This window comes from Macrosteles quadrilineatus, unplaced genomic scaffold, assembly GCF_028750875.1.
Source record: "Macrosteles quadrilineatus isolate MER2022 unplaced genomic scaffold, UCM_ALF_1.0 Scaffold_8__2_contigs__length_117827958, whole genome shotgun sequence".
Classification (NCBI taxonomy): domain Eukaryota; kingdom Metazoa; phylum Arthropoda; class Insecta; order Hemiptera; family Cicadellidae; genus Macrosteles; species Macrosteles quadrilineatus.
Window position 1 is genome coordinate 92,126,175 of NW_026542601.1, and position 56,498 is coordinate 92,182,672.

The 56,498-nt window shown below is 33.9% G+C and overlaps 2 protein-coding genes across 2 annotated transcripts; one reads left to right on the top strand and one right to left on the bottom strand.

The window, feature by feature from the left end:
- Window positions 1-326: 326 nt before the first annotated feature.
- On the bottom strand, window positions 327-21,544 carry LOC129000565 (uncharacterized). The gene is made up of 17 exons (XM_054427526.1): window positions 21,478-21,544; window positions 19,461-19,748; window positions 18,570-18,803; window positions 15,814-16,022; window positions 12,732-12,891; window positions 11,165-11,382; window positions 9,387-9,586; window positions 8,494-8,590; window positions 7,367-7,550; window positions 6,438-6,457; window positions 5,424-5,705; window positions 5,108-5,261; window positions 4,749-4,955; window positions 4,070-4,190; window positions 2,589-2,788; window positions 1,876-2,013; window positions 327-1,300 (listed from the first exon to the last, which is right to left on the bottom strand). The coding sequence occupies exons 2-17, from the start codon at window positions 19,735-19,737 to the stop codon at window positions 1,029-1,031; spliced, it is 2,973 nt and encodes a 990-aa protein (XP_054283501.1). The 5' UTR covers window positions 19,738-19,748; window positions 21,478-21,544; the 3' UTR covers window positions 327-1,028.
- Window positions 21,545-22,465: 921 nt separating this feature from the next.
- On the top strand, window positions 22,466-38,926 carry LOC128999917 (m7GpppX diphosphatase-like). Its single transcript, XM_054426699.1, has 7 exons — window positions 22,466-22,778; window positions 30,135-30,280; window positions 31,397-31,510; window positions 32,294-32,404; window positions 35,236-35,353; window positions 36,562-36,699; window positions 37,779-38,926. The coding sequence occupies exons 1-7, from the start codon at window positions 22,466-22,468 to the stop codon at window positions 37,832-37,834; spliced, it is 996 nt and encodes a 331-aa protein (XP_054282674.1). The 3' UTR covers window positions 37,835-38,926.
- The last annotated feature ends 17,572 nt before the right edge of the window (window positions 38,927-56,498 follow it).

A 56,498-nucleotide genomic window follows, 5' to 3' on the forward strand; every position in this document is an offset into this window, starting at 1 on the left:
TAATACTTAGTACTAGCACTTTAAATTACACAAAATATAATATTAGTAAAACTATTGAATGATAAAACTTTATAAAACATCTCTTTTCTCAACACAACAAAGCACCCAAAAAATAGGACATAAAGGTCTATTATAGATAAAGCTTTAATCCTTAAAATAGCTGCTAATGTTTGATATATGAAAGGAAAACTAAGTTATTGATTTGTTTTTAAGGTTGTAGGCATAACTTAATAGCCATGTAAGTAACTAATTATTGATGGTTTACATGATTGGGATGAATAACATAACTTAGCCCAACTGCCACAGTGTACAACTGATAGCACTACAGCAAATACCAAAATATCAAAAACTATTACAGCTCACTTATTATTAAATTACGCTTTGAGACGCTGGAAAAAAATAAATTCTTCATATTTACAAAGACTAGGCTATTTAATGTGTTTGAGATTGGGGATAGCCTATACTTATTTTTTCTAGGCAATATTTGTTTGGAATAAGGAATAAACTTATGTGTTCATTAATGGAACGCCTACACATTCCACAACTGTGAGTTTTAGCAAATTTCCCATGTAGGGAAACAAGCTATTACCCTGGACAGATTTTTTTCTTCGTTTTGATGTCCCAAGAGGCTATACAAGAGGATAACATAGATATAATATGTGTGTGTGTCTATCAACAAGATAACTCGACTAATTTTGGTCAGAATTTGAAGAAACTTTCCAAGAATGGGTAGAACTGGATAAATTTTAACGAGTTCTAGCAATAGTCTGCGGGTTTGCTGCGGTGGGGGTACTTATCTAAATAACTAATTATTTATAAAATAACCTTTTTTGAACTTAGTGGTGTATTTAAGATCCGAACAACGCGTGAATAACTCAGTGTGTTTTTATAATTAAATGGTGCAAAATTATACATTTCAAAGTTATTTCAGCCAGGAGGTGCATGGCATTAATCTGAATTCAAAAATTTAAATGTCCTGCTGCATGTTCTTTATCAACATCATTTCCTGCTTATTTGTCTCCGAGTAGTCAAGCAAGCACAGGTCGTGAGAAGGAATGAGGCTTGTAGTATGTGTTTGGTCCCCGCTGAGGACAAGACTGTCTCTCGTACGATAACAAGTGAGCGCACTCCTCACCAGGCGGCGCTACTTTGTCACACACATAGTCCAGCGTGACACGCGACACAGTCAGCTGTCCGGCGAGTGAGACATGGGCCGGCTGCAGCGAGCGCGAAACACCTCGTGCCAGCAAACACTCCTCTTCCACAGTCGCGCGCAACGCTTCCAGGTCATCGTACTTCTCTGTAAGAAATCCAATCTAATCATCCACAAATGGTTTATAAGGGTGTCTTAAGTTGTCTGTTTTTATAGTATGTGAAATAACTAACTCACTGTTTCACAGCAAATTTTTCACAGTTAGTAGAATAACTATTTATGCAACTAGTGAGTAAAGTGGCATTTTTTCAAACAAGACACAAATTTTAACCAAAAAATTTAACATGTACTCAACAATTGAACTGAGAACATTGAAATTATGATTTTTGTGGGTGACCTGCATTATTATATACATGACTAGCTGTTACCCGCGGGTTTAAATATTGGTTTATATTGGATTATATTATTATTGGTATATAAAAATATGTACAAGTTTTCTATCTTATTAGTTATTATTATATAATGTATGAAGTAGGCCTATAGTTCTGAACACCATTCAAGTATACTCTTGTATATTTTTTGATAAAGTATCTTTGAATTGAATTGAACCCCCAGTCAATAATTAAAAATATGAAACCCAACTATGAAAGTAAACAATAATTATAAAAAAAGTTCTAGTTTTGGTCATAAAATTATTTGACGAACTGCTTGATAATCCTTACCTGGAGTAATCCGGCTCATTCTCTCAAGGATACACTGTTCGTCCCTCGGCAGCCGAACATAGACATCTGCAGAAGGCAGCCAATGAGTTGTCACCACCAGATCCACTCCCGAACCTGCTAACGCTGGGGCCAGCGTTCCTGTCATCAACAGCATTTAGTGGACGTTTCCCAACATTGGTAATGACCAGCGACCACAATACTTATACTACACACCTGAAGCCGACTTGTAGTTCCACATAGTGTTTTTACACCTCTCTCCCAGCTATTGGCATACAATTTTATTTGCATGTTAAAATAAAATATAATCAATAAAATCAACTAAATACACAACACAAGGGCCAAGGTTTAAAGTTTTTATTAATAGTAGGCTTAGCTGGATGGGGAAGAGTTCAAAACTGTACACACAAAAAATAGAATATTTCTCTTTCACTACCAAAATTTTCAACTGAGGAAGGTACAAGTTGAAGGCTGACTGAACAGATAGTGTTTTTAGCCACTAGGGACCTCAAAACAAAAAAGTAAATTGGTCCCGGGTCCAGGTCTTACCATGAGTATTACGGTAATAGCTGATTCCCTAAATGGGAAATTCACAAAAATGTATTAACTGTTGTAAATAATTATATAAACAACAAAAACCTACAATTTTGTATTTCTAGGCCAGGGGAATGCTGTAGGTTTTTTAACTAGCCTAGCAACATTTACTATGGACGTACCTGGTGAGCCTACATGAGGCAGTAGCCGAGAGTTGTAGATACTGCGGCGTGGTCGGTTTTCCTCGGCTCTCTCATCTCGTCCCATCACGTTGGGAGGGAACACAGGTCCGTCATCGCCCTCTGGTCCATAGCCAGCCTCTAGGTCTCCCACTCCTAGTGTGTCAGGCAGCACACCTCCGTACATGCCTAGGTTCTGGTACCTGTAGGAAAAAAACTGATTTGAAAATGTGTTTTTTAAGTTAGTTTCTGTAAGAAATGCCTGTTTATTATTTTCATTTTCAAGCCAACATTTAGCTGTTCAAGTAATTTGAATAGGAAGAGTTCTTATTTTTTCTTGTCTGCTTTTTTTTCCCCCACAGTAATTTATTATCCAGTCAAAATGTGAATTTAGTTTATTAGTCTGAAATCGCTCTTATTGTCCTTTGTTAATTTACCTTGATTTATAAAGTAGTTAGTTTGTTTTTGATTTTATTTGTTTTCAATGGCTTGTGACTCCCTCTTATCCGGACAACCTTCAACTAGACATTGGTTTAACCGGACCACACTCAGCAGAAGTGACATCTCTTTAACGGGACAATTTTATGCAATAAGGCAGCTGTTTTTTGGAAAAGTCACTTCCAGATTTGGTAACATCAATTTTCCTCCGAGATGCCCAGACCTAACTCCACTAGACTTAGTCAAGAATCTTTATTCATGATAGTATACATGGTTGTACATGAATAGTGTCAAATAAATTTAAACTAATGCTTAAAACTATGATGAAGCCATTTTCCATTCATCTAAAGAATATAAGGACAGGTCCATTAATATTCCTTGGGACGTTTTTTTAAAATGTTATGTTGGGTTTTTCTTCTGTTTTGTGAGGGTATCTAAAAAGTCGGGTATACAACAATGCTCCTGCTACGCTCGATCATCTGAAGCAAAATATTCGTGAGGAAATTGAAGCCATCCCACCAGAACTCTGCCATCAAGTCTTTGCACATGTAAGGTTTTGATTGGCGGAGTACCGGCGCCGGAGGGCTCTACATCTGGATGATGTATTCTTTCACAAGTAATTTCCCTAAAGTGTACTAACTGCTATTCTTGCAAAAATTGCTGTAAATAAAGCCATTTTTCTGTGTTCTTCATTTTAAAAGTGCATTCCTTTCTGGGACACCCAGTATTTACACATGTGCCCCCTACTAGTATTAAAGTCGGGTCATAAATATTCACACAGGTCTTATATTTAAAATATTTACACACTCCATGCATGTGTAAGAATTTTTGTAAATACAGTATAGACTAGTGTTAGTGATAAGAACTTAAGAAGACCCTTGAAGATGCCACTCAAACTGGCTTTTGCATAGGGTGACATAAACATATAACCTACAAGAACTCAGACAACAATGAATAAGTAAATGTAACATAAGTTAATACATGTTCTTGAAACTGGGATAACAACAAATATTTTAACAGTTGTTTATAAGTTTAAAGACAATCACCGTCTGTTGGTGCTGTAGTCTGACTCCTGTGGATGCCACTCCATCTGAGGCCGACGCTCTCGTAGTCTCTCGTACTCCTCCATAGCCTGGTTGAGGTTCACTGGCAACTCATCACTGGAACCTGAGTACAGCCCCAATAGTTGTTAATCAGTTAAGAGACAATTACCATCTGTTGGTGCCGTAGGCCTACGCCACTGGAAGGAAACGTCCACTTTACCTTAAAATGTCTTAATTTATTAAGAGAAAGGTATGCACTCTTTAACTAAGTTAAAACTAGAAAAGTTCCAAAATACTGTGAAGCAAATCAACATTGACAGATCAAATATGATAAAAAAAAAAAAAAAAACTCTTTTGAACATATCTTTTGAATAAAAAATCTGATTTTATTTTTTTTATTTTTTTTTTATTTGGAAAATCTCAAAAATTTTACAACATTTCATAAACAAAGCTTGCTGCAAAAGCCAGGAAAAATTGGCTTGCCTGCAGCAACCCAACTACTTATGTCCTGATAAATGTTTTATATCATGAAACAATTTGTGATGGAAATTTGACTATTAAATTATTAGGCTAAATGAATTTTCCTTTTGTTTTTCGCGCAGTTTCTGAAAAATCTACTATTTTCAAAAATTTGAACTTATACCGATTTTGGCAACTTTTACAAACTCCATCTCTGACTCACCAAACTGTTGTCTGTGATATCCGTTGTGTGAGTGGTGGTGTGGAGAAGCCTTCAAATGTTCCACTGAATCTCCAGTGTGATGGAAATTATTCAGTTGTTGTGTTGGCTGCAGTGGTGTTGGTTGTTGCTTCAGTATCGGCAGCCCTGAGGTCGTCTGTTGATCAACTGGTGCTGCAGTGGTGTTGTGATCTTCCTTCCAGCGTTTCTCTAAAATTACAGATAGATTTTAGCAAACATATGCATAACAATTTTATTTACAACTGTGTACCTTCACAGGGATCAAGATGACAGATGATGCAATTTGCATGACAATAAACATAATGTTTCCAGTTACATTACGATTATCCCCCATAAGTTACTGCATAGTGAATGTGGAATGGAGTCTTGAAATACACAAACCCTCTGGTTGGCCAGCTTTGCTCTAGCACACATCATGTATTTTTTGAAGATACAACGTTTTTGGCTAACCGTTTTCAACTCAATGAGGATGAGACGCAGCACATCATCTGCAGCCTTTCCAAAAATCAGCCTGGTGTTCAGAATCCAGTAAAACTGCTTGGATTTGTTCTTGATGGGATGTTCAGCTGGACACATTGCATAGTCCAGACCACCAACAGACTCTCACGGATCTGTTTCCTCTTCCTCAAACTAAAATTCTGCGTAACAGAGGCATACTTGGTGATGGTGTACCATGCCCTCTTTCACTGCCATGCCTATGGCCTTCTCTGGGGACACTCGCCAAAGGTTGTAGAAGTGCTTAGGCTCCAGAAGCGTGCAGTAAGGATTATTACTGAGAGTGAGTATTGTGCTCATTGCAAACCCCTCTTTGCACAACTTGGTTTGCTTACTGTAGTTGGCCACTACATACTTCTCTGTCTGGTGCAAGTTAGGGCCAATATAAACAACTTCAGCACTCATGATGACGTCCACCAGCACAACACCAGGCAGCGCCATCAGCTTAATGTACCCAGGGCGCGATTATCTAGGACCCAAGCTAGTTATAATGTGTCTGCCATAATCCGCCTTAAGTTTGTTCAATAAGCTGCCACGGCATATACAGTTGTTGGATTTTAAAACTTTTGAGGCAGTGTTAACCTCTTTCATCAAGAGCCGGGCCTATTATGACATCTCAGAATATCTAAGGGATGACTTTAGAATCCTGTAGCCTGCCAAAGAATTGTAAATAGTTGTAAATACATGTTTATTTCTAGTAACCGTGTTAAGTGACGCTGTCAATCCCACTTTGTGGGTAAAAGACGAAGGAGGAGGTATTAAGGTATGCATTGTACCTCCACTCTCCTGCATTCCGCTTTATCGTTGTTCGCTTCTTTTGCCTTGAATATTGCATTCCAAGACTTCTATTGTAGTTAATAAGTATTTCATTGTATTTTAGCTTTTGAAACTTGTTATACTCCTTAGTGCCTTTGCAGAATGGTTAAACATTTTTAGAAGAGCCCAAAACTATATATTAAACCCGTCTACAGCACATTAGTGTTTTTTAATGTCTTTTTTAGGAAAAGAAGGTTGATTGTTTTCAGACCAGTACTTTATGATGAGATCAATTTTCAGATAGCTCAATATACCTGAAGAGTATATAAGCAGGCCTGGTGGTGCAGTGTGTTCACTGAAGGCATAGAGTCGCAAATCAAGCGAGGCATTGAACCTGAGGCGGCAAAGATCTGCCTTTACCCTTTGTCTGATGGGCGTGCCTGAGAACATAAATCACAGATTAATCTCAATGTTTCTGGCATCAATGTCAAGCCTGTGTGATGAACAAAACACAAAGTGTCAGCTAGGTTCGTCAAGTAAAAAAGCTATGTCTTTGACCTCATTAAGCTAGAGAATTCAAAGTTAAGTTTACGTAACGGTAGTGTATGTCAAGTCAATGGTTCTTTCTAGCACTAAAACACAGTGTATTAATGGTACACTAGAAACGCTCTAACAGATTAATACAACGATAAAAAAGGTTACAATTATAAATCTTGTTGTCAATCCGCTGTTTAGCACAAGTGAGTGGTTTTGGAGTGTTTTTATAACATTTATAGATCTGATCGTCAAAATTGAACTCGGTATAAAATTCAGAGGTTAATGTTTTATTTTATTTTTACAAATATTTATTTTATTTATTTATCTATTTTATTTTAACTTCATTTTGATTGATGACTTCCACTGACATGTGTTTTGTTTGATTATGGAGTAATGAAGGTTTGTATCAAGATCAAGTTATCTATGATGATTTTGTTGTAAACTAAGACAAGGTGTGTCAACTATACCACAGCTTATTTAAAAAAAGCTGTTTCTTTTATTTCCCACCTCTTATCCTAGAACGCTGGGCTCTAACCTAGTAATGTGTTATACATTACTTCAGTTTAGACCTAGAGTGTGGTTAGTTATGGCTATATATTTTAACCTGAAGCTCCGTGCTCTACCCCTAGACCACCTCATCCCCTAAGCTGGTTTTTCACAATGGGTAAAATGGTAGCTTATAAAAACATTACGTTCTAATTTGAAATGTCTCCCCCCACCTACTTAATTGATATACTGTACCCTGTAATCTGTAAAATCAATCAACAAAACATAACAAACACCACATTTAACTGTATCACGTGTTTACGTACTGTTGAGAAAGGAGAACCGTGTGTCGCTGTTCTCGTATCCCTCGCAGACGCCAGCCCAGTATAGAAACAGGTCGTTGCCTCGACCCGCAACACTCAGTGATATCCCGGGGACATCTACAAATGCTGAGGCAACCATGGGCTTGTCCATCAGAGGCTGCCCTGTGCGACCATCCACCACCGACGTCTGTGATGCGGCAAACGAATGAGTCATTTGATGGATTATTGCCTGGATAGGTGACCTGAATAATACTAGTCAGCAGCCTAGTAATACAAGTTAATAAAAGTTAGCTAGCTAGTTAATAAAAGTCTTTGATGATCAAAAGGTATTTTGGACATGTTGCAGTGTACAGAACTAGAATTTTTAAGAAAGTATGAACAGTATACTTTAAAAAGAAAATCTAGATCCATAAAATAGGTGTAGATTAACTATTCCTTATTTTAAAAACAAATTAAAATACATTGATGAGAATAATATCATCCAGCACAGGATTTAAATATTGTTAATGTATTAAAAAAATTTTAATATAGCCTACAGTAGAACCCGCTAATATGATCTTGGCTAGTCTTATACCTTGCTTGATCCAACCTTGTCATCGCCTGTAGGTGATAATGTTATTGTGGTAATAAAGTTACAATTTCCTGTGGTCGTGTGGACATCACCACCACAAATATCTTGTTAATAACCCACGGTCACTGACACATCATCACCGTCTTCCGCAAACACAGAAACATTATCGTCATCCCCCACAACCAAATCCAGGACAACTCCTGGGGCTATGGAAACATTATTATCGTCTCCCCGGTCACAGCAAGATATTTATTGTCTCCCGCGGTCACGGGAACATGATCTTCATCTTCCGGGATTCCCGAAAAAAAACCTATCATCATCGTGTCCCGTGACCACGGAAACTTTATCTTTGTTATCTGTCATTGTGTCAAACTCCTGAATATCTGAATGACCTAAGGTAACAAAAACATAATCATAGTCTCCCGGGACTGTGGCAAACTATTTAATGTCTCTTGTTTTCCTAATGATAATTAATTTAATGACAAATGAATCCTCAAAGAGTTACAATTCCATAAAGTAAACATTTCAAACTACGGTTTCAACCATAGATATGACTTACCAGAGAATAGTAAAACTCGGGATAGGAAGATCCAACAACATGCGTAAACAAGAAGTCTGGAATGTCATCATCGTTGAAATAAGCTGGAGTGGGAGAACTGAAACAGGTGTATTTTAGTTAAAGAAATATGTCTATAGCTATAAACCTAGGAAGATTTCTTTAAAGTGGTTGCTGACGCAAGAGGCGATCTTGAAATGGATCGGACATGTAATAAAGAACAGAGATGACGCTTTCATAAAATAAAGATGTAAGGAATACATAGATAGAAGATAACTCCCTGGGCGCACGAAGAAGATGCGGAAACATATACAGTAAACCTTCATTTACTTCATATAGTTTGACATTTCGATAGTTCGACACCCCTTGAGTCTACAAAGTGTCAAACTATATAGAGGTTCTACTGTGGTAACCAATGATCTGTAGAGAGGACCGAGAAGAAAAAAATGGATGCAGTTGGTGAGGTCAAATACCTTCTTGGTATAATGAGTAGTAGTAAATAGAGAAGATATTACAGTTTACTTGAAAGATATAAAGTAGGGGTATATCTATTGATCGATTTAATATTGAGATCACTTCCCCTCTCAAATGGTTTAAATAGTTTAAGTTATAAAATGAAAGCAAACATCTTTTTTCATACTATCATTATAAATAATTGAACTTAAGTCAATCTTAATCGTTACTAACCTTAATCTTAATCTAAATTTAGTACATATCTAAGATCTGTATCTAAGATGTAAGATCTGTAATATTGTGCGTGAAAAAAAATTATATATAAAAGGAGTATATTCTGGGAAAAGAAATAATCACAAATAAATACCAGATCTTTTTACCATTGGAAAAAATTAAATTTTGATTCTTTTAAAACAATTTAAGTATTTATCAGTGTTACTCACTTCAGTATTTGAGATTTATAATTAAAGGGTGTTGAGATCTGTAGTGCCTGTGCTGACACATTCCATATCTGTTCCAGAGTTACTCCGTCAATGGCTGTCACTTGGCTATCTGATATTACAATTATGTCTTCCGAGCCGTCTCTGTTGATATCTACCAAGACTGGTGCTTCGTTAACACCACCTCTGGTCAGTTGAACACTCTAAAAACAGGCAAAAAAATGATTTGAAAGTTCAATGTGTATTCAAATCAAATACGTTTATTTTCCATAAAACATCAAGATGTACAATAATCATTATCATATCCTTATACTTGATCTCATATACACACCTATTACATTTAATATACGTACATTTACAATACCTATACATTTATTGTCAATATACAGGGTGTTTATAAAAAAATGCCGGGATTTGAAATGATAACTCCTTGGGTACTAATTAGGGTAACTAAACGTTTTATAGGTCAAATTGAAGCTAAATTAACTAAGTTTTGTTTCCCATGTAGCAAGGGAGGAAACTTTGACCTTGGCATGAGCAAAACAGGTTCGCGGTGGTAGGCCGCTATTGTGAATCACACGCCTAATTCCAGTCGCCAGTACGTTTACAGCGCAACAGAAGGCAATAGAGAGTAATCTGAGGTTCGCAGAGTTTATATCATTTGCTAAATTAAACTAAATTGAAATCTACTTGATGATAATGAAATTTGACGCTGGGTTAATGAGTTTTGTGGCGCCTTAGTGTTTTGAAAAGACATTCACCTGACCCGCCAAAATAACAAGCTATGGCATAGTCGAAGAAATCCGACAATTCAGCATCTGAAGCCCGAAAAAATCGATTGCACGACAAAGTCTTCACATGAACATACCTAAATAGACACTTCATGACGTTATCCGTAAAAGATAGAGTTTTTGTGCTTAAAAAGATCCAGTTAACACATCAGATCACCCTAAGCGTACAGACTTTGCCAGTTTTATGCTCATATAAGATTGATGTGAATCAGAATTTAACTAAATTATTTTGAATTGTATCAAAGTATGAAAAATAATTTTTTCCTGTTTTTTCCTTTCAATTTGACGTTTAAATCGTTTTATTATTTTGAATAGTCCCCGAGCAATGGTCGTTTAAAATGCCGGCATTCTTTTAAAAACACCCTGTATTTATTTTTGGCCTACACTGTATCATGAATGCATTAGAGCAGGTGTGAACGGATGGTTACAGCCATCAAACATTATAAGTGAAGTAGGTCAATTGTATTATTTTTTTTTGTCACAGTATTATTCACACACACATTTAATTGATTATATTTTGCCAACAAGCTAAATGTAAGGAAGTACAGCTATTAAATAAATAAGCAAGAAAATTACAAACAATATCGCTGAGCTTTTAATTAGAATACAACTTATTTGTGGGTTATTTAGCGGGGTGAACTTGAAATCAATATCTATCCATCAATAGATATCTTATCAATATCTCCACTGGAATATTGCTTGCCCGGCAATATAGTATTTTGTTGCTCTTTTTTGCCGTTCCTCTAAAAATATGGTCCTAGAGCAAAAAAGGTTGAAGAACCATGGATTAGAGACTCTGAAGTCATCAGCCACTCAAAAACGACATTACAATTAATTATATATGGAGGTAGATTATGTTCTGAGCAATATAGAATACAGTACGAGATAACGGTAAGATGACCCTGTGTCTTGTACAATACTTTTGTTCCAAGCTTGGAATAATAATTTTCCAGTATTAATCAGCAATAATGCTATACTCGGTCAGTTTACCTGTGATATGTTTCCAATGACGAGATGGTGTAGTGGTACAGCATACAGGCCACCAGCAGACTCAGTGCTGCCTGTGGTGAACAGCAGCACATCTGTACCATCAGGTCTGACCATCACCTGAGGGTGACTGTACACAGGGAGGTAGCCAGGGGTTGAAGCCTGTGACACCACGCGACCAGTCCGACCACTCAACACCACCAGGTGTCCTTGCGCCTCTCCTTCAACAGGTAAAGTTATAAGTTTCTTAAACACTTCTCTGAAACTAAAAATTTTAGATGATGTAACTAACTCATTTTTATGAAAATGTTAATCTTTTTAGCTAGGGATTGAAGCCTGTAACACCAAACTACCTGTTGTTCTACTCAGCACTACCTGCTGTTTGTATGTACTGTATGCAGTCTTTACTGTGAGTGACCTAGACAACGGGATGTGTCCAACGTTGCACAAGTAGTTGGTCCAGCTTGGCCAATGGAATATACTGGAGCAGTTGAGCAGACGACAACATGGATCTTATACCATGATATACATAAACGTCAGAAAATAACTGTAACTTAGGAATTTTTAATCAACAGTTTTTTTTTCAATTTCCTCTGTAACCTTCAATTGTACAAAAATGCTTTAACATACTAAATTGATTTTTGCCCTACAAGATATCTGCAATGGAAATTAGGTATTTCCATGTTTTAAGGCAACACATTTGAAAAACCAATTGTTTAACAACCTAAAAACCCCATAACACTCCATTCCCATGACCCGATCTATTTTTCTTCTTTTTTGCTTGTGTCAACGCCAGAGAGGCAATTTTTAATGAAATTAATTCAAATGCTTTTAAGGGAAAGTGGTCCTAACCCATAACATTTTTGTGAATGTGCCAGTAACTGAATTGTGCGATCTTGCTGCTTCACAAACTCATTCTAGTTTATTCTGCTCTGCACTTTCAAGTTATATTACATCAAAATCAGGCTATAACTGCTAGAGTTATGTTCACAGACGCACAAACATATATATCTATATATTAATAGACAAGCATGTTTCTTTAAAACCTTTTTTCTCGGCTCGTGTGCATTGCAGGGAAAATCTATGAATACTGTTGGAAAGATATTTTTCTGCAGATGTGCAGAATCCCTTCAACAATTAAAATAGGCTCAAAAATAAGCACAAAAATTAATTTAAAATCTAAAAAAAAATTAACATGGACCTTAAGGATTGCAATCCTGGTGACAAAATAACAACGCAATATAAAGAGAAAATCAAAACAAATGGAAGAAATTCCAATCAGATGTTTTATTTACAGCGTAGGGTGAAAATAGAGAAGTCTGTACATTACATATTTTTGGTTGAGTTTTTGACAGCTTAGACGACCTCTAGTATATATAAATAAAAGTTGGAACGGATAGTGTTTTTGGCCTTGGGACATCAAAATAAAAATAAATAAAAAACGGTCCCGAGTATAGACTATTACATGCCACCTACAGTAAATAGCTTCTTCCATATAGGGAAATTCGTAAAAAATAATTAGAATCCAACAAAGTCTATAGGTCTTTGAGGTGAATGTTGCAATATTTACCTGCAACAATGGACGAGTGTGCTGCCAGAATATCTGGCACCAGGTCAAAGTCAACATCGTTGATGTACTGGACAGCGTAAACATCGACATCGTCTTTGCTGGGAGGCTTCTTTAACTCCCACAAAACACTTCCATCTAGACCGCTCAGAGCACTCAACACCTGTCAGGAAATGGGAACACAAAAAGGTGAGGTGATTGAAGGTCCTTAAAAATAAATACATCTACTAATTAAGGCTAATTAGTCCAGGACCTGACTAGGGTTCTGTGTGCATGTCGTGTATAGAGAATTTTGCTTTTGCATTTCAATATAGGTGTCTTAGGAAGTGTTTTCCACTCGGGTGTCAAGTCCGCGCCTGTTTCGTTTTCGAGCTATGACGTCATCAAAATGGCAGCTTGGGCAATTATTAAATGCGTATATTTCGCATACCGTTTAACGGATCGGGGTGATTCTTTTTTTGTTTGAAAGATAATTTTACAGGAAATGTTTTTTGTATTTACACTTTTGTTGTCAACTTAATATTTATCTCACAATATTAAAAAACGTGGTTTTTAATGTCATTGTTTTTGAAATTTACCTCATAACTTGTTAAACGCTTATAGAATGAAATAACTACCCATTACAAAAGTTGTAGATAATTTTATGCCCTTTCCAACGATACCAAACAATTAATGTTTGAAACTAAAATTAAAGCCAAGAGATTAAATAAACCGTTAACAAACACTTAACATGTCAGAAAGTCCGGAAAATATTGCGGCTGGAACAATTCTTTAAATGCGTATATTTCGCATACTGGTTAAAGAACCGGGATGATTCTTTTTTTGTTTGTAAGATGTTTTTTAAGCCTATCATTTTTGTATTTACACCTTTGTTGTTAACCTACTATTTGTCAAAAAGTTATTAGCAAAAGTAAAATAAAAATAACAATTAAATGTACATTTATTAATATTGTGTGATAAATAGTAGGTTAACAACAAAAGTGTGAAGACAAAAAAGATAGGCTTAAAAAATATCTTACAAACAAAAAAAGAATCATCCCGGTTCGTTAACCAGTATGCGAAATATACGCATTTAAAGAATTGTTCAAGCCGCAATATTTTCCGGACTTTCTACCATGTTACGTGTTAGTTAATGGTTTATTTAATCTCTTGGCTTTAATTTTAGTTTTAAACATTAATTGTTTGGTATCGTTGGAAAGGGCATATAATCATCTACAACTTTTGTGATGGGTAGTTATTTCATTCTATAAGCGTTTAACAAGTTATGAGGAAACATTAAAAAACAATGACATTAAAAACCACGTTTTTTAATATTGTGAGATAAATATTAAGTTGACAACAAAAGTGTAAATACAAAAAACATTTCCTGTAAAATTATCTTTTTAAACAAAAAAAGAATCACCCCGATCCGTTAAACGGTATGCGAAATATACGCATTTAAAAATTGCCCAAGCCGCCATTTTGATGACGTCATAGCTCGAAAACGAAACAGGCGCGGACTTGACACCCGAGTGGAAAACACTTCCTAAGACACCTATATTGAAATGCAAAAGCAAAATTCTCTATACACGACATGCACACAGAACCCTAGTCATGTCCAGGACTAAATCTTTCCCAGACCGTACACCACTTTCAGTGTTTTTTTACGGTTTATTCAATCTCTTTGCTTTATTTTTAGGTCCAATCACATATTGTTTGGTATCATTGGAAAGGGTATAGAATTATCTGAAACTTTTGCCACGGGTGGTATTTGATTTTATCAGCGGTTAAGAAATTATAAGCAAAACAATAAATATAATAACAATAAAAACGACGTTTTTCAATATTGTGCGGTGAATATTATGTTTACAACAAATGTGTAAATACAAAAAAGATAGTTTGTAAAAATATCTTTCAAACAAAAAAAGAATCATACCGATCCGTTAAACGGTTTGCGAAATATACGCATTTAAAAATTGCCGAGCCGCCATCTTTATGACGTCATAGCTCGAAAACGTACCAGGTGCGAACTTGACACCCGAGTGGAAAACACTTCCTAAGACACCTATATTGAAATGCAAAAGCAAAATTCTCTATACACGACATGCACACAGAACCCTAGTCAGGTCCTGGACTAAATATGACTTTATAGAATGTGACTAGAGGTGTGTGAGGCTTTATTTTTTATCCAAGCCAAGCCCAGCTTGAGAGATTAAGAGCCAAGTCCAAAAACCAAGCTTGAGCAGAGCTTTTAATGGTCTGCAAGACATGGAGAGATGTTGAGGATATTGCTGTAATCACGGAAGACAATGATGATTTGATTTTAAACAGCAGGAGATATTGAGTATTTTGCTGCAGTTGCATAAGACAATGATGATGTCCACACAACCGCGAAAGATGTTTAGTATTTGATTTAGCGCTGTGATGATTTTTCCATCACTGCAGGATTTTCTCCAGGATTTCGCTGATATCGCGGAAGACAATTATGATGTCTATACTACCGTGGTAGATGTTCAGGATTTTGCCACATTCGGGAAGAACGATGATTATGTTTCTGTGACCGCAGGCAATAAAGAGGATTTTCCACGATCGCAGGAAATGAAACACGACTACAAAACTGATAAAAATATTCTGTGATAACATTGTGATAAATGCATATTACCCAAAAAAATCATTTATGATTGCTAAATTTAATTCCCAAGAATCGATGGAAGGACCAGATGGAAAAAGGTTTACAAAATCTGAGATCAAGGAAAGACAATTCAGAGAACAGGGAGAGATGAAGGCAACTTGTTGGCGAGGCCAAATACCACCTAGGCTATCAATGGCCATGGGAGTAAGAGTAAGTAGGTTTATTCTGCTTGACTAAATAAATACATAATAACCTTAAATTGCAGTTTGAATTTAAAAAATCAGACAAATTAATTTATTAGATGGCATTACTTTAATTCATTAATCATTATATAAAAAAAAGCTCAAGAATTAAGTTTTTTTCCAAATATTTTCAAAAATCTCAGGCTTGCACATTTTTAAGAGCAGTTATAAAGTCAACAATTTTGATTTTACATGAATAATTGAAAACTGTAATTTGTGTTATTTGACTCACCCCGCCTTTACCCGAGATGACACAGTCGTTGGTCTTGTCTCCGTTGAGGTCAGTGGAGCAGTCGACAAACAACACACTCCTGTGGGTCCAGTGTTGCCACAATACCGCACCAGAGCCACCGTCAAGCGCCATCACTCCCCCTAGACAGGTTGGCACTCCTGGCATATAGCTGGGACAAACCTCTTCGTCTAGTCCCATCTCATCAGCTCCTGCAGCAAGCAGTTGGACAGTAAAAAATTATGTTTGCAATGACTTGTGATATGTCAATACCATTCTTTCAAATTAGTTATTGATATTGGTTCCTAACCAAAATCAACTCTGGTGCCATCAGTTCTGGACTGATAACTAATAGATGAGTGAACGAATCTATGTATCGTGTTTTTCGTGTATGGCGGAGTCGGAGATTAGTTGTTCGCTTGTCTGTTCGTGTCAAAAACTCAAGAACCGTTGCACTTATAGCGTTCAAATTTAGCACAAATAATTATAACACCACTGCGAAGACACCATTAAAATTCTAGACGATTCCGCTCAGTAGTAATTATAAAACCCTAAAATACATTTTTAAATTTGTCCCTTAACATTGTTGTAGTTAAACATTAGAAGCTACCTTTTTACTTTTTTTTATTTATTTACATTTTGCGACCAACAATTTTGTTGTCTACTTTAGACAAAGAGAACAACTTTTTCTCTAAACATTATCATTCATGGAGTAAACAGTTTTACGTAAATGAATATTATGACATTATAATTCTAAAACTTCCAGAATAATAAATTGATCTTTACAATATTAGTCGGGGGGGCTATATATAGTTTATGTTCAGTATAAAAGTTCACCTTTACATTACAAATATATATGTATATAGGTAGGTGATATGATAGCGGACCGTCATCAACAGGCCCAATCAAAGATTCTTATAGGGCCAATATGTAAAATGCTGATCAAAAAGTTTAACAAGTTACATTAGGCCTAATGAGGCCGGCCGCACACTACATCTAAAGCGACACGACACTGCACGAAGATTTCATTTTTTTCTGTTCTGGTCTTTTTTGTCGGATGCGTCTCAAACTCCTTCCGACACAACAAAACTCGATGGTTTTTAACTACCCCGCATGACCCCCTCTATTTTACTCATTTTGGAGAAAAACATCAAAATTGTGATGTTCTTTCAAAGTAGAGTTGAAAATTAACGGGTTGTTTTGAATTAAAAATATAAGTTAATCTACATCTACGGCCGCACTATGTTCACTCATTTTTTACTTCAACTTCACTTCACTTTAACTAAAAAGCAGACAAAGAAAAAATCCTGCCCACTCGTTCCGTAGATGACAGATGTGTTCCAAGTGCTATCTGGAGAAGGAGGAGGATGTCACGTGATTCACAAAGCATGCGCAGAGTGACTTTTCTGATTTTGTTTAATGTTTTGTCATAAAACAAAAATTTCTGTAAATTTGCCAGAGGAGGAAAACGCCTTAAGAAAGTGTATTATCGTGTGTCGCGTTTTGTTCTATGTAGTATGCGTCAGCTCCATTTAAACTCATACTGACTGAGCCGTATAGAACGCCTTCTGTCAAAATTTCTTATTGTGTCATGTTCAATGTAGTGTGCGGCAGGCCTAAGTAATAAATAGGTCCTTAAAAATTAAAATCAATAAAAAAAATACTCACCAACATATTCAGTGACATAGAGAAAGCAGTAACATCAAGCAACTAAAAAGTACAAACAAAATAAAATAATAAAAACATTTAACAACAGAAAAATTATAAATTTAGTAAAATAAAATAAAAATATATCTATGGAAATAAAAGTAAAAGAACAAAAACTCTGCAACATTCAATTTATCTATCAAATGATTACAAATTATCCCAATTAGTAAAATATGTTTTGCATGATAATTATTTTCAATTACAGTAGAACCCTATTAATCGACCTTACATTAACCAAAGATCGGATTATCCACCCTCGATGGTAAAATATTATAGTTTTTTTGACCGACCTTGCATTGAGAGCAGTTCGGTTTAACCAGTTTAACAACTTCAAGGTCAAGATAGTTTGTGACTCGAGCATCCAGTGAGAGGCTGTAAATAACCATCCTGTCTACAAAATGGTTGTCTGTCTTTAATTTTGACAAAAAGTTCTGTACTGTATTACAATACATTTGGAAAGCATCAATTAATATTAAAGTACTTAAGGTATTAAAATAAGAATTTGTATTGACTCTTGCCTACAAATATAATTTATTCTACTGAAAGAATTTTACTTAACCGTTCCTTTGTGTTTATTTGCTTCTTTTTTACCAATACAAAAAAAAAAGGAGAAAAGTGTAATTTATTTTATAAATAATGCAAGTACGACTTCAAAATAATGATTATATAATTCCAAATGAATACCTAGTATGTTTTTAGGGATTGTCCGTTTTAACCAACATTTTGAATTATCCAACCAAGGTTGGGTCCCATTAGGGTAGGTTAAGAGTGGTTCTACTGTATTATAATATAGAGCTTGCTTGGGCTAATTTTCAAAACTAGGCTGTACAACTACTAAGTTACGATTCACTTTTATTTGATAAGTTATCAAACCAATGGTTTTTTTCTTTCTGTTTTTAAACTACCTACAAAAAAATCTCAGAAAAAAGTAACATTTTTACAAAACATGGAACAGAAATAAATATCTAGGCCTATAATAATAACCCAAGCAAAATTTGAAACACCTTTTTATTTTGAAAGAAACTTCTTCCACTAATTGAAAAGAATAATACCTGTTCCATAACCAACAATGACATCTTGAATACCATCTTTGTTGACATCATTCAGTTTCAAAGCAGCTTCTGAAGTTAATTTTGGGAATGTCTTTACCCAAATGTTCCGTGTTTTTAAATCAGTGCATGGCAAAACCAGTTTTTCATGCGGGACCATGTTCTCTGTCCAAATCCGTATTCTGTCCAATGGAAACGGAAACATATTGACGAAGACTACCACCAATGTGACAAGCCCTGAAAATCAAGATGAAGATTAATGGGAATGACTTAGTACTACAATATTTTATAAAAAGATTCAGCCAATTCCACGGTATAAAAATCTGAGTGACTATCTTAATTTTATTTTTGTGTATTAGTTGTAGACCACTCCCTTGAGAGACTAATTAAGCAAAGCTCTTTGAGACAGGACCTTATGCGAACTACGTAACCAATTAACTCATTAAAACGGCTGATCATTGGCAAAGCCACTACGGATAATTATTTGCAAACGGTAACAGAACTAAAGACCTAGACCTTAATAAAAAGATTAAGTAAACAAAGATTAGGAAACTTCCAAGTATCCAGGTGTGACACCTGTTTTGATTTAGATTAATACTCTGTTTATTTCTTATGCTGTATGATAGTTATACCATCGCAGGCGAAGCCGCATTTACAAGCTAGTTGTTACTGGTTCTTAAACATCTGAAACCTGTTTGAACAAACTAATATCATTGAGTAGAATTCAATAATTTGAAACAAATTTAAGTTATCAATAAGATACCGTGTCTTATGGGATTGTAGTTATTGTTATTGTTGTTTATCTTAAGTTAACCCGTTTCAAAACCAGTATCTAATAATTTGAGTCCAAGATTATAGCCTATATAGGACTATTGACACCAAACAATAGATTACCAAACAATGCCACAAGTGCAAGGAAGCCGTAGCAGCAAGGCACACAAAATGCTCGACACTGTGGCTGCTTGCAGATTTCTGGATGGAACTGACTTCCACTCGCAGATTTATTTTTCCTCCTTGGCGCCATCAAAGGTCTTTTTACACCTCTTTCTTCATCCATTTTAAAGCCATTTTTTCCATCTCGGATAAATACTTCATCATCAACATCATCACTGACATCATCATCATCGAAACTGTCACGGACTGCAGGTTTATTTGTTGTGTAAGTTGCCATTATTAGTGCTTCTGCAATAAAAAAATTAAAATAATTTATTAACAAGAATGCTCAGTCACCTTTCACCCCTGAGTTTAAAAAGTGATGTTTTTTCACCTTCTAAGCTAAAATATTTTAACTTAGCCTAACTTTTTAATGACATTTTTGAAAACAGGAAATTTTAAATTTTTGTTTTAGGCTATTTAGTTCACTCTTTGTCAACACATTTAAAAAAGGGATCCTGAATTGATAGCTCAATGATAAATGCAACTGGATTAAAAATCAATCCTCCCCCAAATGCTATCAATACACTAGCTAAGTCTGGAGTTGTGATAGGTACCGTGTGTAGTTAAAACAATAATAATATCGTCTGTTGGCGTTAGACATGATGTTTTGTCCATGATTAGCCACAATGGATGTAAAACGAGTGCAAGGCAAAAAATGAAAATGTTAAATAAAATATAGGGAAAAACTTTTATTTTGTACCTACAATGGGCTTGTAAGTTAATAATTAAAAACAAAAAAGGTTGTGGTAGGCATATCACCAAAGTTCTTTATCTTTTAAAAACCAACACAAAACAAGTGGAAATTCACCAAAAATGTCTTAACATGACATTTTAATTTTGTTTTTGATTGATTTAAACTATTAAATTAATTTAAATTTGTTCTTATTGAAAAAACTAGCACGATACTGTAGGCTCTAGTCAGACGGAGCTGGATTGGCACTATCGAGTGACTTTTCAAGCGCTTGCAATATTAAACTAAACCAGTTTTAAAGTGAGGTACCAGCTTATGCAAGTGTTTCGCTAGCCGCTGGAGAAGCAGACACACGATGCTGGTTTTCGGCTAATTTTACAAAGGCATAAGTTCTAATTCTATTATTCTGCAAGTATTTTTGAAATTGTTATTTATTGTGTTTCACCTTATATTACAATTGTGTAAAAATAGTCTGGAGTTGATTATAAATGAATAAGTCAGTTCATTATAACCTAAACATTGGCTTCGTAACCTAACCTATCTTCAAAACACAGTTTTGCTCTCCACAGCCCACACTCGGACACATCCAAACTACCATATTAACTCAAGTTTGCCATCCGTTACTTATCTTTCAATAGCTTAACCCTTAAGATTCATAATTTTTAACTTAGTTTTACAACCACTTATGAGTATATCCAACAAAATCTGATTGCATTTTTGGATTCAGCATGCAAAAATTGTAAGTAGACATTTCAAAATTGGGTACTTGTTTAACCATTGTAGCTAAGTTATACAGAATAATTGTCACTAACTTAACTAGCAATGAAAAAACAGTGTGACAGGGGTTTAGCATTTTACTCATGATAATTTCTCAAAGTGACCAGCTTCAAATGTTTAATGTTTCTAATCATTAGCCTATAATTTAATCAGTCAGACTCAGGTCTAATAGCAATAGCATTAGGTAAAAGCGATTTTGTAGGGTATGTTGAAAAAATGCTCAAATAAAACATTTAGCCCAAGCCAACATAGAAATACTTAAACTAATTAACAAATAAATAAACATGAAATTTATAAGTTATGGATTACTCTTTAAAGTGGGAGCAGGATAGTCAACAATATGTTTCGATTTAGTGCGAGTCACCTAACTACATTTTGGAGTAAGATAAGGGAATTTAGCTATTGAATGTTCAATCCTCAAGCAGGTATTTATAACGTCATGCACATCCTGCCAATCATAAATGGTAAAACTATTAATAATAAAATCTAGTTCAAATAGAAACTTACCAAGGGAGACAATTTATTAAAATTCACTGACGGTTGAACAAGTGAACTACAAACAACAAGAAGTAAACAAACAAATGAATCAGTCAAAATCGGAATAGTATCTGTCAGCAGACGACGGAATCGAATAAATTATTGCAGACCAATAATAAACAGCATGGAGTATACATACTTATACCTCGAATACTATCAGATATGTTTTATAATAGTTTAATGCATTTTCACAAATTATAATGAATTATCAACAGTAATAATTAATTATCGTTTATATATTAATTTAGATACTCCTCATAGTGTGTTGACTACAGTAGTTATTTATATTCTGACTTTAAAATCAGAATTCTGACATTGTTCTCAGAGTGGAAGCCTAAAGGCGGCCGTGCTACTTCCCGCATTCTGACCAACGATATATACAACCACGGCCCCGTGATACAACACGTTGGTTCTGACTATTCTAAGTTTTTTTCTCAGATTAAGTAAAATATTTTTTACAGTTGATGGCCCTTCAGCGCCGTTTTGTCTATGCTAATACTACACATGCAAAAACAATGTCAATAAGAATAAGAAAAAAATTAAATATCCCAATCTTTTTGAAAAACAAATTACAAGAAATAATACCCATGTGAATAGTAACTATGCTAACAATTACTAATTGATGACAATTAACCATGTAACTAACAAACTGTTTCAGATGACAATACCATAGATGTTTTATCTATGATAAAACCTAAGGGAGTATGATTTATCTATGATAAAACATAGGAGTATGTTCTATCTATGACAATACTAACCCGAAGGAAGCAACCAAAATTAAAGTTATATTAAAAAATATTGAGCCACGCGGCTGCATGGTTTAAACCGACCAAAGCCGGCCATTTTTGGCAAAATAAAAGAATAAGAAAAATAAACAAACCTTAACAAACATCATTTAAAAAACAAACAACAAACAACTGAACGGAAACGAGCACGAGCGAGCAAAACGATCAACAACATGGCAGAATCAGAACAAGTCGGAGGAATACCGGCGAATGAACAGATTGCTGATGTAATAGTAAATCATCAACACGACATAAATTTGTCCGATTTTGCTGTTAAGCGTGTTTTAAGTGTCAACCCACAACGTAAAACTATATTTTTGGAAGGCTGTTTTAAGGACAAGGAAGGTAAAGCAGTGTTGCTTTTAGAAAAGCAAGCGTTTGAAGAGAAATCTGTGGCCCATATAACGGCCAACGCAGAATTGTCTAAATTATTCGTCAACGATTGCTATGGAAGCTACGAGTGTTTTCCAGAAGCAAAGTTAAATGGTAAGAAATGTTATCTCTACATTAAAAGGAGTTGTTGGAGTAGGCCTAGGCTAAGTTTAATTTTTTTAACATCTGGCTTGGTATTAGGCCTATTAGAATCGAATTATAGACCTAAGCTAGGCCTTTACGGACGCGTATCGCGGTACAGCGATACGATACGTATCGGAAAAAAATATCGTATCGCCGTATTGAATCGGGCATCTGTATCGCTATACGCGAATCGTATCGTCAAAAATATCGAAAAACGATACGTATCGTATTGTTTCCCCCCTCCCCTACCTCAAGAAACGAAAAATTTATTTAAGTACCTGGGGCCCGAGCTTTGCTCGGGGAAAATCATTAGTTTACTCTGAAAACAGTCGTAGTATGGCAGATACATTAATCCATTCCCACACTCCACACTGCTCGCCTTTACTACTTCCTTCACAACTCCCTACGTCTTGGACCTGTTTCCCTATCCTTCCCATAGCATTTTAGGATTGCAGATGCATTAAATGTAATTGCCAGACACAGTTCCCACATTCTGCACTGCTAGGCTAGATAGAACCTTTGACTATTATTCAATGATAGAACGCTAGTGGAAATGGACTGGAGTTGGACTGGGACGGGACGGGACTGGTACATTATCAAGTAAAAACCAGAAATACAGACGTCACAAACTCCTTTTTCAAACTACATATCCACAGAGTAGGATTTTGCAGTTTGCTCGGCCTGCACAGAAAAATCTTAAAAATATCGTTTTGATATGAATCGTATCGCTCTATATGCCGATATACATACAAATATCGTTTTAGGCGATACGATACGGTACGTATCGTTTTTCAAATATCGTATCGAAATATCGTATCGTCCCTCGCGTATCGCGATATTCCGATACGATAGGATACGTATCGCACATCACTAGTTTAGGCCTTAATGTCCGCCTATTTTCGGCGCATTTGCAAGGTTTTATTTAAACGGATCTGAGAAGCTTAAAACAATGTTAATTCTACTGTTCTATATAGGCTACCATTTTGTTTGGAAAATCATGAGCTTCAATATTATACTTAAAACATAACTTAAGGAACATTTGTTTCAAAAAAATTGTTTAGGTAAAAAAAAATTTTGGAAAATAAAAAAAAAAATAATAAGTTCGCGCTCAATGAAATTGTATAAATTATAGGCCTATAAATATTTGAAAATACAGTAGAACCTCTTTAATCCGAACCCCCGTAATCCGAACGTCCACTAATCCGAACCCCTCATTGCTGTACTCTATACACAGTACAGCAGTTCTTTATTGTATACTGTATTTAATTTACAGTAGTGTTTATTCACCATGTTAACTACTGTATTAAATAAACACTGTATTTTACTTTATAAAACCTTTTTTCACTATTCCCAAAATAATGTTGATCAATTTTAGCCATGTTTTAGCTATTGTTATGTAAAAACAACAATATGTTCTGTAATCCGAACTATTCAATAGTCCGAACTACCCCTGGTCCCAATTAGTTCGGATTAAAGAGGTTCTACTGTAGCCACTTTGTTCTAAATTTTATGAGGATTACAAATATATAATAATATAAGGAAGTAGATTTGCAAATAAGTTATGGGCAAAAAACAGATTTGGGTCATTCTCAAATATCGGGCACATTTCAACAAAATAAAAAAAAATAAAATTTTTTCTTAAAAATATATGTTTTATATATTTTTGTACTGTTAAGTTAAAGAACATAACTGTCATAGGTATGGTCAACAAAGATCATAAACAGTTTTTAGCGAAATTAAAAAAAATTGATCAGCCTTTTCACGGAGGTGAGGTTATAGTAACGGAGGTGAGATTTTATTGTTTGGGTCGTTCTACAAAAATGGTACACTTTGATTAATTTTTTTTTAAGAAAGAAATTTTGTAAAAACTTACCTGAATATCTTCGTTATATCACTAGAAAACAAAATATCATAGTAGCTGAGCTTAGAAAAAATTATTTAGCGCAAGAAAGTAATTTTTTTCTAAACCTTGTCCACGGAAGTGATGGTCATGACCACAGAAGTGATGAAACGCTATATTATGAGTTTTAAGCACAATAAACATTGATAAAACTTACTTTCAATTTTGTTTATAATATTATATAACTAAACAAGTTATTTGCCCAAGTTTTGTAACAATTATATAGGTTAAACCTTAGAAAAAGGTTGTCCACAGAAGTGACGCTAATGGAAATTAATATGACAATTTAATAACAACTGCAAAAGATTAACAAACTTTATTTTTTCTTGACAATGAATTAAAGATTACAAATGATATTATTCATTGTACCTTATGTGTTAAAAACAATAAACAACAATTTGTAATTTTCTCAAATCTTAAAAAACAAGTATTGCGAGTACACGTGTAACATTTTTTTTCATTTTTAACTTTCTGTTTCTAGTATATTTTAATTGAACTATATTTGCCAATATTTTCAAATGAATATCTTTCCCTGTTGTCCACACGAGGCTGTCCCAGAACACCGACAACATCTTCAATATTAATGAAAGAACAATCTTCAACAGGTGGGAAAACAAAAATGTTGAATCCATTGTTTTTCATGAATTTCACTTCTAACTCATCACTTAACTTTGCTGTTACTACAGCAACATAATGCTTAACACTTTTCTTGCCACTCAGCTTCACTAGTACATAGTCATTACGTCCGACATTGAAATCAGCATCGTCCTCACTGTCGGAGTAAACATCTTTGTATTTGATTCGTTTACGTTGAGTAGTACCACCTAGTAAATAGTCAAGGAATATACTCAAAATATTGCAAATTCATTAATGTGTAGATTTAAGATACAATGATAATTGGCACAATGATAATTGGTAGGTACCTAAAATCAAGGATAGACAATCAATAAATATGACTGGAAAAAAAACTTGTTTAGAAGGATACTTTTTGGTAAGTCCCAGGCGTCACTTGAATCCTCAAGTTGTGCATCCAAGCTGTCAACTGTCTGAAGTTCTTTGTTGTTATCTGCTGAAAATTGGTTAAGGAAAATAGGGTTTGAAACAGATTATAGAAAAAAGTAGCAAAGTTACACATTTAACAAATACCATAGAGGAAAATGGCAAGAAATGGAACAAATACCATACTTATTGATTAAATTTCACATTTTGTGTCAGTTTCATAAAATTACATAATTATGTGTAACAAGTACTTGAAATTTTAAATACATAAATTAAATTATGTTTATAATCAATAAACAAAATATGTTTAATACATGTGTACGTATTTTATGTGTAAATATGTTAAGGCCCATGTGTGTGTTTAAAATATGTGTTTATGTTTCTAGTTTCTAAGTTATAAAATATATTTCTCAAAAGGATACTTTTGTTGTTAAGATTTATCTTGCCAATCCCATAATGGTTGCAAGTTTTTGCTGCATCACATTTTAAGCAGCTTAATTTTCTGGCTTGAAGAACATTGCTATCTTTTTCTGTCCAAACAATTTCATGTACTTGTAGGGTTCCTTTAAAAGTCTCTAAGGTTGCCGGAGTTGAAAATAAGTCAATGGCTTCCTTTGTCACAGGTATTATTGTGACTCCTGGACATTGAGTTTTCAATTCGAAAATAAACTTTTCAAATGAAGAGATGTCTCTTCCTAGGGCCACTAAGGTGTCGGCATTTCTTTTTAAGCAACCCCCAATGCCATCGGGCGCCCCTTTGCCATGGCCACTTTCAGAATAGTGCCAGCGCAGCTCCTTGACTTTAAATAGTTTAGTTAACTCATTACCTATGAAATAAAACATTGCTTTATTTCGGTACTGGTTTACTACGCTGTCACTTAAAAAGTGCACAGTATTAAGGGACGGTACCAAGTTTCTCACTTCTTTAATTAGTGGCTCTAAATGAGCACAAACTGCTGCAGAGGTATGTCTGAGATCTGCAGAAACAGTACAGAAGGATTTACATACAACTTCTGAAGACAATCTGCACTTGTAATACACAATTACAGTGTGAAGGCTAAGTTGAGCTTTGGAACCTCCAAAATGTGCAGACTGTATTTCACTTTCATATTTACAATTATAATTTTCGCTAAAATCAGAATGAATCAAAACCTCATCTTGCTTCAAGGTTTTCTTTATGTTTTGTATGGTAGCTCTTTGGTGCTTGATCTTTGAGACATGAATCATGAATTTAAACACTGATTTTGCAAGCATGTCAAATGCTTTTTTATTTGTAGATATAAATTCTTCCTTAACTGACTTTTGGCAAACTTTATTATTTCCTTTTACTGTAATGGGAACTTTTTTAGTTACCCACTGGTGATAAATAATGGTGTCATTTTCTTCACAAGTAGGGAGCATAACCATGGTCTTATTTTTACATAAACTGCATCGTCTTTCGAGGCATTTTTCTTTTAAATGATCACCTTCATAGCACAGACTTTTACAAAGCTCGTAAGATGATTTCTGTTCAATTACTTTTTTAGTATGAAGTTTGTCAACAAGCAGATGCATGTTTTCATGTTGTACACATTTACATGTGTCTCTGTCAGTTACTTTTGGAAACACTATCCAAAATGGTCTGAACTTACAAAATGTTGCGTAACTTAATTTCAACTGAGGCAGTTCTGCACTAAAGTCCTTAAACAAGTTTTGGAGAGAATCATTCAAAAATCTTTTTTGTCGTTTGTCTTTCTTTCTTGTGATTGTGTCCTTTTTACCTGGACATAACCTACTGTTATCGTCCTTTTCTAGAAAGTCCACAACATGTTTCCTTGTTAATTCACATTTTTTCTTCAAAGTTTCTTTTTGTTTAACTTTGTTTTCATAGCGTAATGCCTTTGAAGACAGTAGCCTATATTGCCTAGAGTGGAAGTCATCTTGTATTTTTTTATTATTTTCCCTGCTACTCCTGTTATAACTTTTCTATACTTATTTTTGTCTTTAAAGTTTTCTTTAAGTTGTTTTATTAGCACCTCACCAAAAAGTAATTGTTTTTTTACTTGTGGTGATACACGTTGGTTTTGGATTAGCTTCTCAACATTTTTCTTAGGAGTATCTTTTTTTGAGGTTTCTAGTCGTTGAGCTCTCTTTTTATATTTTGCAGCATTTCTTTCAGCTTTTTTGAGCCTTTCCTCAAGTTTTTTAATTTTTTCATTGAGGTATCTTCTATGTTTACGTCTTCTCTTTTTTCCAGCCTTTTCCTTAGAAGTACTTTCTTCATTTACAACAACCGGAACCATGTTTACATTTTCAGGACTTCCTGGAGGAGTGTTGGCTTCCAATATGTCTTCTAGTTCTTTTGTCTTTTTCTTTAAATCATAACATCTCTTGCTTCTTTCACGCCAAGCTTTTCTAACCTTCCTTTGTTCTCTGGGGGTCACTTTGTCTATTGTTTTTATTTTTCCAGCTTCCTTACGGGCATGATACCTTTCTCTTTCTTTCCGTTTTGATTCTTCATACAACACAGGATTGTCTTTTATTTTTTGCCTTAGTTGACGCATTAGTAGCTTTTTCTTTTCATTGTCTTTATCAGGATTTAAACGTCTTTTCTTAACAGGTGCCATACCGTAACGTTATATTTTCAGTGGACGTTAAAAATTGATATGCATCTGAAAGGACACAAAATTAATAGTATTGTCTAAAGTATATACTTTTTAAAAATCTCTTCATTTCAAATAAAAACTATTAGGCCTATTTGAAAAGTAGGTTAAAATGATTATTTTTGAGGAGTAGGCCTACTTGATTTAGAGTGTTTTAACATTTTTGTGGGGAAGTCTATTTTAGTAGTAAGGCCTAATTTTAACACAATTTTCTTGGATTTTTATTTTGAAAATAACTAAAATAGTTACACTAATCGTCAATACTGTTATAACAATGATAAAAAAGAGCTCATACAAATTAACTCTAGCCAATCATTATCATCACACTCCGTTACCAAATATCCTCACCTCCGTGAAATCTACTGTTCACGGAGGTGAGAGTAACGGAGGTGAGAAACATTAAGAAAACCACCATGTGGTAATGCTTTCATTTGAGGTTAGGTTTTGAAATGTTGCTTAGTGATTATTTGCACTTGTCTGCAAACAGATTATTACAAATAAATTAATTTAAACTTTAATACTTACATTAAATATGTAGTAACGGAGGTGATGGAACCAAATGTCAATCCTTCTTCTTGTAACAATTAGCAACAAAATCTCACATAAAAAAGCCTATTACACTACAAAACTGCACAAGGAGCAAGATGGCTACCAGTTCTCTTTCACTATTGAAAAAGACAGCTTCTAGAGCTCTCTATGAACAGTATATCAAACTAATAACAGTTCTTCACGGAGGTGAGGCTGCAACTGGGGACTAACTTTGGATATTTGTTAGGCACTTTAATAATTAAAAAAAATTCAGAAACATGATAATTATTAGTACTTAAAGAGGTTCACTACTTTCCAGCCTATTTCAATATTACAATTTTAAACAAATTAACACACAATCAAGCGGTGAAATATTGAATCTAAGTCTGGGGACAAGTAACGGAGGTGAGATCTCACATACTGTGGACAGTATTTTTATTGGAATAAATTATCTGCATTTAAAAAAAGTAATAGAATCAATTACGTAAAACTTAAAGCTAAGCCTTAGGTATTTTAAAATATATATTAAAATGTAAATAAAGCATTAAGTGATATTGAACCAAAAAGTGCCCGATTTTTTAGAATGACCCATTTCAGTACATAGCGTTTAGCTAAGAATGCATAGCCTAACCATAGCTAGGAATCTGGCTGATAATTTACATCAATATCACTACCTACTTCTTCAGGATCATCAACCAGCCCTTCAAAATCACTTAAATCTTCTTATAATGCACCACGTATATCACTGATTTTTAACACTAAAACAATGATAAACGTAATAAAACACATCAGTCATCGGTCCGAGGGTAAACCTAGCTGTTTACAAAATACGCACGTCAGCTGTCTGCTACAATTACGATCGGCTCGGAGAACATAAAGCGCTTAGAGACAGACCTCTGGAGAAAGCTTAGAATATAACGAAAAGAACGATACCTAACTCGATCCAGTTCAATCCGATTCAGTCAGTCATAGAGCCTTCGCTGTAAACGATGTTCGTGCGTCGAAAAATCGACGCATGACACTACACAAAGTGTGTCGTGCGTCGATTTTTCTACGAGTGACGCTCGGAGGGTTAAAAGCTAAATATGTACAAATTTACAACTAATAAATATGATTCAACTGCCAGTTGGAGGGTTAAATTATTAAGCTATAGCCTAGTTAGGTTGATACAAAATCGCCAAAACTTAAAACACCACTATAAAGCAAAATAATTTTTCCATATAACTTAATAACTTAGGGTACGAATTTTGTTTTCAGGAATCAAGACCACTTTGATTTTCCCTGCCACAGACAAACACATTAAAAAGTTTGAGTCCCAGCCTATCCACATAATTGAGGAGACAAAGGATTATTATAAGAATATAACACTGCCACATCTCACACAAGACCAGTTTAACTTGCAGGTGAGCTTTGTACCTACATAGGACCTACTTGATGCATTGCTGGCTAGTCTACTAACTAGTGAATGTGGGACTTGTGTCTTATTGACCTTGATCAATTCTTGAAATCACCTGGCTATGGCTTTTAGATATTGTCTAACCTAGTTATTCTGGCCATGACTGTATTGTTGAATAAGCTAAACTATACACTTGTTGAATGGTAGTTTGCCGAGAAGAGAAGATGGATGGTTCAGCATCTGAAATGTCGGCGTCAGTTTAGCTTATTCAATAACTTCGTCATCACCCAAAGACCTGGGTTTGACAATCTACTGTGACCGTGAAAGCCGATAGGTTATTTGTTGCAGCATTGAGATATGTAAATGCCTAGATGATATAATAGGCCTAATTGGGAGCCAACCTTAAACTATTTAAGCCCGTTAAGGAAAACATGTCTCCTAAGTTAGGATAGTATTCTTTTATCAGAGGTCAGAGGACTTCTTTTCTCCCAAACAAAGCTATATAAGTTTATCATGATTTGCTTAAATATTGTGTGGAAAATAGTAAGTCAATTTCAATACTACTCTCATAAAAATTTACTTAGTTATGAAATTGAACCAATCAATACTATGGATTGGGCCTTATGATCACCAATTTGACTGTTCAATATCAATTGACAGTGCAACTTTCTTAATGTAGCCTATATTAATGGTCCAGTAAATAATTACAGTGGTAGTGTAAATGTATCTGAGTCTTATTGGAAAATGTATTCATTCCTCAGGAATAGCACCGACCCAACATGTATAAATGTCAAGAAGCAATTTTGTTTGTATATCAGATTATTTTATGATTCTGTAAACTGTACGATTACTTAAAAGTCCCTTCAAAACTTTTCAAGAAATTTTTAAGAAACCAGTTCCAACACTGTTTAACTAAGCACAGACTTGTGTGTGTCCTCATTTTGTTTACAAGGGCAAAGTTTAGAGTAATATCTGCTCTGATCAACTCAATCAACAGCTACAAACATTTTTATTGTCTTTGGGAATCTGTATTCAAGTGAATATTTAAGTAGGCCCTAACTTTGTATTGAACTCATATTTTTATTTTTAAATAGGTACCTAAATATTTAGTCTATGATTACAGTGGGTCTACAACATTCTGGATGGTAGTGCTGAAGTAGATAGAGTGGTACTTGAAGACAAGGATCCAAACACTGGTTTTGTCTTATTGCCAGACCTCAAGTGGGATGGGAAACAAGTAAGTAAACCCATAAAGATTGGTAGATTTCTGCAAGTAATGTTGCTCTTTAGTCTTTATCTTTAAAAATTATTTATTTCCTATTATGTGATGGGTTTTTTTATTAGGTTTCCAGACTAGGTTTTCTAGATTTTAGCGTATATTAGTACAGTACAGTCCAACTAATCTTACCTGTTTGGGAAAAGTATTGTTCAAATTAACAAACACTTTTGCTTATAATAGACACAAAATGATTTTATGGGGCTTATCAAGTGTCTAGGGTGTCAAGAATACAAGGTAAAACATAAAACACATAAAAAACTGCATTGTATAATGTGAGGAAAAATTAGTAACTTAACATAAATTGCATATGAGTAGTTTTAATCGTACCTTCTTCCCTAGCCCTGTACAGATTAGGCGGACTGCGACCTAATATGATTTTATATCCAGTAAGAACGTCCTTCCACTCTTAAAGTCAACCACTTGAAACAAGGGAGATTAAAGGAGTGAGATAAATTATAATGTCGTTGTTTGTCATGAGCAAAAACTGCCATAGTACCGGTACGCTTCTGGTAGGCTATTTACATTTTTTGAAAATAGTTACCAAAACTATAAATAAAGTTTGAACTAAGTTTTAATTAGGTTAGTTTTAATTTATCGACACAACATAGAACACACAATTAACCAAAAAACTTGAAAGCTTTGGCTAGTCTTTGCCTAATATTTTAAAATTGTAACGCATGTCCTAACTTATTTGGGTCATCTAAACAAGTTTACTGACAAATATGTGTTTTTTTACCATAGACCGACAGTTTGTACCTGTTGGCAATAGTTCGACCACATGGCATCCTCAGTCTAAGAGATCTTCACAATGAACATCTCCCTCTCCTTATAAATATCAGGGATAAGTGTTTGGTGAGTTTTTGAATTATTGGTGCTTTTAGGACTAAATTAATTTTAAGTCTGTAGCAATAGTTAGAGTTTGAATGTAGAAGGAAATAGATTTTTGATGAAAACATTGTACAGTAGGCCCCCTCTTAACCGACCCTAATGGGGCCGGACCTATGTCGGATAACTCAAAAGGTCGGTTAAAACAGACAATCCTTAAAAACATAACAAAATGCTATTCATTTGGAATTATTTAATCATTATTTTTAAATCGTACTTGCATTATTTATAAAATAAAATGCACTTACCGTACCTATCTCCTGTTTTCGTATTAATGGAAAAGTCACAAATAATCACAAAACACGGTTAAGTCAAATACTTTCAGAGTCAATAAACATTCTTATTTTAGTAACTATAGTACTGTATTAATGGCGTTTTCAAAATCTATCTAAAGATACAAACAACTATTTTGTTACAAGACAGGATGTTTATTTATAGCCTCTCACTGAAGGCTCGTTCTTTGTACGGCTACCATCTCGCTGTTATCCTTTTTTTTACTTGGTCCAATGCGCTAAGTTTCTGTTCTAGAGTAACAACAATCTGTTTTTGTTTCACTGATGATATTTTGTTTTGGAAATCGTAATTTAATGTGAACTGTATTTATGATAAAAACACTGTGTTTTAAAACATCTATTTTTACAGTATTATTAAAACTTGAGTACGATCCAATTATTAAATAAACAATAAATTAAACTGCTAGACACACACTTTACAATTTTATAAATTTGCCTCAATGATAACAAATGAGATATGCTAGCACTACCAGCGATGATGACAAACTAGCAATATTTTTTGGGATGAATATAAAATAACTTATTCTTATTCACATCCTGGGGAGATAAGTCTGGTTCCCATCGCCGAGCGTGGGAGCAGAAATTCTGAGATTCTTAGAAAGCGGTGCTTAAACCCAAACTGATCCCAATGCAAGGTCGGTTAAAACAAACTGTAATAGGAAGATATTTATTTAAAATCAGTACCACACAAATGTCTGTTGGGTTTTATGTTACCGTACCGGTTTTAACTAAGTTATTGTTCTTTTTAAAATATTTGAACATAGGCCTACTGTATTTATTATGTGTAAACTATTTATAATGCATGATTTGTACTGACATGTCACATATTCATTGCTGATATTCAGCCTCTGTATTGTGAATTTTTAAGATGAATAAATTGAATTGAATTAATATTTTAGGCTACAATTGAGGGCGGATAATCCGATTATCGTTTAAATGTGAGATCGGTTAAGCCTCTATTGTAAGCCTAAATAAAGCTGGCAATTCAAATACATTTAATCTGTATTGCCATAAATGCAATGTAATTTCAGTAGATTAGGCCTACACCCAAGAAAACTTAAAACTTTCATTGAAGGAGTTAAGTTACACAGTTAACGAAAAAAAATATTAAATAACTACCTAAACCGCATCAGATTCTACACTTTTGCTTTGGCTCAGGTTAATGTTAATATGTATGGCGTTAGTACGGCAACCAACCAAAAAATTGACAATTGAAGTAACTAGAATTGTGACAGACAGATAATGCAGCAAATGTGAGTACTTGAGTGATGTGAACAATTCTTTTTGCACTTTTAAATGAGTGACTGAAATTTTTAAACAGACTAGCGAAATATATAAATGAACAAATTCAAATTTATTTTGCTATGGTCAAGTCAAGCAATGCCAGAATATTTTTTAGAAAACTACAAAATAAGGTCAACTTATAAAATATGATCAAATGATTAAAAGGAAATGTTGATTATATATGAGTACTTCCTTTACTTACCCTTCGAGTTTTGTCAAGTAAACTCATAGAAAATTATTGCAAGAGTTTTTTTTTTTTTAACTCATGTAAAATTGTGTTGATTGCTTGATTTTGAGCACCAGGCTCATTAGTTTATTTTAAAAGTAATAATTTTTCATATCTAATCATATCGTTAATGTATATGCTTTAAACAGTTATTACATACACATTAGTGTGGTAAACAACAGATTGTGAAAACCCTGTTAAGCGAATTTCCCATATAGGGAATAAGCTATTACCTACCGTAGTACTCATGGTAAGACCTGGACCCGGGACCGATTTACTTATTTTGTTTTGAGTTCCCTAGAGGCCAAAAACACCATCCGTCCTAGTTCATATATATGTGTTTGTGTGTGTCGTTAGCACGATAACTTGAGCAAAAATGATCCGATTTTGATGAAATTTGGTATAAACGTGTAAACCTACATGATTTATTTGAAGGAGTTTGCGAACCAGCATGATCGAACTATGGGAACAGGGGTTTATGGGGGGTTTTATGGGGTAAAAATTGGGTTTTCCCATTTTTTACCCAAAAAACATAAAATTTAGCAATTTCTTTCCAACTCATTTTGTAGAGATAAAAAAAAAATTGTGTATTGAAGTGTTACTATGCGCCTAATGGTTACAGAGAAAATTCCAAAAAATTGTTAATTTAAAATTCCCATGTTATTCTTGTAGAGAATAAGTAAACTGTTGTAGTTTGCTTGTTTATGGACATATTTTGATCAAATTTGGAAAATGCATTTATTACTAAACTATTAACATAAAAAAATAATAATAAATAAATAAAAAGAGCACTTATCCTACCTGTTGCAGCAAACCTAAGTAATTGTTAAACTAATTATTTTTAAATAGGGAATAAATGTGATATTTTTAAGGAGACATTGATGATTGTTAATTTTAATTTATGAGCCAGAATAAACTATCCAGTATACACATAATTGTATACATGTAAACTTTAGACCTTCTTGAAAAAAAAAACCGAATTGTTTCTGTTTCAGGCAGCGATTCTTGAGCGGTACGGTGTCCCCAAATCACAGCTGAGGGTGTTTTTGCACTACCAGCCATCTTTTTATCATCTGCATATTCACTTTACATACCTCCAGTTTGAAGCTCCAGGTAATGTACGGTAATATATCTTAAGATGTGTTGAAGCTGTTGTGAATATTGAAATAACTCAAACTCAATATTTGAGTAAAACTCTGTTTAATTAGCTTTTAAACTTGTGTGAAAATACATTCGGCACTCAATAATCCGACACAGTTGCAATGTGAAGTGGCACTAAGTTATCGGCTCATCTGCAGTTGTTACAGAACCGCAATTTTATTTTTGCTGTTCCAGGTACATTTTATTTACATATTACAGGATGTTATTACATCATAAATGGTCAGGACGTTTTGTCAATACAGTATTATTAATACTTAAAAAAAGCTAAATAGTAGGCTAATACAGTAGGCTATTCAAAAGCAAAACAATTTATATATTTTTCAACCCTACCTACCAAAACCTACTATTACCTATTATGTATCGGTTCCACTAAAGATTCTTTCAAAGAATTACAGTATCATGTGTTTGCGATAGCAGTTTCCTAATAGATGACACTGTAGTGAATTAAAGAAAACCTTTCTTCAGCAATTTTCCCCAGAACAATTTCTCTTATAGACAAGACACTGAAACTCAATCATCAGTTTATCACTCATATTTTAACGAATTTCCCATATAGGGAATAAGCTATTACCGTAGTACTCATGGTAGACCTGGACGCGGGACCGATTTTTTTTTTTCATTTTGAGGTCCCTAGAGGCCAAAAACACCATCCGTTCAAATTCATATATATATAAATATTTATATACCGAACCAACTTGTTTAATTGAAACAGCTGTTAAGATTCATTAATTCCTTTTAAATATGAAAAATCATAAGGTTAACATGGGGAACTACAGAGCCACTGGGGCGGAGCCCGAAAGGATTTTTGAGATAAGAATATGCTTTAATGTTAATCGGGAATGTGAGCTATCATCATGCCAAATTTCAGCCCAATCCGTCCAGTAGTTTATGCGTGATTGAGCAACACACAAACTTTCAGATTTATAATATTAGTAAGATATCTATCTATAATATACATACATTTATAAAAATTTGAACAAATGGTGTTTTTGGCCTCTGGGGACATCAAAATGAAAAAGTAAATCGGTTCCGGGCCTAAGTCTTACCATGCCACCTACGGTGCATGCACACCACGGAGTTTATTGATACAAATGAGATAAATTAGTTTACATTTGCAGTTGTTTATCATTCAATCGTTCAAAATAATATAACACTTTCAGGTATTCATGCTGAAAAATCACACCTTTTGAGTACTGTCATAAACAATATTCAATTGAAACCAGATTATTACCAAGAAGCAACCTTGGCATTTGCTGTCAGGGAATCTGACAATCTTTTTACTTCCTACGAAAACAAAGGTAGGTTTACATCAGGTTTTGACAAAAAATATTCATAATAGTTAAGAAAAAAAATCAAATAGAATAACAAAATTATTTTCCTACAGTTACCTAACAATGTACATGTTCTCTCACTGATTTGAGAAAGCAAAGTGGCCAATTCGCTCATCAGTGAGACAATGTTAACATTGTCTCACTCTAATTACTTTGTCTCACTCCAGATTTGCAACGTGAAGGCACAAAATAGTGAGCGCGTAACATGCAGGCAACGTCGTACGCGCGCGAAATACGTTGGCAGCACTGGCTGTAAATCAGCTGGTCAGCTGTTGTACTGTTGTATTTGTCACTTCACATTAAATGTTATATTAAAAGTTCACTTCTGTGTAAAAATAGGTTATATTTCTTCACAAATTTATTTGTTTTATGGTAACTGTAGGAAAAGTATAATGTGCAACTCGAGTTCAAAGTACAATTGCCTCACTCGAGAAACCATTCCTCACTCGCCTACGGCTCGTGAGTAAGGATTTCTCTCGAGTGAGTCAATTGCTCACTTTTCTCACTAGTTGCACAAATAACTATTATTTTGTTTTATTGTTAAAGTGTAATGTTTAGAGTAAATTAACAAGTCAATTTAGTTCATCAATAAATCTATGTTTATAATAATTAATTAATTTTAGCTTTTGTAATATTGCTTTTAAGAAAATAAACACATTCTTATTCTCAATACAAACATAATAGCAAAATATGTTTGTAATACAAACCTTCCTTCTGATAAAAATTGTGTCAGTTTTTACCAAACTAAAATCTTGAAACCTCTTGTGGTACCGGTAATTAAAAAATTGTAACTATAAGATCACTCATTTTGCCCAATCTTTTAACAAAACCCAATAAAAACTACTACCGTAACTTTTTGGCAATGGCAGGAAAGTGCCATTAGGAGGGGGGAACCACATGTAAGGCATGGTTATTCTATGGATAAATATGAGATTAATTTATCATTATTTTCTAATCCAACAAAATTGGGTCACTAAATCGCTTCAGTGTAATGAACTTAAATTAAACCGAATTACTTAAATTATGCTACAAAATTTATGTTTCAGGCATTGTAAAAAGATGTCCGCCTAAAGAAGAAAATGAAACCCAAAATAGCAATTGAAGTTCGCCCACGTCTTCAAAGCTGCCAGGTTTTCTACCGAGCGGAAACTGGTCAAAATGAAGATTTTACAGTTCATATTCAAAATTCCTCCATAACATTTCAAAGTGAACTTAAAGAAGAAGTTTTTGAATTTGATGATCTGAAACTAAAAAGTCAGTTACTACATTCCTTAAAGCCTGATGTTGAATGTATTATTTCATGTAGGATTCCAATTTTAGCATCTGTAAAAGAAATTGACAGTCAAGTAGATTCAAAGAAATACATTCCCGAAGTTGAAAAAGGAAAACCGGTTCAACTAGTTTGTAGGTGTTGCCATTCAGAATTGTTGAAGGAGAAAACTTGTTTCACCAGAATTTTACCTCTGCCTTCTGCTGAAGTTACAGCAGGGGATCTTTTCTGCCACGGATGTTGCGACGAAGAATTCGAAAGTAAACACAACACTAATCCTAAACCATTTGATTTGCTGTTTGGTAATTATTTTTTTAAGTTCAACAAAAACTTGCTAAGTGATACAAAAACATTCCTAGTGAACGACATAAGTTATTGCCAACAATGTAGAACCTGGCTGGGATCACAAGATAGTGTATCTGTGAAAATGTGGAACTGTACTGTGGCTTTTGATGTTTCCCTCAACCACTTGGTAACTGCAAAGGGCGATTTTATTGCTGTTGTTAAAAACATAATTGAGGACTCTGAAGGTACCATGTGTAAAATTGTTGTAAGTTGTAAATATGAACCCAATAGGAAAGAATATTTGCTTTTATGGATTATGGACAAAGATTTACCTTTGTTAGTTAGTTGTGAAAGTACAAAGAAGCTGGTGACCAAAAATGTTATCAAGCTGCTGTATAGTCATGAGACATCTCATTCGTCTGTAGTTTCTCAGTGGGAAAAAGACATGAACACCCATTGTGTAGATGTCGCAGAAGTGATGTTCTCTGAAGGAATTGAGTATCTAACTCAAAGCAATGCCTTGTTCCCAACAATATTCAGGCAAGGTAACAACATGAATGTTGGGTATTTAGGTTTTTGATTTTGAAAATTGTTATATTTGTTTCTTTTGTATTAATTGGAATAAACAAATTATCCAAAGTCCAAAGCGCAAGTTTTTTCCACTTACTCATTGGTTCAATAATTTTAGAAAAGCATTTTTTTGAAGATTTCTATTGAAGCTAATTAGACAGATCTCTTTAATCTTATTTTTTTCAGAGAGCAGCTAACTAACAGCCTTATTTCCTTGTACATCTTAAAATCCAACTTATCCCACATTCCTAGTTGTGAGAGATTTCAAGATGTTACTAAATCAGTCTTTTCGTCTTATTATCCAACGTTCCTCAGTTTCCTTGGTTTGCTAAGCGAAAGGGTAAATTTTGAACTTTAATCTAACTATTTTTGTTACACAGTATCCGATCTTTAGACATCTTATAGTTGAATAAAACTTTCTTTGAGTGTTCTTTGAGTTTGTGGTTCTGGTTGAATAATTATAGGCCTAAATAAAAAAATAATAGCCCCCCTGCAGCAAACCGGTATACTAAGCGAATTTCCGTTTGCCTGATTTGATTTTAAACTAAATCTATTAAAAATACCCCCGCCGCAGCAAACCTGCCGACTAAGCGAATTTCCATTTGTCTGAATTGATTTTCAGTTAAATATATTTTAATAACATTAGGTTTAACGAGTACCTAGGTTTGCTGCTACAAGGAAACTAATAAAGTGTGTTTTTGAGTAAAATATTGATAGCTTAGTACAAAATAAATAAATTTGCCAAGTTTGATCGAAATATATCCATAAACAAGCAAACTACAACATTTGACAATATTCTCCATAAGAATAACATGGGAATTTTTAATTTACTATTTTTTTAATTTTCTCTGTTACTAATAATTGAACAAAAATACTTTTATATACTAAATTATTTGTTTTTTTAAGCTCTTTAAAAATGTCTAAAGAGAAATCGAGAAATTTTGTGTTTTGAGGGTCAAAAGTGAGAAAAACCAATTTTTACCCCATAAAACCCCCCGTAAAGCCCCGTTCCCATGGTCCGATCGTACTGGTTCGCGAACTCATTCAAGTTTATCCCGCTTTACACCTTTAAACCAAATTTCATCAAAATCGGACAAAAATTACTCAAGTTATCGCGTTCACGGACGTATATATATACCTTTAAACCAAATTTCATCAAAATCGGACAAAAATTACTCAAGTTATCGCGTTCACGGACGTATACAGGGTGACAAAAAAGTCTGGAAACGGTTTAATATCTTTTTAACTAAATTCGTTAGAAAATTCAAACCTTTTACATCAACTTATATGTATGAAAACTACTTTTTGCAATAATTGCCATTATTTGACCTTCACCAGGGGACGGCCCACGAGGAGTAGGTACATAATCTTTAATGTAAGCATAGGTTGATATGCACATCATTTTAAAGGTCTGGTCAAGTAGAGTTCATTGCCGGAAACCGCGTCAAAAAAGGTTCATCTGTTACAAAATGGCGGCAGTTCAAAGTTGTTGCGGAATATACCTGCAGAGGCCTTAATATTGGTAAATACTTGTAGTCAACTTAGCAGGGAAATCTGAAACCCGGTTAAATTTGTTTTGAAGATTGAATACTATTATTCTATGAGCTAGTTGACTTTAAAATACAGTTTAAGCTCTCAAACTAATGTTTAATACGAGTATTTGCCCATACTAAGGCCTGTGCAGGTATATTTCACAAGAACTTTGGACAGCTACCATTTTGTAACGGATGAACCTTTTTGGACGCGGTTTCCGGCAATGAACTCTACTTGACCAGACCTTTAAAATGATGTGCATATCAACCTATACTTACATTAAAGATTATGTACCTACTCCTCGTGGGCCGTCCCCTGGTGAAGGTCAAATAATGGCAATTATTGCAAAAAGTAGTTTTCATACATATAAGTTGATGTAAAAGGTTTGAATTTTCTAACGAATTTAGTTAAAAAGATATTAAACCGTTTCCAGACTTTTTTGTCACCCTGTATATATATAGATTTAAGTATGACACCTTTCAAGCACCTAACGGCTCGCTACGCCACCTTTTCGGGACCTGCAAGTCCCCGAGCCAGGTCCTCAAAAGGTCTATTTTCAGTCACAAAAACGACATTTTGAGGACTCTGTATATCCTGTCACGACGATTTTTACTTTTTGAGGACTTATACTATTTGGCGTAACTCCTCGCCGCGCCACCTTTTCGGGACCTGGAAGTCCCCGAGCCAGGTCCTCAAAAGGTACATTTTAAGTTATGAAAACGTCATTTTGAGGACTTGTGTATCCTGTCACGGCGCTTTTTACTTTTTGAGGACTTAAAAAACTATTTTGCGAAAACACATTTTAAGGACCTGGAGAACTAATATACTACTGCTATTCTTAAGGAGTTATTTACTAGTAAGCTGATTGCAATTTAAATATACTTGTATATTATTTTTTTGTTATATCCCCGTGTGAAGAACACACTGTATGTGGCGTAATATTGTGGGTTATTTGTGACTAAATGAACTTTCAAAGTTATTTTATAAATTTTAAGTAACATTATAATAATTTATCTACCAATTAAGAATAAAAGTAATACACCCATTATAACTATTCCTATTATTACAAAAAAAGTTGTGTAAAACTCAGGCATCTACCCTATATTTATGTACTTTTTTATTTTGCTATTTATATGTATGATAACAACCATGCCTTTCAGCTATATTTGATTATAAATTTATTATGTTCTATTAAAAGTGTGTCTTGACGTTTTAGGCAATATTTGACCAATTTCTACATTTTGTACATTGTCCTGGCAGAGCTGCCGCTTTAGGCCAACTTTGAAAGTTTTAGTTATCCGAAAATATTAGTTTCTGTGTCGATCTATATGTGTTTAAACCTGCATACCGTTGCACAACTGTACCGTTTATGCCCCTCGTTAAAATATACGTAACACGTATTACAATCTATGCCTTCTACACTAAAATAAAACATTCTATACTATTTTAACATTCCATTCTATAATACCATTTAGTATACCGTTTCACGCCCTGTAATAAAAAAATAAGGAAAAATCTAAAGATTGTTCACGTAATTATAATGCGTTATAGCATTTAAAAATTTCAACGGATTTCGTTTTGACAAATACACAATACAAATCAACTTACAAAATCACTATTTATCGCCCAAAAAGGTGAGTTTTGGTGTTGTCATATGTTTGTGTACCCTAGCTATCTATTTCTTTGACTTTGAAAGTCAACTAGTATGCCGTTATTGACCTACTGTTGTATAAAAAATACAGTTGGTTGTGTTGCTAGCCTAGTGGTTAGCGTTTCGGACTTCGGTGCGGGAGGGACGGTTTCAATACCCCGGCACATCCTGGGTTTGGACAGCTTTCCCTCAAAAGTGTTTGACTTCATACTTCATTACAAAAATGCCACTGTCGTAGATGCGAGCAAAAAAACGGGAAATTAACAAAATTGTTCACGTAATTACAATGCGTGTTAGCTTTAAGGTAATTCACTGTAGCCACTGTATGTTATGTTCATCGTCTCTCAAAATCATTAAAACACTTAACGTTTTTGAACAGACGTAATTGTTCATTTGGTAAGTAATACATTATACTCTCCAAATATATTATATAAGCAATTTTCAATAGTATTCATGGAAATGTCCTTTTCCTTTATTCTGCCATTTCCTAATTTACTACTGTAGTGTAGATGATTTGTTACCAGCTTATGTTTACAATCGATTTGTTTACATTTGTTTACATCGTCTCTCAAAATCATTAAAACACTTAACGTTTTTGAACAGACGTAATTGTTCATTTGGTAAGTAATACATTATACTCTCCAAATATATTATATAAGCAATTTTCAATAGTATTCATGGAAATGTCCTTTTCCTTTATTCTGCCATTTCCTAATTTACTACTGTAGTGTAGATGATTTGTTACCAGCTTATGTTTACAATCGATTTGTTTACATTTTCATAACACTGGCATAGCTACTTGACAGTCCATAAGACTAATGTTTAAAAAATTTCAATATTTAATATTAGGTTTATAATGAAAAACAAATATTCCCAGAACAGAGCCTGGCATGGATATTGTTTTCAGCCTAAAACTAAGATATTTCTAACAATTTGGAGGAAATCGTAGGTGCCGTTTTTTTTATCATTGTGGCAAACTTTACTCAAATTATAGTATATATTAGTACAACATTTTCTAGTAAATAATTTTTAGTAGTTAATTTTTAGAAGATTGCAATTTTAGTTTTTTCTTTAAACGTTTCCCAACTTATACCCATTGCCGCATAAATGTTAATTGCATGTGCATTTTCGCCAATGATAATGTAGCCTACATGGTACCACCATTGACGCGAGTATAGTTAAGAGTTTCAGTAATTTTTAAATAATAGCCATACAAATTATTCTCTATTCTCAGGTACTACCCGATATACTCCTTTATGTGGGTGTCACAAGTTAATTGGCTTCAATAGACATGACTTTGGTTGTTTGCTGTATTAACATCAATTATATTATTTACCGGAGACAATGCAGAGTTAAAGGGCCTAATGTTATGCAGTTTGTTTTACCTTAACTGTAAATATTTGAATCCTTCAATGTAAGTTTTAATAAAGGTTTCTTTGGAGTAGTCCTATTCTCCTGAAACCACTAGACTTTTATGAAAACTCAGATTTAATGTCCTTGACGTGCTAGTTTTATTTACCCTTAGAGGGGTTTCCTCTGCAATTATCACAAAGCAAGTATACGTTTCCTTATCGTTCGTGTTTTACAGCTGTCCATATTATGTAAAATATAAGCAAAGTGCATACAAATTGTAAAATCTACTCTTCACCATACGAGTAAAACATTAAGTTGACGCAATTGCACTCAAACCTCACCAACACAAAACACTCATTAACACTCGCTCTATATTTTATAGCAAAATACGATGATTAATTGCATTACTTAAAATCAATGCTAAAATTACTCGTTTACTACATAGTACTACATAGTAATATCTTTGGATGGAAGTCATGTTGACAGTTGGTAAATTAAAAACAGCTGATTGAAAATTCTTTTTAATTATAATTTACTTCAAATAAATATAATGTTTTAAAATATTTATTTCATAGATAAATTAAACTTTGCTAACAATAAATTGCTTCAGTACATAGGGATTTAGTTTTAATGGGTGGCATTTAAGTAAGATAATCAATATTAAATCACGACTATTTCCCCCCATATCGTGAAATCTTCAGTGTAATCTTTGCTCAATAGTTGTTTGATTCAACTGAGTTGTGTCAACTGATGATAGTCTATTTGTACTGTATTTTGTTAATTGTTAGTCTACTAAGGATGGCTTGTTATGGACACATGTTACAAGTCCTTTGTTTACCTGGGAACATTCCCTTGTTTTGAAAGAGGTTAAAAACTAAGTAAAACGCTGAATTTTTATTTCAGGATTAATTTTGCCAACAGTGTCATTTGTAGGCTTCTGATTGGCTGAGGGAACACCATACCGGAACGATGTAAAAGACCGTCATCGGCTTCGGTGGCATTGTGGATAGAGTGCTGGGCTGCTAAACGGGTGGGAAGGTTCGAATCCTTCCGATAGCACTAACCTTTTGTCTAGAATTTGTTTCATTATCAGCAAGTTTATTGGTTAGATTAGGTTATGACATTTTAATTTTATAATTAAAACATTATAAAATTGAATTTGAGCCATTTATAGTTTTATTTTATGAACAGAACTGTTTTTCCGATTAAACCTTCATTCGATTTTTCACTATCAGCAAGTCTGGTTTGTTTGGTTAGGTTATGACAGTTTAATTTCATAATTAAACAAACGTTAAATTGAATTTGAGGCATTTATAATTGTATTTAATGAACAGAACAAATTTTTCGATTAGTAAACCTTCATTATAGTCAATTAGAAGTCTCCGAATGACACTGTTGGCACAACTTAGGGTTTTCTTGATAATACCCTGTATTTTATGGTATTTTTGGATAGTAAATGAAAATCTGAGACTTTTTTATTCTTTAGTAAATTTTGATATACGTTTACGAGCTACAGAGAGATAAAGTTGGAATTTAGTCTCTCTTAATACCTGAAATACCCCCGCAGCAGCAATCCTGCAGACTAAGGGAATTTCCATTTACATGGATGGATTTCTAATACATGGGGAGCAAATATCGTTTATGTATACAACGAGTGGGATTATAGATAAATATATACCGATGCTTGATGGCAAATCTGTGAGTGCATACCTTCAATTTGAGACCTCAACCATGACAATTGGTCGGGTAGAAGAGCCACACGAACTCGGAAAAGAGAAACCAAATTTAACTTCCCTAATAAATACGTGGGGAGCAAATATCGTTTACGTATACACCGAGTGGTATTATAGATAAATATATGCCAATGCTTGATGGCAAGTCTGTGCGTGCATACCTTCAATTCGAGACCTCAATCATGAAAATCGGTCGGGTAAAAGATCCAAACGAACTCGGAAAAAAAACCAAATGTTTTAAATATATAAGATATTTCTATTTTTGTAGTATCACGGATAGAAACCCATCAAATATAATGCTACATGTAAGGTTTTATTAAAGTAATTTAACGGATAGTTCAAAGAAAAACAATAATGCTTATAGCTTGTTTACATCAAAATATATAAGTAATTTAGTAAAACACTACACTTTCAAAATGGTGTTGGGGGAGGGCTTTTACGGGGAAGCAAGGGGGGAAATATGGGGGATTTTCAGAAACACCCTTCCTATCATACACTAACGCCATAAAAAAATCAGCTTTACATCTTTCATGTATTTAATGGCTATGATTTTTAACTTAAGTTACTGGGCTAAGTCTAAAGGTGTTGCTGTTGCTACGGAATTTGAATTTTATTCTGCGAGATTACGCCCCTGAATTTAGTGTTTTTCCCTCAATATGACAACACCGTTGAATAAATGCAGGGATGTAGCGGGATCTGTAGAGCGAAATTTCCCACCGTTTTGCGGCTGGAAGTCCTTACTTGTCAAAAGTCTCGTTGATTGACACATTTTTACTTAAAAAAATGGAATAAATTTTATCTAACCGTTTGACTGGTTTTGCCGGTTATGTTAACATTATGTTTGTGTCAATATACCAGTTTATAAATTTTTCCAGTATTTATGATTTTTTTCGATACCGTACTAGCCTATATTATGAAATTGTGTTATCGATACCACAGTACACAGTATTTGTTACGTTGTAACAGTACAGATTTGTTTTATTTTAAAATAAAATTTGTACTGCAGGTAACTATTATTTAATACAGGATCAGGAGGAAATCGCAATATAAAAGCAGCAGTTTATATTAATCGATCGATAAACGCCCGGGGTCTTAGCAGAGATATTAAGAGTTTTTAATTTATTTGGACGTTTTGTATAATAATAATTATATTATAGTATATTTATAATTTGATGTGTTTACATTTTTAATTTTTTTATTATTTTATGTATTCTTTATTTTTATAAATACTATGTAGAAGGGTGTAAACCATAATCCTGTGTTTACAAGAACGGGACTCACCCAAGAAAACTTTATTAAAATTTTGAAAGCATCAAAACTTAAACATTGAAAAAAGTAAAACTTAACAATTGATGGAGTCAATTATTCACAGTTGTAGGGAAAAACACATAAAACATCAGTCCAGCCTGCATATTTACAACAACAACTTGGCAATGAAACACGGTAAAACGTCTTTTGTTTTGTTTTACTGTATGTTGAAGATGCCACGTTACGTTAATCGATTACTAATTCCGAATTCAAAAAGAAATTATTTACGAACGACTCTCGTGATTGACCAAGCTATTAGTATTAGGGCACGTTTTACTTTGGTGTTAACCAAGTACAACGAACGATTTGCGTTTTATTAAACCTCGTAAAATCATTCACTTTTTAAAAATGGCCAAAGAGACATTTTAAGCGGCCCTCTCCTGAAAAACGAGATGATCTTTCAAGATCCAAATCGTTTTAATCTATTCGCTAGATTGGTGGGAGTGTATTTAGCCATTAAAATATGGCCTCACTACTTTGTAAATAAAATTACGGACGTTCAAAACTCCAATTTTGCGTGATTTTTGTTAAATTTTCTCTCAAAGTTCATCACAAAATCATCTATAAAATAACGAACAGCTACCGATCAAAAAAACGAAAATAACTATCAAGATTATTTTTTTAGCTGTCACTGATATGTTAGCATTAAATGTTGTTTACAAATGCCGCAACCATTTCCGATCACGTTTTGAAAGCAAATCCTGTTAGCTGAATTTTATTTCAGGATTAATTTTACCAAATCGGGCATCCTGTTAATACTGTTCAATGAAATGGCGACCATACAAAGTAGGTATTTTAAGCCAAGTATGAATGGAGATGAGTGAAAATTTTCAGTGGCGCGATCTTGTAGTCTTGTTAGTGACTATATAAGGCCGACATTCCTTAGACACAGCTGTTAATTAATAGCCCATACAGCTAATGGCAACTAAGGGACGAATATATACGAATTGGTCTATTTATCAGGATAGTACTGCGTGAGATAATAAATACAAACCAAGTGAGATTAAAAACGGTTTTCCTTACATAACGGGTTTAATTAACCGCAATGTGCAATAATGTGTAACAGTAAATGAAATTAAATAACTAAGTATCAACCAGGTCAGGAACCAGAGATTCTTGTGTATAAAATTGTTCTTGAGTTTTGATAACCGTGAAGAAGATCTTTAATCAGTGTTGTATATGGCTGGGAAACTTATATTTATTGAATCATCGTCGCCAATAGCTTACAAACAAGGTTTCCACTCATTGACGGCGCTTCAACGGCGGTTGTGTACAGTGTAATACCACTGCGGTTGTGCAAAACTGCAGTGGGGGATTGTAACAGAGGTTTACAGATGATGCTTAACTTGCTTTTCCAATGTGTCACTTTCTGTTTGTACTCACCGTCACCGCTATGTGATGCAATCGCTGGGATATACAGCCAATAGGTCCACAGCCCATCTCTTGGGTACGTAGGCCTACCCAATTATTATAACAACCTTTTCGAGGACGATTCCTGATACCGGTACTTTTTCCCTAGAATACACGGCCTCCCTACTTAGTAAATAAAATTATAAACGTCCAAAAACTCAACATTGTGTGATTTTTGTCTCATTTTCTTCTTATGTTTACTAAATATACCAATTTTTGTTTAGAGAATACGTCATCTATTAAATAAAAAAAATTTGTTTGGATAAGCTTGTTTTTTCAAACTGTCCCCAATATGTTTACATTAAAAGTTGTTTACAAATAATGAAATTAATGGGAAATTACATTGATTTCCGACAACCTTTTATAAGAAAACCCAAAACGAAGAGATCAATAACCTCGGAACTTGATTAACCTCGCATTTAATTGGTCGGATACTATAGTTCTCAACTGTATACGTTGGTTTTAGGTGCTGGTTCTTTTCCTTAGAACCGTTGGTAGCAGCAAGAATCGTTTTTATTTACCAACACATCATTATAATTTACAGCTTAGTAAAGTTATAAGTAAGGTGACTATACACAGAATAGAAACTATACACAGAATTCCCATGTAATGTCAAAATTTGAACCCAAAAAACGTGATGCAATCTGTTGACATGGTCACTAATGACAATATTCTGTGTTCAGTGATAAATCAATTAGCTGTTTGCTATGATACTGCATTGGCTTTGATTATTTAACCCAATACACTAGTAAACTCTGGTGAGATGGTCCTGAACTTCATCTATTTCCTTGGCTTCAAACTTTCATACACATTCTGTGTATAGTCAATGATAATAGCTCTGCCAGTATATCTGAAAATAAGCAAACCAACTGCTGTTCTTATTATAAGATGGTATTAACTGACTATTATAGGATCCCCGTGCGTAGAACTGGCACACAGCAAGCTAGTTTATCTAAATTCTAAATTTAGCTTTCATATATTTTCCGAGTGGCTATGATGAGCACTAGTTAAACCGTACGGTAAACGTTAACATTGGTGTAATTATAATCTAAGACAATAGAAGTCGAAACGATCATTACCTTAGGGTCATAAGTCATAAGTCATTTATTTAGACAAATTAACCAAATACAATCAACGTTAGTCATGTCAAAATAAACTAAAATACAAAACTTCTTATGTAGTACATTTGTAAAACTATTTACAAGCAGTTATGACTACCAGCAAAAAAATCCCGGACGCTGTAGTAAACCCCATTCAAGAGCAGGTCTACGAACACGTTAGAATCCTGGACTATTTCATTGTAGGATAGGCTAACGTGAAAAATTTTAGGTGTTACTAATTTTGCGTGATACATTACTATCACGTATTTACGAAAACTACGATATTATAATTGTTTGTGTTCCCAACACCAAAATTACGTCACATTTTATGGCGCCCGTATTGCAAGGGACGATAATCGTTATTTTAATATAATCAAGAATCCATATATAAATCCCAAAGTACCCGTGAACGTTTGAGAAAACTACAAGTCACACCCCCATACACCATACAGGGTGGTTAAAAAGTCCCTTCCCCACTAAGATTCCTCTAAAAATTTTCAAATATCGATCCCAGACCACTTCTAAACATTTTTGGATTGTAAGTACTTTATTTTTACAAGGTGGTCATTTCCGACCGCCATCTTGGATTCGCCATATTGGATGCAAAATATTTCTTTAAAATATAAAGGTGGGGTTATGACCCATTATTTTGAACTAAATTTGTACCCTGATTTCAATCCTACAATTCGTTGAAAAAATCATTATACATTCCTAAGTTATGAGGGCTTTTTATAACTTTATTTTTTGCCCATTTCAACATTGTGCATTTACATACTAAGACCATAATCTCAAAATAGTGCTAGATAAAGATAAGTAGACACTACCAGTCATTGTTGACCTATTTTCACATGATTATGACGGATGTATTTTTTTCGTATTGGTGGATCTTTTGTAGTTAAACACCCGTGATTTCATCAGTGTAATGCAGATTAATCTATGATTTTATATGAAAAAAAACTGTTTGTTGGGAAGACACGTTCTAACTTCAAAGGGAGGTGTATCCATTACAGTGTAAGTTTGATTTTTCCTTCGTCACGTCGCGTCAATTCATATCGTACTTCTGTGCCAATGAATAACCCTCTAGCACAGTTTTGAGAAATTGGTTGTTGGGTTACTGTTAAAGTACTATGATTACAGTACTATGATAGCTCCGCTCAGTATTGCAAGCAGACAACTGCATTGCACACCTAGTACACATTAGTATACACGCAAAATCATGCAAGGGACCTTAAAAGAAATATTGGCAATGAATTTTTCATAATGGCAGAAAACAATTACAGTACAAAGCACTGTGGTGCATAATCAACACGGTAAATCAATCAAAACAGAAAAAGATCAAAATCTACACATTTCTTTCTACATCAATTATTTCTTACTTTACGAAATCGCCGAAACCACGCTCTCCTCGTGTAAGTATAGATATTTAGTGGGAACTACATCTGCCCTAGGTTGAATTAGCATAATAGCGCAAGTTTAAATTAGAACAATTATATGACTGAAACTAGTAAAAAAAAATTGATTTGGTAACTGATGACGTTGTTTAGACCTATCAAGAAACTACGCTCCTTTACCACGTAAATAAACAACATAGTTTTACTAACATAGTTTGTACCTCTGTGATTTCGTCTCATCATATTCAGTGATTCATTCTTTACATAGTTCAAAATTCATAGTTTGACTTTTTCGTAGGCCTGGCTTTAAAGCTTACGTCTGGTTATACATAGGTTGTCGCTGGTTATACTGTACTTGCACATATTCACGCCTTTTTTATAGCGTATAATCCCGTGCTTTTATCGAGTGCGTTGACCTTGACTAGTTATTCCAACTATTTTCATCAGTTTCTTGTTCTGTAACACACATCCTAATCCTGATGTATCCCTCACTTCATTTCCGCCTTGAACTGCATTATTTGACGAGTGTCTGGTTTAAATACATTAATCGATTTACAAGCTACATTATGAAATATTCATAATGTAGCTTGCAAATCGATTAATAGATAATCTACTAACTAATATACTCCCTACAAATAATTAGGTAGATTATTTAATACAGTTATATCAATGACAAATGTATATGATACTTTTACTAATACAATGTTCTTAAATTTATTACACCTATTTGCAAATGTTTCAGCTACCTTGTCCACAGTAACATTTGCATTCGTGTAGTTCTTGACAGAAGACTCTAATACAAAACTAGATGTATGTTTCTTGGACTTGACATAATTTCAATTGCTTTTCTAACAGTTAATTCATTGGATTGTTATATAAGTTACTCCCTTATTTCAAAACTAATCAGGCCCAGGATTAATTGTGAGCGTAGATGAGAAATAATTGTAGGTCTTTTGCACTCAGAACACACAAAGTTGTAGTGATTCTTCATAATGTGTTAGTTCTTTAACGTAATCTTCAATGATTTCGTCATCTTGTTGGGCTCTTCATTCAAGCTTGTGTTGTTCTGCTATTTCATTCGGTTTCGAGAGTAGATGGTATTTTAGTAGGTATAGTTCATAGTATATTTTAGAATTCGGCAAATTAGGTAATGTTAAATCACAACGTAATTTCTAGGTTTTAGCTGCTAGAAAATCCTACTTTCTTCGTTCCAAATTCGAGTTTGTTTATTCCAGGGGCGGCTCAAGGAATATTTTTTTGGGTAGGCCTCACAAGGGATAAAATAGACCATCGAGTACTTCATAAATACTTAAACAAGCCACCATTTACGCCATCCTGGAGAAGTGCAGACGAAAATACCAGTATATTTTCGTGCTACCGAATGCATTGAAATGAAATGAAAACTTTATTTTTCCAGGCAAAGTTAGGGTCACATGTCCCTTTCTTACACTTAACCTAACATTCACAATATAAAGCTAAACCTATAACATTAAATACTAAAAAACACGATTTGTTTATACTATTTATTCGCCATTAACACAACCTCAATAAGTCGGCAACCTCGGCCATGACACACCAGCAACAGACATCCACTCAACACATCACTTTTTTCAGTGACGCCACAAACTGATTATGACTTTTAAATATTGATCTTAGGTAGTTTGAGAGGTTATTGCAGAGCCGGCAAGAAGTCACAAAAAGATTTACTGCATATGGTTGATAATGTTTGTTAAAATTGAGATACGTTTTAGCAAATCTACTTAAAAATACCGTTACTTTGACACCCAAACGTAAAAATAGGCCCAACCGTTGTCGAGCAATAACTGTGAACAATAAACACCATACGCGATAATATTATCAGTCTAGCTCTGTCAGATGGGCCGATAGAGCTCGTGAGTACTTTGCTCGCTGCACGCGTGCATGTGTCACCGTATCAAGACACAACGCAAGTGAGTCGTTTCACGTGGTTATGAGGATTACGTGGTCTTAGCTTGACACCGAGATACCGTAGTGTTAGCTTGACACTTCAAGGAACTAGGGTATTCTGTTCAAACTCTTGCTAAATGAGCAACCCTTCTTGGAATTTGAAGTGTTTGTTCAGTCAGCCAAACAGCGTTACTAAAGTGAAAGAAGTTTATTTAGGTAGTAATTTCGATGAAATATCATAATACCGAAGGGCTTATAAATAGAATTGTTCATTTGGAAAATAAACAATTCTTATTCTTCTTACTGAACTAAAGGCGGTGTTTACCGCTCAAGGACTCAGAGAAGACAAACAATTAATTATAAAAGTAGAAGATAATAACATGCTATCTTAGCAGCTACTGTGATGATCGCTAGGGCTGCCATCATACACGTTGAACTATTATTCACCATACCGTTCCTCACATACTAAAACATACTTTTTGACATAAAGATCAATAGGATTTAACAACCGATTACCTAATAAAAACGGTATTTTGTCAAAATTTTCACGCTCAACATAGTAGACCTTTAGGAACATTATTGATCATAGTTGTAATGTAATAAGCATTATCAATCAGCATTATTCGGTGTTGAGTTTGAGACCATTGTCTTTAAATTTCAAGACTAAAAAATTTTCGTTAATAAACAGTTTAGTATGTCCGTATTTTTCCGTCTACAGGCTAAACGGTACATTTTCGAAAGTTTGAAAGTGCAAAAATCGGATTCCTCACATACTAAAACATACATTTTGACATACGGATCAATAGGATTTGGTCATCAATTCCATGGTAAATGCAATTGTCAAAATACTCGTACTTAACATACTAATTTTTATTGACCTTATGGCTACATTATCGATCATAGATGTAGTAACCATTATGAATCAGCATTATTCGGTGTTGAGTTTGAGACCATTGTCTTTAAATTTCAAGACTAAAAAATTTTCGTTAATAAATAGTTTAGTTTGTCCGCATTTTTCCGTCTACAGGCTAAACGGTACATTTTCGAGAGTTTGAAAGTGCCAAAATCGGATTCCTCACATACTAAAACATACATTTTGACATACGGATCAATAGGGTTTGGTCATCAATTCCGTAGTAAAAACAATTGTCAAAATACTCCCAATTAACATACTAATTTTTATTGACCTTATGGCTACATTATCGATCATAGATGTAATAACCATTATGAATCAGCATTATTTGGTGTTGAGTTTGAGACCATTGTCTTTAAATTTCAAGACTAAAAAATTTTCGTTAATAAACAGTTTAGTATGTCCGTATTTTTCCGTCTACAGGCTAAACGGTACATTTTCGAAAGTTTGAAAGTGCCAAAATCGGATTCCTCACATACTAAAACATACATTTTGACATACGGATCAATAGGGTTTGGTCATCAATTCCATAGTAAAAACAATTGTCAAAATACTCCCAGTTAACATACTAATTTTTATTGACCTTATGGCTACATTATCGATCATAGATGTAATAACCATTATGAATCAGCATTATTCGGTGTTGAGTTTGAGACCATTGTCATTAAATTTCAAGACTAAAAAATTTTCGTTAATAAATAGTTTAGTTTGTCCGCATTTTTCCGTCTACAGGCTAAACGGTACATTTTCGAAAGTTTGAAAGTGTCAAAATAGGATTCCTCACATACTAAAACATACATTTTGACATACAGATCAATAGGGTTTGACATAATAACAAACTGTATATTGTCATAATAGTCGCGCTCAACATAATAATTTTTATTGACCTTATGGCTACATTTTCGATCATAGTCGTTTTGACCATTATGAATCAGCATAATTTGGTTTAGGGCTTGAGACTATTATATTTAAATTTCAACACAAAAAGGTTTTTAAAAAAAATATTTCAGTCTGTCCGTCTTTTTCACTCTACAGCCTAAACGGTACATTTTCGAAAGTTTGAAAGTGTCAAAATCGGATTCCTTACATACTAAAACATACATTTTGACATACAGATCAATAGGGTTTGACATAATAACAAACTGTATATTGTCATAATAGTCGCGCTCAACATAATAATTTTTATTGACCTTATGGCTACATTTTCGATCATAGTCGTAATGACCATTATGAATCAGCATAATTTGGTTTAGGGCTTGAGACTATTATATTTAAATTTCAACACAAAAAGATTTTTAAAATAAATAATTAAGTTTCTCCGTCTTTTTCACTCTACAGCCTAAACGGTACATTTTCGAAAGTTTGAAAGTGTCAAAATCGGATTCCTTACATACTAAAACATACATTTTGACATACAGATCAGTAGGGTTTGACATAATAACAAACTGTATATTGTCATAATAGTCGCGCTCAACATAATAATTTTATTGACCTTATGGCTACATTATCGATCATAGTTGTAATGACCATTATGAATCAGCATAATTTGGTTTAGGGCTTGAGACTATTATATTTAAATTTCAACACAAAAAGGTTTTTAAAATAAATATTTCAGTCTGTCCGTCTTTTTCACTCTACAGCCTAAACGGTACATTTTCGAAAGTTTGAAAGTGTCAAAATCGGATTCCTTACATACTAAAACATACATTTTGACATACAGATCAATAGGGTTTGACATAATAACAAACTGTATATTGTCATAATAGTCGCGCTCAACATAATAATTTTTATTGACCTTATGGCTACATTTTCGATCATAGTTGTAATGACCATTATGAATCAGCATAATTTGGTTTAGGGTTTGAGACTATTAAATTTAAATTTCAACAAAAAAGATTTTTTCATCACTCCGTAACGAAAGTAACTATTTTCGATGACAGCTGACATCAATGAAAGTGGTCGTTTCCCAAGCTCTAATTAATGATCAAATTGGGCTCGAGTTTCTGTTTACTTTGTTTAGTTGTAAATGATATAAAGTTTGTGTATCACATCTAAAATAAAAGTCTAAAGGTACATTTGAAAAAAAGAAATATTATGAAACAGAGTGAATTGGATAAGTTACAACAAATCAATTCACCTATGGTTTGGCAAAATATATCTCGCTTAATTGAGTTCACATTTTCATCTTATGCTATATTAAAATATAATAATACATCTAATCAAATATGAATAAGTGAATTTCATTCAACAATCAATACAATTTGCAATATAATAATTGGAACACATAATATAACATTAAGTTAGGATGAATTAAATGTAATGTTGTTATTAGGCGAAATATCAGAGGAAAAGTGTCAAAATTAACTTTTACTGAACACTTTTATATTTAGCGTACGCGGCCAACGAAATAAAGAATATAAGTTCAAATTACTACAGTACAAGTGTTTTACATTTAAATTTTTCGTAATGTACAATTCAAAGCAGAGACAGTTGATGTCCTTGACTTTAAACTACTTTTTCCTTAACTATTTTTAACCCTTGTTTGCGAAGCATGGTTAAAATGTTGTATTTCTCCAAGAACAATTAATTATTAAAATTAGTTTTTTTTTAGAAAATCACTATCAAATATCGTATTAATAGAAGCATAACACTTTAAACTACTTTTTCCTTAACTATTTTTAACCCTTGTTTGCGAAGCATGGTTAAAATGTTGTATTTCTCCAAGAACAATTAATTATTAAAATTATTTTTTTTTTAGAAAATCACTATCAAATATCGTATTAATAGAAGCATAACAGATGTATTATATGTAGTAGGCATTGGCATATTTTTGAATCTTAAATTTGGAAACAAAAATAGGATTATTTTTGGGCGGATATTCACCACCCGTAGACACCATCACTTCCTGAGTCGTTGATGTTAAAGATTACAGTATTCTAATACAATAGTAATGTAATTCTTAGAAGGTTTGGCTCCATGTTAATGCCTCTGCTTTCTGTGTTGACGACCCTGTCTACCAACCCACAGTATTTCTAAAAGATTCGTAGGATTTAATGGGTAAAGTCCAAGCTGAGTTCAAGTACCTGTTCCCTAGAAACCTACCCTCCACAACAAACAATAGGGGCAGCCCAGGCCGAGTGTCCGCTTCCCGTGTAAGTTAGCAATGTTAGCATCTGTGTGTGTGATTTGAGTACCTTCGCCAACCTCATGGACTCAATAAATGGAAATCATCCAAATATAAAAATTTTGTCGTCAATACTTTTTCCTACATTGGTTTTGTTTGAAATTATCAATACGGTACTATATTAATAAATCAGTGGAGT

Bases quoted from the DNA above. Each gene is read 5' to 3' on its own strand.
- LOC129000565 (XM_054427526.1), bottom strand. From the start codon at position 19,737: ATGGCAACTTACACAACAAATAAACCTGCAGTCCGTGACAGTTTCGAT. The intron at 4,956-5,107 runs GTAACTTATGGG...CTGTAATTTTAG, and splicing joins CATTCCACATTCACTATGCA to AGAAACGCTGGAAGGAAGAT. The intron at 1,301-1,875 runs GTAAGGATTATC...GATTTCTTACAG, and splicing joins AATGAGCCGGATTACTCCAG to AGAAGTACGATGACCTGGAA.
- LOC128999917 (XM_054426699.1), top strand. From the start codon at position 22,466: ATGGCAGAATCAGAACAAGTCGGAGGAATACCGGCGAATGAACAGATT. The intron at 22,779-30,134 runs GTAAGAAATGTT...TTTTGTTTTCAG, and splicing joins TCCAGAAGCAAAGTTAAATG to GAATCAAGACCACTTTGATT. The intron at 30,281-31,396 runs GTGAGCTTTGTA...CTATGATTACAG, and splicing joins AAGACCAGTTTAACTTGCAG to TGGGTCTACAACATTCTGGA.